Below are 54,498 nucleotides of genomic sequence, written 5' to 3'. Positions count from 1 at the left end.
CTTGCTTGCCAGCTCCACAGCAGACAGTTAAGCGGGGCCATCGGGTGGGCTTCCTGAGGCGGGCAGTTGGGCGCTCCTGCATCACCGCTTGAGTCACAATGGTAGAACGCCGGACCCACCCGCCTCCCCTCCAGTCGTGCTGCAGCCATGGCCCCGCCGGCCGCTGCGGCGAGAGCGGCTAAGAGGAGGGGCGCAAAGAGACCGTCGCTTAAGCAGGGCAGGGCTTGGTAAGCCCGGGATTTGCATTTCCTGAACACCTGCGGGGAGAGGAAGCAGGAGGGGGCGGGCAGGGGCCCGCGCCGCCGCTCGGTCTCGCCTGCCGTCATCCCTAGGGACGCGAAAAGGCTTCTCCGGCCTGTGTGGGGCAAGAGGGGCTTATCCCCGAAGGGAGACCGGTCTCTCCCCGCCAGCAGCGCCGGGGAGAGCCTAGCAGCTCGCCGCGTCCAGGCAGAGCCCGGCCGGCCGGGCCCTCGGCGCCGAGCTCCCTGCTAGGGTCCGGCTCGGGGCTTTTTGAGGGGGAAAGCCTCTTGCCCAGATGCAGGAGGACACCGAGGGCCTGGCCGGGGTGGGCGGGATGGGGCGGCCCGGCCCCGCGGGGAGGACGCGAGCAGGGCGGGCCGTTAACGCCCCTCCTCAGGCAACGGAAGGGTTGCAACGCGCATGCGCGCGCGCATTGCCCCTCCCCCGCCCCCCTGCAGCTCCTCAGCGGCGGTGGGCGGTCCCCAAGCCGACAGCGGCGGGAGCCAATGGGAAGGCGGCTCTGCGCGCGCGCGTGGGCGGGGCGGGCGTCGCGCGGGATGGGCGCACTTCCGCCGCGGGCGGCCGGGGCCTATGTACCAATGGCTGCTGGGGGCCCTCGGCGCCCTCCTCGCCGCCGCCCGCCGCCCCGCGCCGCCCTCGGCCCCGCCGCCGCGCAAGAGGCCGCCCCCCAGGTCAGCGAGCCGCCCCGCCGCCTCACGGCCGCCCGAGGGCCTCGCCCCATCACCAGCCCCCGTGGCCTCCCGGGGTGGGGCCTGCGGGACCCCCAGGGCCTGCTTGCCGGGAGCGGGAGCCCGCCCGGAGCCCGGCGCCTCAGCCGCCTCTCCTTGGCCTAAGGTGTTTGAGCCGAGGGCGGGAGTGGCGTCAGTCGCTCTGTTGCATCGTGAGCTCGGGTGCAGTGTGGTGTCTTGCCCTGGGGTTCCCCTCGCTCTGGCTGCCCGCCCCTGGGTTGGGCTCGGCCCCTCTGCCCGCCCAGAAACCCCCCCCTCCAGGGTGGTAGGGCTCGTGATGGGCTCCCAGGACATCCGTGCCCATCCACCGCCCTTTCCCGCTTTGGCACGGGAGTGGGTGAAGCAGAGCAGGCTGCGCCCCTTCTTCTGGCCCGGCTGTTGGCCTGTGTGGCTGTTCGTGGCATACGCCGCTGTCGGGTCACCCTGTGCCCACAGTCACGGTTGTTCGCGTGTGGTGCTGAGGTGATTGTGGGTTTCAGATGTTCCCGATAAGTCCGCTGGCAAACCCATCCCCTCGTTCGCTTTCCATCTGCACAGTGGGGGTTTGAAAAGAAGAAAAGGGGTGGAGACTTGGAGTACGTGTGTTGAAGGAGCAGAGAACAGTGTATATACATATAGGGGTATATTGGATGGAGGAAAATCATGGCATGGGGATATGGTATGTATGTGGAGTGGAAGAAAGGGGGATGCCTTCTCAGGCATTGACTGTTGCAAGTGCCCCAGAGCTCCCAGTGACAGATGGCTAAGCCATCTCCGTGCCTGTTGCTTCTGTCTCTCTGAAGAGAGGGAACGTATGGATTACATGCCATGTTTTGGGGAGCGTGGTTGCTCCCTCTGTGAGAAACTGTTGCTCCAGGAGGCTCTGCTTAGTGTCTCATGTTCCAGAGTGAATGGGAAAAGTGAACGTCTTCTGGAAAGAGCCAGTTGTTGCACAATTAGTTGTTCACAGCTGCTGTGCAGAGCACAATCCCAAACTGAAGAATGCGCCTTTGTAGACGCTGCAGGCTGTCGTGTCACGATCTGACCAGGAGACCCAGTTTTGCCAAGAGATCACTTGGAATGACAGGCGAAGCAATTAGGATGAAATTCAAGTGAAACACTGTTAGGTGGCTTCAGAAGCTGCCCTGCTGAAAATAAGTTTTCTAACAGTGCTCCCTGAGATATGCTGTAAAATGGCAAAGATGTTTTCAGCTCCCCTGTGTGAGTCTCTTCAAGGAAATCTAAACCACAGGGTGGTTGTTATTTCTGCCACTTGAGTTTTTCCCATGGTAGAAAGTTGAAAAATTAAGGGCATGGGTGGTGAAACTGCTGGGGAAAGTAGATAAGCGTTAGCTACTCTTGTACTGCACCACTGAAGCGCAGATTTTTTTGGGGGGTTAATCTGTGAAAACTTGAATTTTTTACAAATTTAAATTATAAATCTTGAGGAACTGTCCTCAACACTGGTGGGGGAGGAGTTTTTGAGAAGAGGGCCTGAGCTTATATGGGTGTATGCAGAGTTACTGAGTTTTTCTAATACTTTATTTTTTTTCCTGTAGTTGCTAAGGAGGCAAGTAAAATGCTGGGCATAAATAGGTGCTGTCTTCTCTAGAGTGTGGAGAAAGACATGAACGCATCTTTACATGGGGAGCGGTCTCAAATTGCTTTTATTTTCTGGCCCATTTTTTCAGCGTGTTTCAAATATTACTCAACACCCTGTGCACTTACCTGTTTCTCCCAGGCCCTTGGCAAACCCCAGTTGCAATGACACAGTTTAACCTTCTCACAGGGTTGTGCATTCAGTTTTCACTGAAGAGCAGCTCAGAATTAGTTAGCTCTTGCTAAAAATTAAGCAGGAGGATACAAATATTTTGTCTTCTTCAGTTCTACCTTCTGAAATATCAAATATGCTGAGTAAGAATGCATTTTTGTAGGAATATAGTTGCCTTTAACACTTACCCCCCAATATTTTCTGCTTGACTTTAATAGCATAGTAATAGCAAATATTCTTTATATTGTATGAAAGGTGCCGTTAAGGATATCGGTTACTTTTTGTGCTCCTGATACAGACAGAAGATAGTCCAGAAGCAATGATACCAGCAGGGTTTGGGAGCATAACAGTTAAAAAGAAATTATTGTGTTTAAGGAAGACCAAAGAATTCTTCAAAGAATCCTTGCTGTCTCATGGCATTTTTGGAGGCAAATGGAAAAAAAAAACCAAACTAGGAACAACCTTTGCGCTCTGTTCCCAAAGTAAAATTTTTTACTAAATTTTATCATTGTTATCAACTGATATAATACTTGGACTTATACTTTGTAAGAAAGGGTGCAGCTAAGAATTATTTCAAGAACTAGTTCACAAGCACTGATTTAGTAGTAAGTTATTTAAGTGTATGCATGAGTTGCTTTCCCACCTTTTATTTCCTGTCCTACTTAGACTTTTCTTTGCAACTCAGTGTAGTGACTTATGAACTTAGATGGCTTAGTAATCTCTGGTATGCTTCTTTCCTTGAGGAAAGAGGAAAACTTTACATATTAACTTAAGCGGGTTTTTTTAGTGATAGGAACAAATGTAAAACATTAGGAAGCATTAATGGAACGAAAAAAAGAGGCCTAATATGCTTTAGTGGGATAATTAGCTGTCTGTGAGCGGTCCGTTGACTGGGAGAGGTGGGGGGTGTTGATGAGAGATGCTCAGCCCTGGCAGTTGGGTGTGTGTGTCTGAGATGATCCCAGGGGCGCTTGGAGGGGGAGACCTTCGGGATATGAAAACTAACTTTGGAAGTTCAGGCCCTGTGAAGGGAAGTCAGCCTGTTAGAAGCTTACCTGTTCTCTTAGAAGCTTACCTGTTACCTTACCTGAAGCAAAACACCGTTCTGTGTGTTCTTTCCTCAGTGTTCGGCCAACGGTGGAAGATCCTGACCAGGCTCGAGCGAAAAAGCAAAGATCAGGTATTGCACATTACAGAAGTATTTAAGATGCCTGATTTTTCTCAGGTTTCATGTACCTTAGGAAACTCCGGCCTTTGTACTGCAGCATTATTGCTGAAACTGTGGCTTTTCAAGCCGTTCTTTCCTTGTGGCCATCTGTGTAGCCAGTGACCTGAGGGTGTATCATTGGGCCTAGCCCTATATATGATGTTATCTGTGTTGCCTGTGGCAGGGCACAATACTTTTACTGCCAGCAGAAGATATCACAGGTCTCTGGCAGTGGGCACATGCATGTCAGCAGAATGAGTATTTTAAATCAAAGCTGTGTGCTCCCTCCTATTTATATTCATGATGTACCTCTGTTAGTTCAAAATACTCATATGTCTCATGAGAAATCTGGGATATGAAGAAAGGTAACTTTAAACTGATGGCAGGCAGAGAAAAATGGTATTTCTGTGAGCTAATGAGTTTGGGCGGGGGGGGAAGCTGAACTGAAAACAGAAGAGTCAGTTTAGTCTGAATCTGAAAGTTTTGGCATGTGCATTTTGAAGAGGTAGAGGAAGGATGAGTAAAGAAGGCTGGAGATGCAGCAGAGGCCAGGCATAGGAGAGAACAGTGGGATAGAGAAGTTCTGTCTTCGGTGAGGCTTTCTCTGATACCTGCTCCACAAAGTGTTTAAGGGTAAAATTATGTATCTGCCTGCAGCCATGTCGGTGCCTCTGGATGCCAGCTGCATTGGTCATGATTTGAGATGGACATTTCCCCTTTTCCATCTTTACTGATAAAGAGGGAGAAATTATGCTTTTTAGGCTGTACGACATTTCCTAGCACAAGTTCTATGGGGAGATGTGGCGCTTCCTAGTTACTGCTTGGCAAAAGATGCTACCCTTTATTTAATGGTAGGGGCTGCTGAACTGTTAGTGTGCTTTTCAGACTTAAGACCATAAAACAATTGAAAAATATGTCAAATTGATGTCTTGCTCCCCTATCCCTCCTCCTTTTAGCAACGTGACCAACTCTTGGTAGGAACAATTCCCACGTCTTAGTAAGTAGGCCAAATCTGCTTCTAAGAACGTGGTACCATCTATGCCCTTGTCTGCTAAAATACCGTTCTCTTATCTTCAAACAAATGCTGTTGTCTAATATGATTTAATCTCTAACACAGCCCCTTATTAGACAGCCCTGGCTTGCTGATGTCTGGCAATACTATCTGAGGCCTTGCATGTCTCTGCTTCTTTAATACTGAAAAGAACAGGCTTGGGTAGCTTTGATTTCTAGACCGCAGTGAGCAGCTTCTCTCAACTAGACAAGAGTGACACGTAATAAACTGGAAGAGTACATGCATGCATGGAGGGGATGAGGAGGATAAATTGCACCCTGTGCTGCTTCTCTGGAAACAGGGAATGTTCCCAAAAGTAGGGTGTTTTTGCAGATCTGGCTGGCAGACTCACGGGTTAGTCTTTGAGCTCTGGCTCTGAAGGACTGTGCAGTGAGCCAACTAATACAAATGTCACTACCAACTGCTGTTAGCAGAAGGGTGTGTAACTTGAAATGAGTTACACTGCTTTAGGTGGGATTAAGGAGATGGGCTTTAATGCAAATAGAAATCCTAATCCCCTTTTAAATCATGTTCTCATATGGCCGGTCTTTGTTTTTTAGATTACGCCATATCTGAGTGTAAAGAGAAAGTTGAAGAAGTTTCTGCTGTGGTGAAGTTGCCAGCCAAGACAACAAGTGAACGCCAGAAGGCTTCAGTCAGCAATGCCGCTCCAATCACAGAGTCTGCAGAAGAGGTTAGCAAGAATTTTGAAAGTAGGTAGAATCTGTGGAAGATGAAAGAGGAAGTGGCTCTCCCTAATGCATCTTGAAGTTGGGCCTGCTCTGAGCCTGTACAGCAGTAGGTTCTTCTTTTCCATTTATAGCAGGCAGCTCTTGTGTGCTGGGTTTGCCTTACTCAAGTTTGCGGACTCTGCTCTAGCACTTGTGGCTGAGGAAGGAGCTAAATGTTTGTTGTCTTCCAGATACTTTACAATTGTTCAAGTTGATAGTTTTAGTGTGTTTGTTAACTGTTACTCTCTTTCTCAAGCTTGCAGTTAAGGAGTCAAAATACATTACAGTACAAGAAAAACTGCATTCTTCCTCTGGATAAACCTCTTTCTGCTAGGTTCGTTGTCCACCAGTCCAGGAGAGGATTCCTGTAGAACTTTGACTCTGTAAAAATGAGTCATGAACTGCGTGACTCCATAGTTTGGTTCAAAGGTGTAGTGTTATTTTTCTTATTGCCCCATAGGATAAGAGAAATAAGAAACTGTCATGCTCTAATTATTCGTTCCAGAGAGAGTCGTTAACTCTTACTTGTACAAAATATATTTTTCAGGGGCTAAACTGTCACACTTTGGAATGTTTAGGAGCTGACTGAAGAGAACTCAGCAATGAGCTTGTATTGTTTTAATCACTGCACGTATGAGAGCCTGTATTAAAAAAAAATTGAAGTGTACTTGTCAGAGATCCTGCAAAGATTTGCATTCTGCTACAATCTGAACCAGCAAATCATGGTCCCCAAGTCCTAATAGAGCTGACTAAATTTCAGGAAGTTTGTTTGCTTGGATTCACATTCAGGTTATACTCATGTTGGTACTTTTTTTGTTTTGATTTAAGACTCAGTCCACTGCTGACCGTTCATCTAAAAGACCAACAGGTTCTGCGGTAGAAATAGAAATGCTACAAATTGGTAAGGCTGACATCAAGTTATTAACTCGTTTCTTTCTCACCCTATCTTGTGTACTGTGCAACTCTACCCCTAGGCTTATGTACAGATTATTGCAGGCACAACATCTAGGTAGCATCTAGGAATACTTGAGCGTGAACTCTGTTTCTTCCCTGCACCCTTCCATTGCTTCTGGATTGGGGCCGGGCGTTTATCTTGTCATCTCAGTACAAGAGCTGCCTTGGATGCAGTCCTTCAGTTCTGATGTGTCCACTGTTAGCTTGCCAGAAGTAAATTGTTTTAAATGCTAATTTTAGGTAGTAGATCCTGATAACCCTTTTTTATTTCAGGTTTAGGCTAGCAATACCTTGTGTGCACAACTTTCTGTAGTTGCCAGTATGAAAATCTGAAAATATCCTAAAGTAACATAACACAAATAATGTTATGATGTAAGAGAGAAAATGAAAATAATTTATCTTTGGTGAAGCTGTTTACAGTAAACTCATAAAACTCTTTAGTTTCCTTTTATAGTTACTGATGGCTTATGCTTTTCTCTTGTAGATAAAATGCCTTGTGGAACCAATACTTGCTTGAAAAAGGAAACACTATCCCTTTCTCACAAGACAATTCCGTGTCTGAGGTAAAAATCCTTCTGTTTTCTTTGACTTCTCTGAAAGGTTTGCTGTCTTTCACTTTCATTCTTGGAACTTCCTCTGTGTTGCCTAACACTTGTATCTGTGTCCACATAATAATATTTTTCCAAGGTATTCTGGAACTCCTCCAGGGTGCTATACAAAGGGAGGTCTCCAACTGCTTTTTTTTTTTTTCCTCCAACCAACTTTAAACTTTTTCTTTAAATCCAGGTACTTCATAGATACGGGAGATTAGATAAAGATTAAAGGTCTGTGGTAGGAGGAAGTGTTGAACTTGAAGAGGCTGGGACCAGGAATGCTTGTGAAAAGGTCCTACATAGTTAATTTGACAGGAAAAAATAAGCTGTTGTTTTAAAAAAACAACAACAAAAAACCCGACAACCTTCTCAAAAAAACCTCCATGATGTTTGGCATAAAATAGTTCCTGATTTGATAAAAGGACTAGCCTTTACATTGCATTTGTTTTGAATTATTGTTTGGGGGATGCTAAGGCACTGTTTGTACACTTACCTCAGAGTCAGAAATAGCTGGAAGGAGGAGGGAATGGGTCATGACGTGATTTGATGCTACTCTTTGCCTTCCAGTGTCAAAATTGAATTGATAGTCTTGTGTATACCGCAGCTTGGAGGTGCTATGGGGACAAAGTTGCAAAGTCTGATTGGAGGCCAGTCAGTAGTGGTGTACCCCAGGGATCAGTATTGGGGCCAGCGCTATTTAACATCTTCATTAATGACCTGAACGATGGGACAGAGTGCACCCTCAGCAAGTTCACAGGTGATAGAAAACTGGGAGGAGTGACTGATGCACCCGATGGGTGTGCTGCCATCCAGAGGGACCTGGACAGGCTGGAGAATTGGACAGGCTGGAGAACTGGGCAGAGAGTTCATGAAGTTCAACAAGCAGAAATGCAAAGCCCTGCAAGTGGGGAGGAACAACTCCATGCAGCAGTACATGCTGGGGGCTGACCAGCTGGAAGGCAGCTCTGCAGAGAAGGAGGTCTTGATGGACAACAAGCTGACCATGAACCAGTGATACATCCTCGTGGCAAAGGCCAACAGCATCCTGGGCTGCCTTAGGAATAGTGTTGCCAGCTGGTCGAGGGAGGTCATCCTTCCTGTCTACTCAGGCCACCTCTGGAGTGCTGTGTCCAGTGCTGGGCTCCCCCGCACAAGGAAGATGTGGACTTACTGGAGCAAGTCCAATGAAGAGCCACAAGGATGATTAAGGGACTGGAGCATCTCTCCTGTGAGAAGAGGCTGAGAGAGCTGGAACTGTTCAGCCTGGAGAAGAGAAGGCTCAGAGGGATCCCATCAATGTATATAAACATCTGAAGGGAGGGAATGAAGAGGAGGGAGCCAGACTCTTCTCAGTGGTGCCCACTGACAGGACAAGAGACAATGGGCACAAATTGAAAACCAGAAAATTCCGTCTGAACATCAGGAAACGCTTTTTTACTCTGACGGTGGTCAGATACTGGCACAGGTTGCCTACAGAGGTTGTAAAGTCTCTGTCCTTGAAGATGTTTGAAAACCCAGCTGGACATGAACCTGGACAACCTGCTGTGGATGACCCTGCTTGAGCAGGGGTTTGGACCAGATGATGTCCAGAGATCTCTGCCAGAATGATTCTGTGAGGCAAGCAGCAGTTACTCTTCGGTGCCAGTGCACTGGCTTTTAGAAGAGCTGAGGGTTGGATGGTATGAATAACATACCTGCATGGTTCTTTAATCTTCTGTATTGACTCAGGACTTGGACTGCCATGGACATAACATGTGCCTCTGAGTGCGGTTGTGACGTGCAGATCAAACAACAGTGTATATTCAAGACAGTTGTTCTGATTTTCACTTTTACTTCTCTGTATTTTCCCATTAGCCAGTTGAAGACAGCAGGTCTTCATCTGAAAGTTGTAAGCATCTCGTGTCTGTCTCCATCATCATCATTGTACATGCTTTACAAAATAGTTGGTGGTGGAGCTTGAATCAGGAGGTGCATATTTGAATGTTCTCTTGATACTATTTCTTTTGTTGTTGATGTCTTTAGCACAAGCAGGAATGGCAAACACCGCATCAAACCTGCTCCAGACAGCATCTTAACACTGAGGCCACCGATTAAGGAGCGCACTGTGCCAGAATCCACGACTTCAGAAGTCGGCAAAATGGGGAGGCTTTTCTGTACTGCTGAAGAGGTACGCTGGGTGAGAAAGGTGTCTTTTGAAATGAAACAACTTAGCAGTTATAACAAAACTGTATGTAAACGCTGAAGTGGCAGTTTGTAACAGCACAGTGGGTGTAGTTAATGCAGGAATGCTTCTGGAAAATCAGCATATAGCATTTTATTTGCCTTTACATGCAACAAGTCTTAGAACAGAGCAGTGCTTTGTTGCCAAAAGATTGAATTTTAAACGATTTTCATGGAAATGGTGTACTGGGGGAGGATCCTCCAGCCAGTTTCACTTGTAAGTGGAGCTGTACTGCCTTGTCACTAAGTGTATATTTGTGGCAGAGTTGTTTCACTATTTTGTCATTAACCTAGCTCAACTGTAATCTTTACATAGCAACTTTAAAAGCATAATGTAGGCAAAAAAACACTCAGTTGCTGATAATCCTTCCTTACAGGACTATCTGAGAGGTCTTTCCCTGTCCTTTCCTTCCAATATCTGAAGCAACTATTGGAAAATTCCTGATAAACCTAGCTTACATGGGAGAATAACTTACACCGATGTACTGGAGAAGCAGGCCATGGCAAGCTGTGGAGTATGATTAAGATACCCTGGGGACTCATAGCACCCAATCATTATGTATATTGACAGGAATGTGTATTAGCCTGAATTATTATGCAAGAGGTGCAGACCACAGCTGAAGAGAAGAGGCCCCCATTTGAGGAAACAGTTGCAGAAGGAATTTTGAGGTTTATAGTGGGACACAAGTTCCTAGAGCAGGGCTAACACAAAATGAAGGTGTGGGAATTCCTGCTAAAGTAAACTTGAATATTGAATAATGTGCCAGTATTTTGGGAACAGCCTGTGCAGTCCACACTATACCCAGATTACAAACATTTGCTTCATATGCAGTGGTTCTAATCTGTTTGTTTTTTCCCTCCATTCTGCTAGGATGTTCAGCGAGGAGAAAAGGAGAAATACAAACAGCTCTTGGAACTGGTAAAGGAAAAATATCCTAGAAGCCGCCCTAATCCACAGCTGACAAGCTTCTGCAAGTAATTATAAGAAAAATAACCATTAACTTTTTGGTGGTAACTTTGTAGCTGTTGTACATGGCAGTGGAGGGGAATTAATCTTTCCTGCTGTCAGGGTTCTGGACAGCGTCCCAGGGCAGGTGTTGGGGCAAACTAATTTTTAAAAGACTGACAACCCCCTTATCTCCCTGCATAAGGACGAGAGGAAACGGCCTCAAGTTGCGCCAGGGGAGGTTTAGATTGGACGTGAGGAAAAATTTCTTTACTGAAAGAGCGGTTAAACATTGGAACAGGCTGCCCAGGAAGTGGTTGAGTCACCATCCCTGGAAGTATTTAAAAGACGTGTAGATGAGGCACTTAGGGACATGGTTTAGTGGTTATGGTGGTGTTGGGTTGACGGTTGGACTTGATGATCTTAGAGGTCTTTTCCAACCTTAATGATTCTATGATTCTAATGAAGCATGAATGTTCTTTGAATGTATATTCTAAAGGTGAAGATTCCTTTGTTGATATGGATATGTTTCTCTTTCTGATACTTCTTTGTTGTCTCTGTGTTAAGAAAGGTAGTATCTAGTTCTAGTGCTGGCAGTGTAACTTCTAGTATAAAAATCCACAGCACTGGTTACTCTGTAGCACTATTAAAAAGAATTCATCTTCCTCTTGTTTGCAATTGATGAGTTTTTCCTTGATCAGGAATCCTGTTTTATCTGAGAATGTGGAACTTAAGGTAAACACAGGGAATGCCAGAATTTTCTCTGTTCCTTTCTACCTCCCCCAGTCCTTCTTGCACAAATTATAGGAAGTTTTCTCTTTGCAGTACACTAAATTGACAAAATCCCACTCGTGTGTAGAATTCCAGTTTATAAAGCAACCTGCAAAGGGAAACTTGTGTGTAATTCTGATTCATATATTACCAGTGATGATTATATTTGATATAACTGTGTCAAGGGATTGCACAAAGTAAGTGACACAAGTAAAAAACACAAAAATAATGGAAGCCATTATCTTAGTGGAATAATTACACTTCAAAGCTGTTCAGAAGGGGCCTAATCCTTGTACAGTAGTGATGCCAAGATGGTGCTGAAGTTCCAGCATGCCTTTCTATACAGTAAGACAGTAGAAAATGCCATGCTTTCTTGCAGTTTCCTTTAAGTGTTGTGAAACATGGGTTGTTACCAAGACTTAGAAAAATCCCAGTCTCCGCCCAGTGGTTCACAGCTAGAAAACATGTAAACACACGACTTCAGAACAGCGTATCATATTTAAACATTCTGGTGCATGAAAATGATATGGAAAACAGTATCTCATATAATTTTAGGTGCACTGGCAATAGCATTTTAGGGTGGGTCAAGACTCTGCTTTCGGCATCTAATCTCCCAGTCATTGATTACTGTGGTTTGGCTCATATCTCAGAGCAGACCTGGAGCATATGAAACAGATTCCTTTCAGACGAAGCTAAACCAGAGAGCGTTCCTGTGGAATGTGTCTAATGCACTACAACTACTAATAAGCATGTAGTCCTTGAGGTCAGAGTAGAGCAGGTCTGAAGTAAAATGTCCCAGAAGTATGTATGTGGTAGACATTGCATTCTCAGTGTCAGCATAATCTTTAATAAATAGATTGGAAAGAATTTGTCAAGGATGGTTGTAATGAATGCTGTCTTGTCCCATAAAATAAAGTGGTCTCCTCAGATTAATGCAGATATTTGTAGGATGTGCAAAGAATACTTTTTCTTCTTAAAGAAAAAAACAAAAGAGCCACTGATTTGCTGGTGAAAAGGTAAAGGAATCAAATTTCATGATTGATTCATGTCTCTCTTGAAATTCTGGAGACAGAAAATTTGACTCCTGTATCTTCAGTATGCCCGAACTGAAAGTAGCCAAGCTTCTGAATGGAAACACCCTTTGCATTTTGTCATGAAACCAGTGCAGGAGATGGGATGTTTCTGTCAAGGGATTAAACAGCCTAATTTTACTTTACATATTTCTATTGCTTTAACTATGGCTTCCAACTCTAATGTAGACAGTTGTGTATGAATAAACTATATCCTTTCTAGTGAATTGGTATGCACTGATAACAAATGCCATATGTATAAAAATTGTGATTCTTTTCTGTTGTTTTTTGCTGCACCGAAGTATTCAAGCCTACTCCAAGGAACCAGTGATGACTGTGAGTCACCTGGAAGAACAAAAATATGGAGGAGATGTCTATCCATGTATGACACTAAGGACCAGTGAGTATCCCCATGATTCATATCTGTTCCACTTTGTAGGTAGACTTCAGATCAAAACAGGCCATTTCCTCAAGTCTTGAAGGTATAGATTAAACTAAAAAGATTTGTCAGTGCTAGTGTATCATTAATCTCTATTTATAAAGAAATCTAAATCAGCCAGCGTGTTTATGCTAGTATAGCTTATGTCAGCTCTTGGAATGAAATGAGCTGTCTCTGGAAAGAAAGGGGTAAAAAAAGAGGGGGGAACACTCCCCCCAAACCATAGCTGGCTATGGCTTTGTGAGGTTTTTGTTGAAGTGCAAAAGTTTGTTTAAAATTGTACTTGAGACACGTTACTGTACCGGTGATACTTGTAGCTGCGGATATAACTCTGCACCATACGGGAGAACTTCGTAGTATCTGGCTGTTTGTACTAGTGGAGGGTGATACATTACTGTGTACCCTTAGATGCCCGTTACTTAACTCAGTTGCAGTTATGTGTTACTCTTTAATTCCTTTTTAATGCTATACATGACTATTTCTATGATAGCAGAACTTTGAAACCAAGTAAACTAATTGCACAGTACCACTGTTTATATCAAGTTAGCTTCTTTTGTAGATCATCTTTAGTGAGTTGAAGATATGTAACTACTGAAGGTGACCTTAGTTGTCTTCTGTAGAGTGGGCTAGTTAAATTGCTGTTTTCTTTTGTACCAGGAGTATGTTATAATACCACGTGTTAGTGTGTATACATTTAATATTGTCCCAGTCTTTTTTTACTCTGCTCATTACTTAAATAATTTTTCATCATTACTTCTTTTTACATATCTGTGACTTTATTATGCAATCATATGGGTTTTGAAATTATTTCTGAGCAGGTGCTAGAATTTGGGGAAAGCTTGTTTTGTCATGGAAAATGACAAGCTATTCTTCTAAGCCTGGAGGAGCATCTGGTTTTGCAAAAATCACTCGTTTAGTCAAGCGTGCAATCTAGCATTTAAAACTTAATAAATGCCCTGCTTCAGCTCTCATACACTTGCACATGATATTCAAAGTTCAAACTGTTTGCCAGAGTTCAAACTTCCTAACCATGCAGCCGTCATTTAAAAGTTTTTTTTGTATTTATCACCCTGAAACCGAGAGCTACGTATGTCTGATGGTAATTGAAAGTTGACTTCTTGTTTTCATATTACTGCTTTTCTGTGCAGGTATCAAATGTGCAGATGCTTGCAGCCCACAGTGGTCTCAGAGAAGTGATACGATCAGGTAGTCTCTTCTAATCATAGTTCTTGTTTCTTTTGGCTCTGTGTGCATGTCTCTTTCAGCCTCCAATAGTATCCAGAAAAGACAAACTGTATTTATGGTCAGTGCTGTGGAAGAGGAGTAGCTAGCTTGTGGCTCTGGAATTGCTCACAAGCCAGTTGCATCTCAGACACAGCTCCCATACTAGAGCCGTGCTGTGTGACAACCAGGGTTGTGCTGTTGTGGTGTTTGCTGGGTCCTTCGCTGTGGGAAGAAAGCCAGTGAGGGTGAGAGTGGTGGCCGTACCAAGTTGTCCTTGGATTTGCAGAATCCATTTTTGCTTGTGAGTGTCTTTCTGCCAAACCATTAATGAGCTGACATTTCATTTCTTTCACTTTGAAACTAGGATCCTAAGCATAAGGATTAGAGAGCTTGTAAAGCCTGGTGAGACTGAGGCAGTTTTTGTGACTTACAGGACGCCTTGGGTTTGAATATGAGACCAAAAAGAAAGCATGCAGTTGGGTTGTCTGCCTGTTTGAGAGGCCAGTGGACTCGTTTGTATTGCCTGTCTGAGCTGGCAGGACTATGAGTTCAGATGGCTTTGTGTTGTTGAGGGAAATGGCTTTTTGGTTGCAGTAAGTGCAGCTACAGGGAGAGATTTTGTATGGCAGTCTGATGCACGCATCTTTCTGCAGTGACCTTCCCTTAAATGAGAGAAGAGAAAGCATAGATGGGAGCAGAGAGAGATTCAGTTGTGGCAGTCCTGTTTTTTAGCTAATTCTGTCCCTATTCTTCTCCTTTCTTTAGACACGAGCGCTATATTTAGCTGTGCAGCACTGTTTCTGTGCTTAAATTGTCACCGGTTCCCCTAAGCTTAAGGGGAGAGAAGGAAATAAAATAACTGATAGAGTATGATGGGTTCAAGTAAAAAGAACATTTTCTTGCCTTTTTCTGCAGATTTAGCTGCTAACTGAAGTAATTCGTCAAAGCTTGTGATATCTACTCTTACTGTGCTGGACTGAAAGCCTTTAAAGCATAATGAGTGTAGGATACCAATGAGAGTCTGTTGTAGGTCTCCCTCCTGAAAAAGGGGATCTTTGGTGACAATGCAGATTCTCATTTTTGAAGAAGGGACATATATATGGACAACTTTAATGTCTGTGTATTTGTTTGCTCTTCAGAGTCTGCGTGGTTTTAATGATAATCCTCTCCAAATGGGGATAGTCACTCTCTTGACTAGCCTATAGAAGGCAAGTATACATCCTGTAGCTGTCCCATTTTTAATTCAATGTGCTGGTCTTAGTTTCCTTAAGCTAACTATATTTGGATACAAGTATAGTTGCAGATGTTCATGTTATACCTTGCAGTATAACACCTAGCGTGCAGTATTTATCACCAGTAGATCACAAAGCACTTGATAGAGGAAGCGCTGGTTGCTTCCCTGTTTTCCAAATAATGAAACTGATAAAGAGAAACAAAAGGAGTCTTGCACATGTAGATGGAAGAAAGTTTGCAAAGCTCCCAGCTCTTCATTCTATCCCAGTCTTGCTGCTATGAAAGAATAGTGCTGGAAGCTGAGACAATGTTGTCACATGTTCATGTGTGCAACTGAGGCTCTAGTCAGAATCAGCCTTGAAAAAGCATTTCTTATCCAGAAGGTGAATTCTTGAGAATTACATGGGACAGTACGGTTATACAGCTCACTTCTCTCTCTCTCTTTCTCTCTCCCTCTCCTCGCAGGTACTACACACCAGCAGAAAACTCTCATGAACAGGGAAGACCAGTGAAACAAGCCATTGCAGGGGTAAGCTTGTGTTACTCATTATTTCACTTTTCAGGAAAATATAGCTATTTGTGATCAGAAATTTTTGCACTCTTCACTTAAATACATTACTTAATAATATATGTGTCCCGGTTGTTTTTCCCAGGGAAAGCGGGAGCATTATTTGATGAGTAGCGCTATCACAAAGGGTTTCCCGCTGCCATTAATTTTGTTTCTGGACTATTGTAAGCACACTACGCTATACTATTTTTATTCTTCACCTTTAATGTGTTGGGTATAGCTTCAAAGTCTTCAGTGCACAGACTTAGTTGACCCGCAAAGCTGGACTGCGGTATCTTTAGTCTTGTCTTGTTTTGTGAGGTAGGAAGTACATCTCTTTGACTTTTGTCTCTGGTCAGGATTGAGATCAAAAATAAAATTTTAATCATGGAAATCAGAAATATTAATCTCAATCGCAGCATGTGGAGGCTTTGCTGGGATATTTAATGCTAGTCCAAGCCAAACTAACTTTCTGCCTCTCCTGCCTCTGTTTAGTTTTGAGTGCAGCACTACATGGGTGCACAGTTGGAATGCAGTCATCAATAAAAAGTAACTTTGGAGTTTGCTGGTTGGATGTGTGTACAAAAGCCCTTCCAGTTTTATACATGAGCAAGATTTTCTACACTATCCCCTAGCAAACAAATCTGTGCTTGCTTGCTACCTTAATGTCCTTTTGTCTAACAGAGACAGTATGGAGCTGAAATCTCAGAAGAGGTATTATTCCAATTACATCTGGCACCTGTTCTGCCCAGAAAGTCATCTGCCCTTGGTGTGGAAGAAAAGAAATTCCCAAGCTCAGAAAAAACAGTAGAACGCTTTTCTCCGCTCACAGAGGTACCATAGCTGACAGTCTGTTAGACAAAACAGAAGGCTGTGAAACACCTGCAAGGAACTCCAGTTATTATAGGTGGTTCTTAAGGCTTTTTGAAATCTTAAGAACTTGCACTTACCGAGTGTCTGCAGCTGTGACTTCACGGTGCAAGGGTCAGCAGTAAAGCTGGTTTTAAGGATTTAATATGCTCCACACACTCCTTCAGTTGTGCTAACCTAAGGGTTTGTGGGGCTTCTGCTGCCAGGACAAAAATTAGTCCAGGTTTAACAACAGTCTCGCAGAGCAGTGCTAACCTGATTCATACGGTTATATTGGCTCTACCTCTTAGAACCTGAAAAATACGCTTTTGCTGATCCATGGTATTGCATTGCTTGTGGGGGACCTGAGCATCTTGTGTACGTCCTCAGGATCTCGCAGAGTCTTGTATGCACACTGGGCATGGTTGCACTGCATGTAACAGTGGTCACAGGAGTTAACTTAGTTATGCTATTCCACAGGGAGTGGGAGTTCAGGTTCCCCTACTTGTATGAATTTTGGCTGCTTCGGAGTTGCAGTCGTGCTGATCTAATTGAGCACCTCCTTTTTTGCCTATTGAGGATTGATTTGGAAAGGGCTAGCAAATCCAGAGTTTACAAAGTCTACAGAGTGGTGCTCAGTACAAGGGAAACCAGATGTTTTTCTTATTTTGCTACCCCAGATTCAACCAAGAAGGAGCTGCTACTGCATGCAGATCAGAGTATTTTATACTAACAGACCTAGGGGTTTATTTGCATTCCTTAAGCAGACTTAGGTGGAAACATCCATATTACAACCAGTTGTATGCACAACCTGGACTCCTGATTGCCTGACTCCAGTGTAGCTGCCTCAGTTTCCCCCTTTGCTGTTACTTCAGTTCCCTTTGAAGTCCCCCGCCTTCAAATTCTTTCAGGCTCCTGACTTAGCTGCCTTGGTTTGGAGAATGCCTACTGTGGTTGGCTTAAACCTCAGTATTGCAAGAGTTGCAGCATCACGTGGGAAAGGTGTTTGCTGTACTTCGGTTCATTTTTTGGCTGCTTTAGTTTGTTTGCTAGTCCACGTGTTTTATATCAGCTTCCTTTGTGTGAAGCAAACCTGGGCTGTAAAGTTCAAAGTTAGGATGATGAAACAAACAAACAAGTGATGTTGCTAACTTCACCTGAGCTTAATTTACAGGCCTTGTTTCAGTTGAAAGCTGCCCACAGGTTAGCATGCTCAATACTCTGTTTCACAAGTCCTTCCCCATTTAATTGTTCGTTTCAGGCCATGGAGAGAGAGGTCATTGCTGCATTTGGCAAAGGTGAGCCAGATGAAATCATGAGCAGTGCCTTCAAACTAAAGGTCACTCGTGAGGACATCCACACGCTAAGGAACCTTCGCTGGCTAAATGATGAGGTAAAACTAGCTGCAGCACAGTGATACTCTAACTCAGCATTTATTTAAAAATACCCCTTCACTGTGGACAGAAGTCTCTTCAAAGTTACTTGATGACCTCCACTGCAGAGCCTAGAAATATCTGTACAGTTCTTATTTTAGGTACTTAAGGGTCTAGTGTTTCTGGAAGTTCCTTTACTTCTTGTATTAATACAGCTTCCAGGAGTTAGTCTAGGTTATTGGAGTGGATGGCAGGCATTTTTTATCAAACTGCAGAAGTAACCAAGTGCAAAATTCTCAGAACAAAAGCTGACAGCTGAGGCTGGAGTTCTCTCAGCTGCGTACTTAAGGGTGGCCAGCAAAGACATGTTGCTGTATTTTTCATTTGGTAAGCTAGTGTCTTATTTTACATCTCAAGTTTACTCTTTATGGTACAGGTCATTAATTTCTACATGAGTCTTCTGGTGGAAAGAAATAAGAAGGAAGGGTATCCAGCAGTCCATGCTTTTAGTACTTTCTTTTATCCCAAACTAATTTCTGGGGGCTACAGAGCAGTAAGAAGATGGACCAGAGGTGTGGATCTCTTCAAGCAGGACCTCATCTTAGTGCCCATTCACTTGAGAGTGCACTGGGCACTAGTGGTGAGTCAAACTGGCTTTTTATTTAGAATTGGATGGGGAGAAAAAACCTAGCAAGACAAGGTTGTGCTTTGTCTAACAGTCACCTTTTAATAACAGGTCATAGATGTCAGAAAGAAGACCATCAAATACTTTGACTCAATGGGACAAAAAGGGGACAAGATTTGTGAAACTTTGTTGTAAGTAACTGCTCAGTCACTGCTTTTATGTTGTGAATTATGAGAAGGTTTTTGGATTTTGTCCCTGTAACACAACTGCAAGTTTTCGCATTTCTTGCAGATAACGAAACAGAAATCTTTGATTGGCTTGATTGGCTTGCTGCGAGTTATGTGACATTGACTACTTACATAGTCTCATATCGTCCCCTCCACCCAGGGTCCTGGATGCCTGGATTCTGCCACTTTCCCACTATATGCACAGACAAAGCATCACTGTCAAATACATGATAGCCCCATGGCACACATGCACTGACTTTGTTAGTAATCGGTAAAACTGGGCTGTTGACAAGAGGGAAGAATTTCAGGGAAGTGTTTCAAAATACCAACCTGACTGTAAAAGGATTACAGTCTTCCAAGAGCTTTTTAACTCCCCCTTCTTTAAGAACTTTGAGATTGCGACTCAGTAATGTTGGTGTCCTAGGGTATATGCACTCCTATTTGTGATCGTACACTTTTACTCTTTATTGCTTAGCTCTTTTATCCTTTTCTTGTATTGAGACCTTTTCCCTCCCCACTCGTAATGTTCGTCCTTTCTACTGTAGTGAGCTCTGTAACATGCTCCTTCTCAGTTTGTCTATACCTCTTCTATTCTGTTCAGTGTTTTAAACAAAACCACCGTATTTCCCTCCAGCTTACCCCAGCAGGCTACCCTTGTGTCCTTACTGTGTGTTATTTGTATTTCTGACATTTTCATTCAAGACAGATGTCTTGTAGCGAGCTTTTCCGGATATATCAGCTGACATGGCACACATGTCAGATGTAACAGGGACAGTTTTTTATGTTGTGCAAGCCAGCATCCTTAGATGCCTTTGCCACTGATGCAGAAGTAGTAAAAGCCCTTAGTCCAATAGCTTTGTAGACCAAGAGGAGGAGAGCAGCCCCACAGAGATAAGCCAAGTGTTGGTTTAGTCCAGTGCTCTCCTGAACAGTTAACAGCAGATACCTGGGAAAGGGTATAAGAACAGGTCTGCATCAAATAATTTTTTCCTCAAGAGTATTATTCTGGCCACTGGTGGCCTGGGAACTTCCTCAGCCAGAGGTATTAGCCCAAAAGCTTTTGTATTTGTTTTTCTGGACGTGCACCCAGTATGTGGGATTAAGGCACACGATGGAATTATGGCATTATGGTTCCTTGCTTGGTTTTTCTTCTTCCTCTGATAACATGTGATTGGGGGTTTTTTGACCTCTACTAAGCAATGAGCTTACACTCTTCTGGAAGCCTCTGTTGGAATTGTTGGTCTCATTCCTGACCATTAGCTCGCAGCCTCTCGCTGTGTTTGTAAACTTAAGTTTTGGATTTTTCCTCCAAATGCCTTAAATCAGCTGCTGTGAGGATCCTCTGACATTTTACTGTCCTGCCATTCATCTCCCTGTGATCCTTCAGCAGCTCTTTTTTTGTTGGCCTAAATTACGGAGATGGAGAGTGATTTTGTTTTGTTTTAAACAGCCAATACCTGCAAGAAGAAAGCCGGGAAAAAAGAAATCTGGAGCTGACTTTTTCAGAGTGGACTCTTCGCAGCATGGAGTCACATGTATGTGAGCACTACTTGGATTTGAAATGTGAATTATAACTCCTCATCACGAAGGTCTTAACACTTTCTGATAAGTCCAAGCCTTTAGAGAATGGCCATAAGCGTCTCATGTTCTTACAGTACCACAACAGGCTGCAAGTGGACCAGGAAACTGTGCTGGGACGAAATCTTTAAGCAGTGCCTCTCCTTGCTGGCTGAATACTTTCTTTTTTTTAATTAGTCTGCCACATTAAGGTGAATCTGGCTTTGCCCCCATTTTGCAAGTCAAATTTAAAAATTTGTTTAGCTGTTGTCAGAGAACGTAGGCTTCTTGTTTGGAGCAAAATCCTGGCATGTGACAAAGCAAAGGCTTGAGCTGATGTTTCTCAACAAGTTAATAGTAAAAAGCACTATATAAAGACTCGATTTAAGAAACACGATGCTGTGCAAACCTCAAGACACCTTGAAGGGAGGAAGGCTGCTATCCTTTATCAGCCTGCCAAGAATTTGGATTGTAACATCCAAGTAAAGGAAGCAGAGAGGAGGGATGAGGTGCAGTTAATTGGGTCTATTCCTTGTGTTCGGGAGTGGTAAATGGAGTATGCAAGGAAGTTCACGAGTGTCTGGTTAGCATATTGTTGGTATGGGTAATGTGTGCTACTTCCAAATTGCTTTTCTTTTAAGATAGAGGAAAATTCTCCACCTTCTTTGCATTCATTAGGAAATCCCTCAGCAACTGAATGGAAGCGACTGCGGGGTTTTTATGTGCAAATACGCAGATTATATCTCCAGAGACAAACCGATAACCTTTACGCAGGTGAGTGAAGGTTATAAACAGCTCCAGACTTTTTCGCACAGATACAAGAGCCAGGGAAGTTATGCAGCAGCTGTTAATTGTGTCTGGGGCAGGGGCTGAGGTTTCGTACCTCTCTCCATTTTTGGTGCATGATTGCTGGGGTTGGAACTTCAAAGTGGCCTCAGCAGAGCAGAGCTGTATTCTCCATCCTTACGTCTGGTGTCTGCTTCCTAGTTGAATCAGTGGGATTCCTCCTGGGCAAGATACTGCAGCCAGTGGGTTTGTGGTATCTGGCCTTTGTATCTTTTGGAGAAATGGGTTTCACCCTTTGACCAGTTAAGACACTGGTTATTTTCTAATGCAGTGGTCTTTTGTTAAAGTGCTTGTAAGCTGTTGCGTAGTCAAGTACATCTGGTTTTATTGGGTTGTCATGTCACCCTCTTAGGAGCTGGGTGGGTGAAACCCATGTTGTACCCAAATGGCAAGTGTTGACAGTTCTTAAAAGAATCTTCACATTAAAGAATTAACTGGGTGTTCATGCATATTTTCTGCCTCTTTCTGCCATGACTTTGTATTTAATGGATTTTTCTTTTCAGAATCACATGCCTTACTTCCGCAAGAAGATGGTGTGGGAAATAATCCATCAGCAGCTGCTCTGAGACATGCACTATTAGAGTAACACTGTGATCACCTTGGGGTGACTTAACTCTTATTTAAGTTACTTTTCTAATACCTTATTTGAAAAGGCAGCAGGCACACAAATTTTCCTCTTTAGGCTATGAAGTAGCAGTTAAGTTGTTTCCTGCCCCCCCCCTCCCCCCCATATTTTGGAGACGGTAACTCTCTTTGAAATTAGCTAATGCACCTTAAGTGCAAGCCAGAACGATTGCTGTGACCTCGCCAAGGGAACGGTTAAGATCAAATGGTGTGAACCTCCATCGTTGGGATGGATGCTCATACCTCACAGCACACGTGGCCACGTTATGGACAAATAGGACTCTCATCTGTGGTGGTGGTAACAGTTGTGTTAGCTGAACTTACCTTCCCAACAACAATGTGCTTAGCTACTGTTTCCTCAAGGAGAGTCGTCTTCTGTTTCTGGAATATCTACGATCTACTTGATTCCTAAAACTGGATTTGTGATGACCATAGAAAGAAAGCATTTACTGTCTTTTGATTTGTAACAAATCCATAGTGAAGCCCCTGTAGTTGGGGTTGGTTTGTTGTTTGTTTGGGGTTTTTTTTTTTTCTGTCTCCAAGGAGTTATCTAATGTGAAAAGAGAAGTATTTATTTCTTTTTATTAAAATAAATATGTAAGTTATATATAAGAGCCTTACTGGAATGAAACTCTACCTGGTAATGAAATAGAGTGATTTTTTTAATTGAAAAAAAGTTTGACGTCTCAATGTGGTTTTTAGCTCACTTACAATCTACGAGGAAGAAGACTCTAGCTAGGGTGAGTATCGGAGCACAAAAGCCTCTAAGTGATTGTCACAAAATCCTGAAGGGGCAATCAGGATGTCATTCAGCAGCAAGATGAGCAAGCACAATCCTGATAATACCAAAGTAGTAGATTTCTCTTTGGGGTAACTCACTAGACTTCTCAGTAAGACAAAGCAAGCCTGTGTGTGCAGCTTGGTGAACATGGGCTGTCCAGTACTGGAATCTGTTTAAGGCTAATACAGGTGTCTCCATGCAGTATTGCAGTGTACTGCTGTGGAAGTGGAATAAAATGTGCTAGCACCGATGTGCTGGGCTATGGACACGTGTCCTGCCAGGTTCAGTGGTGTTGCTGGAACCTGTTACTCTGCCTTATTGCCCCTCTGCCACAGGTACTGCCTCCACGCATCTGCCAAATGAAGAGCTTGTGTGAATTCTCACTCTGTTATGGTCAGACCAAGCTAGATTAGTTTAAACAAGGTGTTTCCCCCTTTCTTTCTTTTTTTTTTTTTTTTTCTTTAGCTTACACTCTAGAACTGGAGTGGGATTTCAGGTCTTTCATTTACCATCGCAGAGGAAAGATTGCCCCATAGCTGGTTTGGAAGCCACATGTTGGAATGCTTGTATAAATAACCATGTCCGGTTGTTTCTGTAATGGCATAATTACCATAATGTAAGGTGATTCCTGACTGGTGACAAGCTATCTCCTCTCCTCAGCTCTGGGGTGATTTTGGGGACATCCCCTCTGTCATTGTGGGTGCGGTCAGCCTTCACGGCGCTGCTCCTTGCCTGAAGATCTGCTCTTCTGGGAAAGCTGATAAGGTGGTTTATCTGTGTTGCGGGTCAGCAGCTGCATGAGTCTTTGCTTTCAAACCGATTAGCTTAATCCGTCACAAAATCAAAGGAGATTCTCCAAAGAGAGAACTATTACAAAGGCAATCTGTCATGTTTTGTCCTTAAATGAGATACTTAATCTTCCCTGGATCCCTGAGGCCATGGAAGATTTTAGCTGTTTATTAATGCTAGGACCCAGTAGCTGAATGCTTTAAGCATCCTTTCCCCTTTGCTTCGGTTCTTGCTGTTTGGGGGATGCAATTTTGAGGCTGACCCCACAGACTGCTGAATTTTTCTTTTGGGGTAAGAAACAGCAAAACAACCCCTGCAGAAGGGCTAGTGGTGTAAGGATGCTTTCCAGGTCCTCCTTGTACATGCCCCTTAAGCAGAGGGAGCTCAGATGTTAGATGGAAGGAGCAGGGTGATGCTGCTGTGAACAGCTTACCTGGACGTGCAGCCAGCTGCTGCCTTCCCCGTCCTCTACACAAACCGAAATGCACTTCTGTGGTGTAAACCCTGTTAGGGGATACCCGCACTGATCACCACTGGTCACTTACAAGTGCCTGTGTGGTTGTGGCTGCCGAAAGCCTCCATGTATGAGATGGTGGAGAAATTGTACATGTACCAGTCAATATCCCCTCTATCTGCAAGGTCATCTTGTGGGCTCCGGCCCTTCAGCTGTGGCTTGGTGCCTTTTGCCCCTATAATGTGCTCTGAGAACGCCCTATGGAGAGAAATAGGCTATTAACTTTTGTGCTTTGGATGAATGGTTGTGTGCAGTATCTGGGCCTCGCTTCTCATTAGTAAATGGCCTTTTGGAGGTGATGGCGTTTGCACTTTCCCGTGCTGACAGGAGGACACACGTACAGTGTAATGCTGCATCCCCCAGCTGCTGCCCTGGGTGGGGGGGATGCTTGTCATCCGGCTTATAGAATCATAGAATCATTGAGGTTGGAAAAGACCTCTTAAGATCATCGAGTCCAACCATCAACCCAACACCACCATGCCCACTAAACCATGTCCCTAAGTGCCTCATCTACACGTCTTTTAAATACCTCCAGGGACGGGGACTCCACTACTTCCCTGGGCAGCCTGTTCCAATGTTTCACCACTCTTTCAGTAAAGAAATTTTTCCTTGCATCCAATCTAAACCTCCCCTGCAAGTGCTTTGCGCACTTCTGATGCTGTCTGCCCTGTGACGTGGTCCTTACTCCCAGGAGGGACGTGGGGGGGCTCAGACAGTGAGTCTGGGTCAGACCGAGCCTTATAGTGCTGGTGAGCACAGGTCTACCCTAGGGCCATGCCGGTCCTGCCAGGAGCAGAGTCATTCCTTGCTGGCTGGGGCTGGGGGGTGGACAGCAAACAAGAGAAATCGCTCTTTTTGAGATTGCTTGTGCTGTAGGTGGGGAAGGGACTCTTTTCCTCCTTGTACTTTTCCAAAACATGGGCATGACAAGTGATGCGGTTTGGTGCTTTGAGGTGATACATGGGTGGCACCAGAGCCTGCCCTCCCCAGGGGCCACCTCTCCAGTGGCACTGTGTCCCCAGTGCCTGATGGGTGGGAGGGAAGGAGCACAGCTCTGGGGGCTGTGGGGGCGTTCCCTCATCATGGCATCCATCTGCACCCCACACGATGCCCAGGCGCAGACCCACCCCCTGCCACCGTTCATGCGAGGGACAATCCAACACCATTTTGGTCCTTTCTCTGTTTGGTGTTGCCTTTCCACCCATTCCAGAAGTGGCCTCCTCCCTGCTACCAGTGAGACCGAGCTTCTGGCTAGCTAGGAAGCAGCTGTGGGAGTGAGTAGGGGCACCTGAGCTTTCCAGCTACATGAGCATAATTAGTGCACCGTTAATAACCACAGCATTGTTTCGACTTTGCTAACTAACTGTGGAGAGGCGGCTGCATGATGGCAACACCTCCCCAAGTGACTGGGTAAAGCTATGCCTGGCAATGCCTGCAAACATTTCCCCCACCATCACCTCCCAAAAAACCCCTCCATCCACCCCTTCTCCCCTGGCAGCACAGCTCTGGCTGCCCAGTGCCGGAGGCAGGGAAATGGGGTGGCCATGGGGGAACATCCGCTCCCTCCCCCCCCACCCCCACCCCCCAAACTCAGCTTGGCCATGATGAACGCAAGGCACTCGAAAGAAAGCAACGGATAGCGAGCTCAGGCTCTTGTTAGCTGGATATATTTCTCTCTCTTTTTTTTTTTTTTTTTTTTTTTTGTCGTCGGGTGTTTTTTTTCACAGAACACTTTGCGGTAGAGGAAAACGTGGCGTCGCAGCCTGTGGGTCTGGCGCTGGCACCAGCACCTCACCCTGGCACACTCAGCCAGCGGCACAGGACCCGCCAGTGGCACGCTGCTCCTGTCCCTCCTCTTACCCGTTGGGTTTCACCACTTTCGTTTGTTATTTTTTTTACCTTTTTTTTATGGCTGTGGTTTTTTCTTTTTTTTTTTTTTTTTTTTTTTCTTTTTAAACATTTCTCAAGCTTTCTTCGAAGGAATGGCCACTGGCTCTCAGCTAGCAGAAGGAGACTACGGAAGAGCTCTGGGACACGTGGGATGGTTTCCTTCTCCTGCCTCGCAGCTGACTTGGTCGAGATCGTTTTCCAACTCGTTTTTTATTAAAAAAATAAAAAAATGCTCCAACTATCAATTTTACAAGGCATACAAAAATCTCTAAAAGGGAAACACAAGCGCAAGGTGCTGAGGTATGAAAACCTGAGGTAGTTTTTGTGTGTGTGTACGTGTGTATGCGTGTGTCATGCGGGGTGTGGGGTTTTTTTTTAATTTAAAAAAAAAATTTTTAGTTGTTTTTCCAGCCCTGGGCCGACAACCTCTTGTAAATCTGTTTTTTTCTGCCCATTTTTCCCTCCTCTCCCTGCAACAGGACTCTTTCCCCAAAGATCCCTGCCGAAAGCAGGCAGGGCTGGCACTGCCCGTTGTTTTCCAGGGATGTTAGCACCAAGCATGGCTGTGTCGGGCAGTGATGGAGAGAGAGGGGGGACAGATGGAGAGCTGGAAAGGGGGGACAGAATGGATGTAAACCCCAGTTTTGGACTCTGTGAAGCAAAGAGGAAAGGGTGTGTGAAAGAGATTCCTCTTTTAGGAGATGGTATCCCTTCTGTTGGCTCATACAGGCACTGCTCTTCTCAAAGCCCTTAAGAAATTGCTTTTTAACACTCCCCCCCCCCCCCCCCGCTGGCAATCCTACATCTCTGCTCTACTGTGCATTAGAGAACCAATGGACTAGCTCCTTTCCTTAAAACTCTAGAAAAGCCTGCTTTTGCTAAAAACAAACATCCCACTCCCCCCCAACCCCTCTGAAATTAAAAAAAGAATTAAAAAAAATTCTTACAAAACTTAAAAATTGGCATTAGTTTCGTTATCGATATATTAATTCTAAAATTGATGAGCGCCACGCTGTGCGCCGCAGCCCCCACACACCGGGTGAGCTCCCCCGGCCGTGCCTGGATGAAATGGGTGGCTTTTAGGAAATTAAAAAGAAAAAAAAAAAACAAAACCTCTCTCTCTGCCTATGTTAGTCCAACTAAAGGGATAGCGTCGGGAGGCGATGGAGTAAGGGGGAGGCTGTGGGATGGAGAGAGCCCTCCCCGTACCCCTCTGCTGTGCATCCTCACAGCACCCCAGCCCTGGGGGAGGGGGCTCGGGGGGGGTCTTTGGTTTGCTCCCCTGACCTGCTGGGAGGTCCGGCGGTGGTGGCGGCAGTGGGGTTACATTCATCGGGTGGTGCTGGCCAGCACGGCGGGAGCCTCACTTGCTGTGCTGCGAGGCCGCGGCTCCCTGAGCATGTTTCTGCTCCTGCTGCTTCACCTGCTGTACGATTTCCCTGATCTTGCGCTGTGCAGTCTTGGGGGGAAAAGCAAGAGCTGAGGGTCAGGGCGGGCACTGCAAGCAGCCCGAGTGGTTGTTCCCCCCGCAGCCACAACTGAGCATCTCACTGCTCGTTGCCCTCCGAGCTTTTAATTATGGGACAAGCACATGGTTCAGCACAGCCATAATTAAGAATGTGCTAAAGAAGGAGCCACTCTGCTCCCGCACAGCTGCAAGCGGAGCACCGCAGGGTTTTAACTTGTTCTTCCTCTATCACTCCTTGAGAGCTGCCATCCTGCTTGAGCAGTCAGGAGACAAGGTTGTGGTACGTGCACCCAGGTGGGATGCGGGTGCCTGCGGGAGCTCCCCGCCAGCACTGATGCCAGGGAGGAGCCGATTCACACCCTGGGCGCCACTATGAATAGTGTCTAAGACATATTTTTAGCTAAATCAAGCCAATCTTTAATTTTGGTGCTAGCACAGCTGGGGAGAGCTGCCGAAACACCTTTAGTGCGTCCTGAGTGCACAGGAACCATCCAAAACAGAGCAGCAGGATGCTCAGGCAACGCTGCACTCGGCAGCTTTCCTTGGTGGATGAAACTGTCTGGGAATATCAGAAAAGCCACAGCCAAACCTTACCTGACTGGCAAAGAAATGCCCAATGATTTTAACGATGACCTCCTCGTTCTCATCTGGGGTTTGGTCTCGTGGCACAATGACTTCTGCACTAGTTAAGTTTTGCAGTTCGTTCACCTGGAGCAAACGACAGAGCCCCAGGTGGGTTTTGTTGTGGAAGAGCCAAAATCCTCTGCTGCTGGTGTCACCCCGGCTCCGAGCCAGAACACGGCACCAGGCTGCCGAGGGTCACACCCTGTCACCCACCTTGGGACGGTCACCACCCAATGAGAGCCACCACCAGGACATGGGGCTGGGATCAAGACATTGCTGCGATCACTGAGCACCTGGGCTTTGCTCCCAGGGTGGGCAGGGGTGATGGGTGATGCCCAGCTCTGCAGCCCCAGGGCAGGGGACGGCATCCCTGCAACCCCCACCTACCGTCTTGCCACCTTTGCCTATCACACGGCCCGCGGCGAAGGAAGGCACCTTGATGTGGGCTTCAAGCTTCACTTCTTCTTTTGGGTTGAAGAAGTTTTCCTCTTTCAGCTTCCCAAATATTCGCCCCTGGGCCTGGGGAGGAGACGTAAGGGAAGTAAAACCGGCAGACAGCGGTCCTGGCAGTGCCTGCTGTGCCCTCCCTACCTGAGGGCGATGATGTGCTGATTTCCAGCAGCATCAAAACCACGGTAGTGAGCAAAGATCCCCCCCACTCCATGACCAGCGCACCTTGAACTGAGCCTCAGGTGGCCCCGTGATGATGACCATCCGCTCACTGGCGTCGGGGCCTTCTGCCGGGGCAATCTGCAGAGGGATGGGGGAGAAGGAGCGTGAGCGTGGCCCTGCTTTGGCAAGACTTTCCCTATGTGGGCCGTCCCCCCAAGCAAGGGCATCCCCTCCCAGGCAAGCAGGGGCAATAACCAGGGTGTTGCAGGACTGGGTTTCTAATTTGGGGAGCAAAACCACTCCCCGAGGACTCCTGTTTGCTGCCCTCGGCAGTAGGAAGGAGAAACCAAGGCACCAAGGCATGAAGCCTGGGACCAGCCCCACAGTACCCTGCTCACCTTGATGGAGGCGCCGGCAAACCGTGCCAGCTGCTTGATGTGTTGCCCCTTCTTCCCAATGATGGCCCCCACTGCCTGCGTCGGGATGAACAAGTTCACAACCTCCTGCTCTGGCAGCTGCGAGGGCATGGAAGAGTGAGACAGTCAGAGGACCAGCCAGACCAGGGGGTGGCTGCTCCCCTGCCAGCATCCCAAGGCAGCAGCTGCCCGCCTTGGCCACATGCCCGCCCTCCCAAGGTGCCCGAGCAAAGATCTCATGGACGGAGGTGCCAGGGCACTTACGGGGTGCTGATGGGGGAAGGCGCTGGCTGGGGGGGCTCCATACAGACCTGAGAGGTATGCCGAGGAGCTCTATGGTGGGAGAGAAAATGAGGGTCAGTGACATCCCCAACGTGCCAGCCCCTTCCTGGCCACCCTAGCCTGATGCAGAGCACTGTGCCGCCACCATGAGCCTGGCAGGGACACGAGGACAACCCTTCAGCCTCTGCAATCCCACCCCAGAGAGCACAGGTGCACCCGAGGGTATATCGGGGTGAGCTGCAGCCTGGATCCTGTGCCTGCAGCACAACACAATGGGGCTGGGAGGTGAACGGGGGCTCCCAGTTACCCCCAGTCCCTCCCCACTGCTATTTTTCTGGCTGTGTCCTGCCAGCGTTTGTAGCAGAAAACTGGCCCCTACAGCCTTTGGGAGCAGCCGCAACCCTGGAATGCCAAAACCGTGCTGTAACCACCACCAGTCCCCTGCGGAGAAGGTGGGGGTTTGGTGAGAACTGAGCAAAACGTCTGCTTTGACTCCGATTTCCATCACCATTTCCCTGCTCCAGTTCCAAGAGAAGAAAAACCAAAGGCTGAAGAAGATGTTCCAAGACCTGGGCTGGGGATGGGGAGAAAGCAGTGGGTCTCTCCAAGGCCAAAAGGGGTACATGCCAGCACCCCAATCCAACTCAACCCAACCCAACCCAACCCCTCTTCAACTCTTTTGTGTCTCAAATACATCAGACACTTCTCCTGGCAGTAGACACAACTCTCTCCTGCTCTGGATTCTGGCAAGTGCAACCAGATGCTACCTGCAAACCACCATTTCTCAGGTGGAGGAGGAGAAGACCCAGCTCCCCTGCCCATGGCAGACACTGCTCTTGCTCCCAGCCCTCTATTTAAACCCGCTGTGCTGAGGTTTTGTGCTCCTCCTCACACCGACTGCATGCTCCCCATGTCCATCCCCTGCTTCTGGCCACAGGCTGCTCCGTGTCTCCTACACCAGTGTGTCCTCTTCTGCCCAGCCAGTCCTCATAACCGGGGAGGGCACTGCATGTCCCCAGCTCCTCCTTTTCACCATGAGGCTCCTTCCCTATCGTCCATCCTTGCCAGGTCTCTAAAGCTCTGGTTTAAGCTACAGCCACTGGCCCCAAGTCCTGCTGAGGACATGGTCAGAAATGACCACTCTGAGGTATGAAACACAAAGTACTTGTGGGGAAGGAGCTGCCACAGAGCCAAGCTGGTTTCCTATTAGTTCTTTTTTTTGCCTGCTCCTTGTTTTACTATAAAAAATGATGGCAGAGGCAATTGCTCCTCTTGGACTCATCAGGGTGGCTTGAAAAAGGCCACGCAAAGCTTTGGGGTGAAGCAGCACCAACCACTGCCCTTCAGGAGACCTGCCTGACTCCTCTCCATCACACCAACAAATGCTCAAGCAGATGTTTTCCTGTTGTGGTTTAACGGCAAGGCTGCGCTTGCTCAGGCGGCCAACACAGACAGAGCATCCTCCCTTCTGCGGGCTGGCAGTGTGCAGACAGACAGACCGACCCTCTCGGTGCCCTCCGGGGCCATCACACACATCACACTCATCCGCCCCCTCCGCACCGCCAGCCCAGCACTCACCGTTCTCCTTCGACTGCTCTGCTGCTGGCGTTGCCAGGAAAAGAAAACAGCACAAGTAAATTAACCCGCACGCCGGTTGCCATGCATCCAAAGCATCTCAGCAGATGTATTTAGAGAGACTAACAGAGACAGACCACAGAGCCTGGCCATCCTAAGGGTGCTCTGCAGGTGCTAGTGGGCTGGGGATGGACCTTCCCCATCAGCACTTTGGCCAATGTGTCTTCCCAATGCTGGACTGTCCTTGCCTGCGTGCAACCTCAGTGGTTTTGAAACTCCTTCCCAGGCTTGCTTTGCCCCAGGTCTCAGCAGCCACAGCACCCCAAGAGAAAGGAAAACCCTTGCCTACAAAATCAGGTGAAGCTCAACTCCCAGCAAGCATGACCCTTTGGGTGCTAGGGCAGGGATCAAGGCTGATGGCTGTACAGGGCATGCTGCTCATTTGCACGCTGCGCCCCTTTCACGCCATGCTCCGCATGCCCTGCAGCGATGCCGGCAGGTTCACATGGCCACTGGGACCAGACGCCCAGGGCACAACTGAGTCCACACCATCACAGCCCAGTGGTGGGTTTGTGGTCAGAATGGAAGACCACCTACATGGTTTTTCCATGCTGGCATCGGCACAGGCTGCCCCCAGCCACCTTCAGAGAGCAGCACCCTTGGGACACAAGTCCTTAAACACGTGAGACACGTGAGACCAAGCTCAACACAACATGGGGATGCAGCTGATCTTCCCAGGGAGCTAAATCCAAGGAGTGACAAGCCATGTTCATTCACTGTCTTCTCCACTTCACTGCTGTGATGAGCATCTTCCCCAAACGGCCAAGAGTCAGAGCTCTTGTTCAAGGCTCCCCATGAGATGGCTCCTATAGCTACGGTGTCCTCCCAAACCCAAGAGCTACAGCAGGAGAGTCTACAGACCACTCTGCTCCCAAGAATGCATCTCCTGCACCCCAAAACCTCTTGCACTTACTGAGAACGGGTGGTATGGGGCAGCTGCTGCAGCCCCTCGGGTGCCTGGGGTGGATGGAAGCATTGACAGTCCTGTCGAGAAGATGCCCAAAGCACTGAGGTTCAGTCCAGGGATCAGGTTGGCCTGTTGCTGGGAAAGCAAAGACATGGAGAAACATGTAAAAGGTAGAGTGGGGTTTTGGGGGTTCTCATCATATAGTGTGGACATGACGGGTGAGGGCCAGCCCTTGCTGTAACAGATCAACAACCCCCCCAGTTTTCTTCTGGCCACCTCAGCAGTGGCTCTGAAGCAGGGGCATCTCAGGCAGGAGGGCTGGGAGCTTACATTGACAGCCACCACGTCGTTCTCGTAGGCCTCTCGCAACTTCTTCATGATCTCCACTTCAGCATTGGAGCATGCCTCCATGCTGCCCTTCACCGTGATGGTCCGCTCAGGGTTATAAATGGTTAAATCCTGCAAACTAGCCCACAGACAAAAGCCGAGACATGGTTACATCTTTTTCCAAGTCAAAAAAAAAAAAAAAAAAAAAAAAGAAGGAAAACTCAAATCAAAGATGAGGGTTCCCCCCCCAAGACAGTGTGGGACCACATGCCCTCTTCCTGCCCAGTGCCACCATCCACCTGGGATGGAGAACACACAACCAGGATGGGGAACGTGCATGGACGATGCAACTGCTCTGTTTTCTGGCTCCAGCGCTGCCCGTACCATGTTGGATGGAGGGGGATGGCTCGGTGTTCACCAGGACTTACGGGGAGATGGTGATCTTTGTGCCAGTGTCCTGCTCGATCTTCTTGAGGTTGCGGCCCTCCTTGCCAATCAACCTCCCCACCAGACTGTTGTGTGCTAGGATTTTCAAGGGAATCTCTTCTGCTCTAAAATGGATTAAAAAATAAAATCTAAAGTTCCATCTGGCCAGGAAACCGATATCCAGTAAGAGCCAGTAGCAATGTGGTGGAAGGAGGAGAACCACCACTGTATCTACTCAGCTTCTGGGGAACGGGAGCTCAGGGACTTCCCAAGCCCAATGGGACATCTGTATTTCATGGGGTTTTGTTCTCCAAGTTTTCCTACACGCTCTTTGGACGCACCTGGTCTCTACGGCGCTGTCAACCACACCATGGCGAAGTTACTAAATTGTAAGTTATTAACTGACCCATGACTCTATCCTGAAACTCCAAATGTCAGCAGTTCCCTCGGGGGTGGGGGGGTGACAGAAGATGGCTTCTTCTCCACTGATGGCTGAGTTTACCTCTCTTCCACCAAACCTGCCCATTTTGCTGAGCCAGGGGCACTGAATATCGTACTTACGATTTAGTTTCATCAGCCTCCTTCTGCATGATATCAAGGATCATGCGACATGCTTCGGAGCACCCCTCTGGTGTGGCATGGATGGTGATGGGCTTTTCAGCGGCACCGGCGTTCTCCTTCCGATGGATGTCAACCCTACGGCGAAACAACCAGCAGAGAGGAGCCCCCTGAGATGCGTCTGGTGTCACACAAAGGCTTTCAAGAGCTCAGGAGCTGAGCTTGCTATTCACAGAAAAGGTCATTTCAATGCCTGCTCAAGCTTTGGGGTGAACCTTGGTCTCGCTGACGTACATCTACCATCACCTGGTTTCATGCAAGTCCAGGTAGTGTTTCGCTTCGGTTGGTTTAGATCAGATTTGAGCTACATTTGCCTTTATGACCTGAGGTCTGCCTGGGAGCTGAGGGTTGTCAATCAATGTCAAACGATGCATCAACAGAGGGCAGAACAAATCCTCAACTGGAAAAAGCCCTGAGCAACCCCGTCTATCATCTTTGACACCAGTCCCACTTGGAGCACGAGACCAGATTTGATGTCTGCAGAGGTCCCTTCCAACCTCAACCTCTCTCTGTACAACATCTGAGGCTGTCCAGTGACCAGCGGCTGCCATGACTGTTGCGTGTCCTTCGGGACAGAGAGACAACTTACCCGTAGGCAGTGTTTGTCACGACACGGAGGCACACGTCAACAACAGCGCTTGTACTCACGCCCTTCCACGGGAGACCAGAAAGCTCTCCCTTGCGCACTGGCAGGGACCATGCTCTAGCTCCTCTGGTCCTCCCCTCAGCTCATGGCGGGGAGGAGGCACGTGCCTCCAGCTCGCTCCTCACCGCTCAACCGTACCTGGCAAAGGCCCTGAGAGAGAGGGAGAAAGCAAAGCAGGGTAGGAGACTCCCGCACGTCAACCACGCATCTTGAAGAACAGGGGTAAGCAACCTTTCCATCTTCTCCACGTGAGTCCGCACACTCTTCCCACCGGAGGATAATGCCGTGCAGTCATCCTGCCATCAGCCACCACCTCGGCGTCCCTGTCACTGCTGCAGCCAGGGCTGGGCTGGTCCAGATCTTCTGAGAAGGTGCAGCAGTGGCCGCTCAGCGACTCAGTGAATGCCACCAGCGCTCAGCTCCAACACAGTGCCCTCTGGCCACATCTCTGCTTTCGTAAGAGGTCCCCATCCTGACCGGGATCATTGATGGGTGCTGCTGTGCATGCAAGGCCAAGGGTTGTGGTGCAGTCACCCCTAACCAGCGCCACATTTGGATGCTGCAGGTCACGGTGGGTTTGCACAGGTCAACTCTTCCAGGAGCTCATGAACCAGCACGTAGGAACAAGGACGCTTCATCTGCAGGTAGAGGGGGAGCAGCTGGGTGAACCTTCCCTGAGATAAGGGAAGAGCCTACCCGACCAGCTTCAAAAGGGACTCCAGGGTGGTTTCATCTGAGCATCGAAGAGGGAATGAAGACAGAGTTTGATCCCCTTTGCAGGCTACATCTCTCCAGATCTCCTACAGCTTCAGCCAGAGCTGCTCAGGTAGGAGACTGGTCCTGCTTGGACTGTGCAAAGAGGTGCTGGAGAGACTGGCACCACCAAGCTCTCCCTGCCCTTTGGTTATGTCTACAGCACACAGTGACCCAGTTGCGTGCTGTGTGACACCCTCTAAGGTGCTCCCAGCTGTGGAGCTCCATCAGGTTGACTTGGAGGATCTGTTCCTTCAGAGGCTGCGCCCAGCAGGCATGGGGACACCCACTGCCACCCCCTCTGCCAGGGAGAAGGCAAACGCATCACGATGTGCCACAAGAGGCGATGACAGGCCCATGCTCCAGAGCGGTGCTGCAATCTCACACCAGGTTGATGCTCCCAGCTAGGGGGAACCAATGAGGAATCCATGGCTGCCCCAACAAACCCCACAGACAGAAGTCAGGCAGTTTCTTGAACCCATAAGCAGTTGAGGCTGGTGGAGATGGGGCATGCAGCTGAGCCTTTGTACCAAAGAAGGGCCAAGAGCCACAGATGGGCTGAACGGACGCACTGACACGACAAGTACTCTGGACAAGCCCAGGAGAGGGACACAGGCCAAGTTTCTGGCTGACCTCCAACCTATCCCAAACCTGGATGTGCAGGCACAAGCTCAATTTGCAGAGAGAAGATGGGGTGCCAGGAAGGGGCCACTGTGTTCAGGCATGTCCTATCCCAAAGAGCTGGAGGGTGAAGGAGGGCTCTGGACTTCCCAGCATGTCCCAGTGCTGCTGCTGCACAGCTCCAGTCCAACGGGAGGATGGAGAAGGGGACCCTCAACCCCCTCACCCCATCAGCAGCCTCCTGGGACCCCGGGGTGCTGCAGGCAGGGGAGACCAGGGCAGCTGACAACAGGGATGGTAGGACAGGGACATGGCAGGTTTGCCCATGGTGCAGCAGGAAAAACCTCCAAGACACCTTACAGGGGGGCTGGGAATGCTTCAGAGAGCCGTGGCCATGAGGGACAGCCCTCTCAAGGTGGATGGTATGGCGTGTACACAGCATTATCCTGGCCCCATGGCTGCTTGGTAGCAATGGTCCTCTCCTCATCAAGTTACAAGGGCTGTAATCACTGTGGAAGGTCGTCTGCTGGGGTGGGCTCTTGGTCTGGCCTCCTCCTCAGCCAAGGAAGAAGATGGCTCAACCTGGGGACAGTTTTGTCCCCTGGAGCTCAGGAGCATCTCTGGGCATCACTGTGTGTGGAGACAGTGGCGAAGTCCTATGCGACCAGAGGAATCCAGGACCCAATGTCGCTCTGGGTAGGAGTGGGGACCGGGCAACAGGATGTCACCAGCACCCTCGTCCGATCATCACACCGGTGGGTGAGGGTGGCCTGAGCCGGGACAGAGCTGCGGGCTGACACCCCAAACTGAAGGCAACAGTCTCCTGCGACTGCCCAGGCCGGGTGCATGAGGTCCCCCTTGCCCAAGGCTGGAGCAGAGGTGGTGCCCCGCCATGGCACATGGCCTCCTCGGGCAGGTCAGGAGAGGTGAGAGCATGGAGCACGGCCTTCCTCCATGGCACCAGGTCTTCGGGGCAGGCATGGGGAGCCAACCCACAAGGAGGGGCAGCTCAGTGGCAGAAACTGCCCCAGGCAGCAGCATTTGGCCTCGTGGTTGGGAGAAACCAGCAGCTGGTGCCTCCCACCTTCCTCGCCAAGCTCAGGGCTTGCAAAGGGCAACCTTCCAGTCTTGGGTGGCAAGGACACAGCTACACCTCCTGCTCATCACACCAGGGGACTCACCTGGAGAAGAAGGGCTTGCAGCCAACCAGGACCAGCTCACAGCTACTAGGTGGCCACACTCTAGGGCTAGCCGGGCTCGAAGAGCTCCTCTCCCTATGCATCTGCCCCCTTTCTGTACCTCTTCCCACAAACCCAATGCTGGGGTTCAGCTCGCTCAGCTGCAGAGCAGCGCGTCTTCCTACCTCCTGCTCAAGTGGACGTGCTATTACCAAATAATTTGCCTCTAAAAGCTTCTCTGAGAACTAGGACGCCCTGGAGGATGTTCTGGTACAGGAGTCCTATGTCCTGTGCGACCACCAGGTTCAGGATGATGAGCATGGGAGAAGGCAGCTTTGGGTTAAACACAAACAAATCTCGGCAGGAACAAACCATGCAGGAAAACCATGCAGAAAATCAGAGGTGAAATCAATGTGAACATTGACAAGAGAAACATGGAAAAGTTTGGCAAGACAGTCCCCTCCCTTTTTTTTTTTTCCTTCAAAAATAAAAATGTTAGATTGCAAAAAAAGGCTTCAAACAGTTACGAAAAGCACATCCTTCTCAAGGCAGCGCTCCCACGGTGCCCCCTTTCCCCCTACAACAGCTCTAGCCCATACGGGGCACTGCGGGATGAGCAAATCCCGAGGGCAAAGACCACGTGGGCACCGGCCGCTGTACCCTTCAGCATTTTATCCCCAAACTTGCCATTTCTCCCTAAAGCCTCATCCCCAGCCATTCTCATGATTAGGTTTTAGAAACCCATTCCTGGCCGTTTTTGGTGTGCATCCCCGTCTTGCCGCACCCAGACCCCCCTGGCCAGCAGGAACCATTTAGGACATGGGCTCTGCCACCATCCCCTGAAGGCTGCACCCCAAGAAAACAGCGCTGGCCGGCACTCAAAAGCCCTGAGTGCATGGAGGACCCACACCGGGGACCTAAAGTGCCCTACGGAAGGAAACAAAACCATTCGAGGTACTTACTTGGACTGGGTTTGCTTAGTAAGGTTCTTTATGGTCAAGCCCTCCTTTCCTATGATCGCACCAACAAACTGCGTGGGCACCAGCATCCGCAGTGGGAAATCGAGCTGTTTGGGCTGCGAGGAGCCCCCCGGGGAGGAGCCCCGCTCCCTGGAAGAGTGGCCCCCGCGGCGGGATCGCTGGGGGGGCGGAGGGGAGCTCACCTCTTCATCCGGGATGTAGGAAATCTTGAAGGAATAGTTCTCAAACTGGTGGCCGCTCAGCTTCTCAATTGCTCTGCAAGGTAGTGAAAGGCAGGGGGCGGTGAGGCGCTCTCTGGGGAGAGAACCTCCACCAGTTGCCCTTGTAGACAGTGGTCGATGGGTACCCCTCCAGCACCCCCAGCACTTGCACTTGTAGACCCCAACCCTGCATCTTCCTCCCTCCCCAGTCTGGAGAAGGTGGCCGTGGGAAGCCAGAGTCCCCCACTTTCCCTTTGCAGAGCAAGCCCCATAGTGTGATGGGACGATGTCCCCTCCCATGTGGGTGATGCCAGGGCTGGCACACAGCTTGTCCCCCCAGCAGAGGTGGGATGCCAGCCTGGGGATCTGCCACTTCACCCAAGGAAAGTGCTGGCCAGAAACTATCACACAGTGTGGAAATGCTCTCACGGGCTTTTTGGACATGGAAAAGGTGACAGAGGGGCTCCAAGCAAGAGCTGCCGCTCCAAGGAGAAGGCTGCGGCACGTGGTGCCCCTCTATTGGGAACCCCAACTCCCTTTCCAGCTCTGGTGAGGCTGGGGGTGCAGCACCTGGACTCTTCGTTCCCCCCAAGCCCCTCCTCAGCAATGCGATGCTCAGCCACAGTGAGTCTGTGATGACTTCTGCAAGCAGTCATGGCTTCAGCCGTACTTCTTCCCTCTTCCTACCGCATCTTGCTTTGGCTATTTATAGGCAGGTGTATGAATGCACCACTGCAAGCAGCTCCTTGCCAGGCCCGAAATTCACATCCAACGAGGACTTCTGCAGTTTCACTGTCCCTCTCTGAAATCACTGCAGTTCCCCACAGTCCAATTTCTCTGCCAAGGTCTTCCTTTCACCCATTTCTGGTGCTCTAAACCAAACACATATACCCACAAACCCACATATACCACCGACCTTTTCTCCCATCACTTGCTTCTGTGTCTAGCTGCTGAGCACCACCCAAGACAGGCATCAGCCTGGCTGGATGTGACGGATCACAGCATCTTCTCTAACCCTGAAGCCTCTTACTCCAAAGCATCAAGCACTGCTGTGTTGGTGAGACTCTTCATCTTCCTTTCTTGCCACACATCCCAAGACACAGCAGCTCATGCTGCTTTTATCTGCAGCCCACGGCACCTTCCTCCGGCCAGCCGAGGCTGGAGCACGCCCAGCATGGCTACCCCAACAGGCACAAGGAGGACTCTCCTCTGGCCTCCTGGACCAGCAGATCATTCTCCTCATCTCTGTCCTCGCAAGTCCAACCTCGCGATGGGTCAACACAGACGGGAAGTCGCTGGAACGCCTATCAGCAGAGGGACTCAAAGTAGGACATGGCCCATATCCCATGGCCTTGGGACATCTCTCTCTGACACCATCCTGTACAGCTATAGCTTTCTGTCCTTTGCTGTTCCCACCACGCAGCATTCTCCCAAAAACAGAACAAGCCTCATATTCCACTTTGCACTGGAAAATCCTGCTTTCGATGCACATCAACTCAGCATCAACAAAAACCTCTGCTACGAGTTTCTCCATCACAATCACATTCCTGCACTGCAGTGCCCTACGTTCAGATGTTAAATAGCAGGACACAGATCTGCTCCGAACTTGGTAACACTTGCACTTGGGAACCAGTCTGACTATCCATGGCTCTTTCCTGCATCGGGTCTGCATGGACATGGCTCTTGGTCATATCAAAACTACCCTGGCTGCTAAGTATGAGATGCGCTTACTGCTTACTCATAGCTAACAATGCTGGTCTCTAGCACAGGGCTGAAGTCTCTACAAACCTGTTACAAAGCATTTTGCTTGAAATAGTCCTTGCATTTCTGAAATAACCCCTAATTTGTAATTTTTTTCCTCTGCTGGCTACGATAAATCTTTAAGCATGTCTTCACACAGCCCTACAGCACTGATGCACAGCCTCAATGGGTTCTTCCATCCTTTTAAAGTTTTTCTTGATTCCTTTACGACTCCTCTGCACAACATGCAGGTGATTTACCCTCTGCCACTCTCTCTCCCCTGCAGAAATGGGCCATGGACCCCTTGGCTCCCTCTCACCTCCTCTAACCAATTATTCATCCACCTGAAGGCCCTCTCTCTTGTCCATGGCAGAAGAACTTTCCAAAAGCCTTTTAAAATTCAATCAGCCGGTTTCTCTGGGCTCCAGGAAGCAGGAGGTGACAGTCTCTGAATATTTTGGTCTCCAACTTGAATCTTCCCCAAATGGCGGGGGGTACTTATATCTCCCATCATCGCAGTGTTTCTTCACCATCTCTCCCACCTCCTTCACCATATTCTACTCTTCAGCAGCTTGGGCTGGGTGGTCGGACTGGTGATTAATCTGGTCCATTCCCAGTTTAGGTCTGGACTTCCAACCTGGGAAGACGACTCCTTGACAAACTGCTTATCTGACCTGACCCTCAGCTTTCTAGAGCGCTTTGCTCCCTGAAGACAAGGCCACTGCGACCCTGCAGAGGACCTTGTAGGAAGGACAGTGTCCAAAGGGAATTGCAAGATGGCACATCTGGGAGCCCCTTGGAGACAAGAGGAGAAGGCACAGAGGAAGAGGGGACAACCACATGGCTGATGGCCCCAACCTGGTCCAGCGGTGCCTGGGCATGTATGATGGGGCACCACGAGAAACCCCATCTCCCATGCGAGGGGAGAAGGCAAGAGACCACCCAGCAGTGGAGCGAAGAGGGGCACGTGGAGCTGACTGCTGGCAGAAGACACGGGAGGTGACAGAGCTCAAGATAAAACCATCTGCCTGCTGTATCTCAAGATATACAGACAGCCCTTAAGGCACTTGAAGTTTACACTGTAAGAGCTTAGAAACAACCCAAGGAGGCTTAGGAAGAAGACAAGAAGCAGCCTGGAAAAGTGGTGGGGGAAAATACCTGGGATTCCTCAGGAAAAGTTCAGGTGGTGTGAAAATATGGACAAAACAAAGTAAAACCCACTTACACTTTTGCTTCTTCTTTAGTTGCATACGTTACGTTGACAACGGCTGTTTCTGTATCTGTGTTGACTGGGAGAAAAGCAAGAGAAGGAGTGTTAGAGCAGGGGAGGAGAGAGACGTCGCCGCTGCTCCTGGCCCCACCAGTATGCCCCAAAGAGGGGACACAGGTGAGGACAGTGGGAGGGTAATGCCTGTCCCGTGGGGGACGGCCCCAGCCACTGCGCCAGCGTGTGCACTTGTGCACCTCTGTATTTTCCCACAGCACAAGGATGGGGGTGGGCTGGCAAAGGACCAGAAGGTGCCAAGGCCTGATCCTGCCACCCTCACCAAGGAGGATGCATGGCTGGACATCACCAATCCACCAGCGGACCCCAGACAACACTCATCTCGTTTTTACTTGCAGGGACAATTGGGTTTTCATCTGCCAGCAACCAGGAGAAGCCCTGGGGATGGCGGACTGATGGCCATCACCATCCTGCCACCGGACGGGCGGCCCCCCCCTCTGCCAGCAGGGCTTGTGTCCACAGGGAAAAACATTTTAGCCCAGTCCCAAAGACTGGGAAAACTAGGTTTCACCCCACTGGGTTTTCTCTGGTGTGGGCAGAGCTGGGGAGCAGCACTGGGACTTTTGCAGATGAGGACCATGCTGGACCATCTTACCTTGCTCTACGTTCTCCACCGTCCCATACTGAGCTAACAGGCCATCCAGCACCTGGGGGAGAGAGCAGCAAACAGGGCAGATGAGGCAGGCAGGAGAGGCTGCTGGACAGGCAGGGAGCAGGCAGGGGAAGAGCCTGCTTCACCCACAGACACCCTCCAAAGAGCCAGCATCACCCAACTGCTTAAATGCCTTCACCCACCTGCATCCCATTATCCCAATGATGCCCCACTGCTCAAAGCTGCCCCATGGCTCCAGGACCCACAAGCAGGCAGTAGATAGAGCCCAGTTCATGTTCCACCTCCCTCCTGGGGTTACTGGGAAGGTAAAGGTGGCCCATGTGCAGACCACACGCTCCAGCAGAGCAGCTCATGCTGCTCGGCATGACTGATGGAGAAGGAGATGAATTTTAGAATGCTTTTAGGATTGTCCGCTTCTTACCTCCCACTGGAGGTGGGGGGGGATGTTTCGGATCTGGATCTTCCTGCTCCTGTAAAGACAAAGCCAGGTTAGGGTCTGCAGGCACACTGCAGCAGGAGGGCAAAGGCTTTATGGAAATTGGTCGGCAGCTGTTGAGAGCTTGCTGAAGCATCCTGCTTCCCCACGCCGAGCTGAAGCAGCTCAGCCCTGGGGAAAGCCATTCCTCCCAGCCTTGCCCCGGTCACCTCCCACTGGGGCCGAAGCTGTCTCGGGAACACTCCCTCCTCGTGCTGGCTGCCGGGTTTCCAAGGAAACCTCCTGAAATGAGCCTCTGCAGAGTCACGGCCACACAGGCATGGCCGGGACACACGCACGCACACCCCTGACAGCACTGCCCCAGGCTGGCCAGCTGCAGGGGGACAGGGGGACAGGACCCTGAGACCCACCACAGCCAGCCCTGCTATCCGTTGAGGGGGGCTCTCCAAAGGTGCATCCTACTGATGTCCACCACCTCCCCAGCAATGTGGGGCTGCCTTCTGTGGGGAAACCTAAATACATATCCTCAGGAGCCTGCCCTTAGAGATGGTCAACACACCCAGCCTCACGTTGTTGCACTCCCAACCTCGCCGTGGTACAGCCTTGGGGCATGGATACACAGGAAGCATTGCAAAGGCTTCCCAAGAAGGAAGACCACCAAACACCTCCCCAGCCTAGCTGCAAGAAGACGTGCACGGGCAGTGGGGAGTTTTGAGACACCCGAGTCCATGGAGGATCCAGCCAAGCCATGAACTCATCCACTGTTCACCCAGACCAGCATTCATAATCCTGCTTGTAGTCAATCAGCTCCGACCAAAGCAGTGTCCTGTGTTCTCACCTGGTCCAGCTCTAATGCTCTGATCAGAGCAGAGCAGGACCACCTCTCCCAACATCGGGGATGAGTTTTCCGACCAAGCCACCCCACACACAGAGCCAGGTTTTGGGAGCCGGTCAGCAGCTGGAAGCTGGTTTTGCGAAGCTTTGCCCTTCCTTGGGACGAGCTCAAGGAGGACACTTGGAAGAACTGGTACCACCAGCGTGAATGCTACGTGGGGACATGCAAGCAGCCACCAGCAGCCCCAGCAGACAGCCAGGAACACTCAGGGGCTTTGGGCCAAATCCTGCAGGAGGAGGCAGGAGGAGTTCTGCTCACCTGCAAATCATCAACACCCAACACCCTGATTCCACCAGCAGTCTTCAACAGCTGGAAAACGAGACTTTCAAACTTTGGCCCAAGCGTCGAGGCTGGTCCCCGCACTCACTGCTCATTGCACATGTGCACCCCGAACCTCTGCACCCCACAAACAATTTTGGCAGATAAAGAGCTTCTAAGGTAGTTTGGGGCCAGACACTGGGGGCAGGGAGGAAATGTGGGGCACAGCAAGAACCAAAGGAAAGGCTGGCCCGTGCAGACCCAAAGCAGCCAGGGCTGGGGAGAGCTGTGCACCGCAGCGCTGGAGGTTGGTGTGCTCCAGACACGATCCTTCTGCCTCTACCACAGCAGCACACTCCGCTTGCTCCTGATTTAATAGCACAGGACAACCAGAACCTTGTGATGGACAACCTTGTGAATGCCTTGTGAAACATGAATTCGGGGCAGAGCATGAGCAACATGACTGTAAGGATGCTGGAGAATACGTGCAGCAACCTGGGGCATCCACCCCACACACAGCAGATAAAACGCAGGCTCCAAGAGAGAAAGGTATGGCAGGGAAAGGATGTTTCTTGAGATGTGGGCTGCAAGGGCAAGACAAAATCCACAGCTCATCCCATGAGAATGGCCACAGTCAAGCAAAGGAGCTGAAACCACCAAGGAGCACCATCTCATGGTGCTGCTCAAACAGGCATGGTCAGTGGTGCAGTCAGCAAAGGACAACAAACCCTACGCTCACCTCCAACTGAGGAGGTGTACTCAATAAAACCCTGTGGGGGGTTGACAGCTGGCATCCCCAGGCCAGCCCCTGCCAGATCCTCCTCCAGGGGTCCTGTGTATGGCCGTCCTTGCTGACCGATCACCTCCACACCGGCCAAGAGCCCTGCCCCGTTCGCAACCTGCCCCCTGTGCCGTGTGTCTCTCTACAGGGATGGCTCTGCCCATCAAAAGAAACCAGTCACTGCAAAAAAGAGTGGAAGCCAGAGCTAGAGAAAATGGTGCTCTCCTGCAGGCTTACCAAATCCCTCTCCTCCAGCAGCCATGGACTCCTTCTGTCCCCAGCCGCCACGAGGGATTTCAGTGTTGGGAATGCAGCTGTAAGATCCTTGTGAGGCAAGGAGCAAGATTGAGCCCATCACATCCTATCCCATCTCATCCAACCCTATCCTGTCCTATCCCATCTCACTCCATCCTATCCCATCCCATCCAACCCCATCCCATCCCACCTATCCCAGCCAACCCCATTCTACCCCACCCCATCCCATCCTCAAGCCATTCCCACCCCACCCCATGCTAGGAAGGAGGCAGTGAGGAGGACCTGGCCCAAGGAGGACCACAGCAATGACAATCCTGCACTACTCACCAACAGCCCAAACCCTTCTCTTGCCTGTCCTTGTCACCCACCCGTGGCTGACCCCACACCTCCACTCCTGGTACAAACACTCTGCAGGGCCCACTCCAGAAAACAGGACATGTTTCATTTTTAAAACCCATGAACATCTCCCAGAGGGGCTATTTTAAGGCATCCACATCCAGTCCCAGGAGGTGCTGCATGCTCAGCTCCCAAGGGGACCTATCCTGCCTGCTCTGAGCAATGCATCCTGCTCCCGAGCTGAGCGGTGGCACACAGTGAGGCCAATTTGCCCAAGCAAACCCCAGCCCAAGTGCCAGTGAGTCTCAAACCATCGGCACCTGAAAGCTTTCCAGGGAAAAGCCCTTTTCAGCTCCAAAAGCCCAACTGAAGCCCAGGACTGGCTTCTCCCCGCTGGCAGAAAGACCTGGCCATGCTGCCCAGTTACTTCTACCACCTTCCAGCCCCAAAACAGAACTGGTGGCACCTTCACCTGCCTTATCCCAAGGCACCACCGCTCAGCTGCAAGCCAAAGCATCGCTACAACCATCCTCCTCCCTCAGCCTGGGAACCATCTGTACCCACAGGATGCCACAGGCTGGACCACGGAGAAGCTACTCTCCTTTTTGGGTTCATGTGGCTCAACTCACCCTGTCACCAAAGCCCAGCAGCCCGGGGGATGTGGGGCATTTTGAAGCAGCTCATCCAAGCAAAACCAGCACACTGGCCAGACGTGGTCCCCTTGCGACGGTGTCAGCAGCAACCCTAGAAAAGCCTCTGCCTTGAATTGAATTGCACCAGGGCCATCGTGTCCCTACACCTCTGCCAAGGGAGATGCCAGGGCAGCCCTGGTCCCCTGAGGTGCTGCCTCACCCCTCCGTGCAACTCACCCGCCTCTTGAAACACCCAAAGAGAAGGACCACAGCAAGGTGCCACATAATCCCACTTCTCAACAGGACACTAGAGCATATTCCCACTTCCAACGTCCATCTGAGCTGATGCAGAGCCTCTAAAGATACCCAAATGGTGCTCAAGGCTTCACCCCCCACCACCTGGCAGATCTCCCAGCAGCTCATTACCACCACTCAGCATTTAAAATAAGGTTATTATTCCTACTGGGTGTATTTTTTATAACTCTCGTAATTCCCCACCTGGTTGATGCAGTGCTGGACCACATGCAGTCATCACTGACAGACTGATGGATATATATCTGGGGCCATGATGGATGGATGTGTTATTCCCAGGGCCAGGGCATGGACCACACGTGGTCCTCGCAGGACAGGGCAGAAAACCTCAAGGCCACCCTCCTCCAACACCACTCCCGGGAGAACTTTGGGGCAGAAAACTCCTTTATTTTCATTTTCCTTGCTCCTTCCAAAACCTGGGAGACAGGGGATTGATTTCGGCGCATGCACACAACCCCCGGCACAGGACCTCATGATGAAGGCAGCAGCCACGTTTCACCCAACGTGTTTTGCAGCAGGCTGGTAGGAATTAAAAAAATAATAATAAATCATAATAACCAGTAACTATGGGCACGGAGTTTGTGGAAAAATACTTAATTACGTGGTGCCACCAGCCCTGCCATAGCAAGCTGCCCTCAGATAACCATGAGAGCTGTATCCTTCTGCATCACGCTCCCACCAGCCATGTCAGTGCCCAGCCCAGGACAAAATGCCCGGTGGCAACCAAGCATCAGCCTCAAGTGCTAAAGAAACCAGATTTATATAGGTTCACTGGCTTTTTTGCCCTTCTAAATTAAACCAAAAACGGTCCTGCTCACTAGCAGCTATTCTGGCTCAAGGAGGAAACATCTCCTCCATCCCAGAGTTGGGTTTCAGGTACTGTGCGCCAGCCAGCATCACACGCAGGATGAAGGAGCCGGCTTGCCAATCAAGCGAGGCTGTAAGCTGGGTTCATGAAATAATCCACAACAGAGCTGTGCTATATTTCATGCATCAGTTAGACCGAAATCACAAGGTCGACATCGCAGCCGTGCAGGGAAAGGAGACAGAAAACCCACGGCCACCTGCGCCCCACCAGCATCACCAGCTGATGTCCATGAACAAGAGCTTCACGTGCCGTGTGCTGGATATCTGTACTTGCTGAAATTACGCAATAAAACAGAAGATACCTTAGAAGTTGTGGTTTATTCCCAAGAATCAGGTGGATTGGGTTTTTTTTGGCACATCTCTCCCCTTTCCAGCAGCCCAGGTAAGCAGCAGCACTCGCACAGTTTCGTGGCTACCCCTCCCAGAGGTCCCAGGGAAATAACAGATAACAGCCACCCCCAAAATCCAGGGACACAGAGGAAGAAGAATAAAGATGAGACAAAGCTGTGAAATGAAAACAAGCCACCAGATCCCCTGCCCAACCTCCATGAGCCCTCCCTGCGCCTGCCCATCCTTCCCCTGCCCATCGGGCTGTAGCTCCATGGACCACCCACCACCCCCTGGTCTCCTGCTCCAGAGGGGCTTCACCTCCCCCTCCCCTCCCATAAGCGTTTGGGAACCAGAAACTCGTTTTCACTCAGCTGGCTTAAATATAAGCCTTACAACAGGATGCAAGGGATGGCTTCACTGCTCTTCGCCCTAAAAAATGAAGATTATTTTCTATCCAAGCTTTGTATTATCTTACTGTAATAAAGCCATAAAGGGATTTTATCACCTTCCACCTCAGATCAGTACCGAGGGCAGAGAAAACAGTGTCTGGCAGCTCCTGCTTTCAATAAAAATCAGTTTTCAAGAGAACTGGGGAAAAAAAACCAGAGGGGAAACATGCTGGAAACCTACTGTCTCCCCAGTGGCCCTGCCTGCTTTATGAAATATTTGTTCCAGGCAAGAAAACATCCACAAAAAATGACGCTCGTCATCAGGTGAGGTCCAAACTCAGTCCCACCTGAATTTTTCAGACCCAGCGACTTGGAGCCTGAGACGGGCACGCTCCCCTAACCAGGCAGGGAAGAAAGCAGCTGTTGGCTTTGCCTCTTTTGATTATTATATATATTTTTTTTGGTCTATTGGGGTCATCGTCAACAAGTTTTGCTCTCGCCCAACCCAGTCCAGATCTTAACGAGCAATGGCTCTGTCAGCGCCAGGCTGGATAAGCATTAAAGAGCTGCCCCAGTTTCAACCAGTTGCCAAGAGCATCGGGATGCGTCTGCTCCAGTTCCCCTCCCAGCCTGGGGGCTTTGCCTTGACACTCTTAAGGAATTAAGATCCGTTCATGTTAAAGCCCTGTCCTCTTCCGCAGGACAAACAACCTGCCGAGGGACAGAGCGGGGGGGGACAGCGAGGACAGCACGTGATTGATACATCCCCCTGAGCTGGGGATGTATTAACAATAGGGATGAATGGGAAATAACGTCCCATCTGTCACAGCTTTTCAAGATTAAGGGGGGGGGACGGGGGGGGGGCAAAGACGGGGGGGGGGGGAAAGAGGGGGGAAAAAAGGGGGGGGGAAGGGGGGAGGGGAAGACAGGGGGAGGGGAGGGGAGAGCCACCCCCCTGCATCTCCATTCAGGATCAGGATGAAGGGGAAAACCAAGCCCGGTACAAGAGCAGGGCTGCCAGCCCGGCATGCTGCGAGCCCTGGTGTGCCAAGCGGGCAGGGGGACGTGCAGAGCTGCTGCAGGGGCAGTCAGCCACGCCACGCTCCTGTCCTCTGCGACCCAAAAGCCACCCAAGCATCCCCCCCACCGTGGCACCCGCCTCTCCCTGGGGAGGGCTGATGGATGGCGAGTGGCGGTAGGCAGGGCATCAATGCAAAGCCCAACAGGGCAGAAGGGCAAGTTCAAACCACTGGAGGAACTATAAAATGACAAAAATAATAGGTAATTAATGATAAATATTCATGTATTGTTTTGCTTTCAGCTTTAGCCTCTCCCCAATGCCTTCAAACCCAGGTAGGCTTCACGGTGGTACCAAAAAGCATCCTGGTGTGCTATGGCATGGGCGGTGTGGCCTCAGTCACCCTCTTGCATCCTCCATGCCCGTGCCCCATCCCGCATCGCTGATACCACCCCGGTCCCATCCCCGCATCCCGGCAGGTGGCAAAGAGCCAAGCAAAAAGACAGCTAAAGAAAAATAAAACTCCTCAAATGCCACCAGCTCCCTGTTTACCCACACCTGAAAAGAGATAAAATAAAGCAAGCAACGGCATCGCACCTAGCTATAACAAGCGCCAGTCTGTCTAGGAAAGGATCAGCTTGACGGGGTTTCTCCTGGCCAGCTCCATAGGGAACAGCATCTGAGACCTACGGGAAACCTGCCGTGCACCCAGCGGGCAGCAGGAGGGGGTTTCCCCATGCCTGATGCCACCAGCATCACCCTGGCAATGTCATATATATGTGTATATATATAAATATATATATTAAAAAGTATCTTTTTAAATATATAAAAATACATATATTTAAAAGTATCTTATATATATATAATAAAAGTAAATATATAAAGTATTTTTTATATATATAGTATCTTATATATATTTAAATACTTTAAATACTAAATGATACATTATTAATTTATATAAATATAAAAGATACCAAAAGATATTAAAAATATATATATATATATTTAAAACTTGGACCAGGACTGAGAGCAGCCCCACTTCTAGCACTCCGAATTCAATTTCAAATCCAGTGTAACCCATCATACCATATACAAGAGTATCTCCAGCAAGTTTAATTCTCTTGGCGAAGCAAAGCAAACCCTCCCCACGCTGCAGCTGGAGAAAATCTCTTCTTGCTCTTTAGGTTTCTCTTTTTTTTTTTTTTAATTAGAGATATTTTTTAAATTGGAGGTATTAGGACTGGAGATCCATGAGTATTTTTTCTGCTCCTCGTGTATTTATAGACGCGTGCGTGAATAGGTGCTGGTGGCTTTTCCTGGCAAAGCAACTGGTTTGCACAAGGATTTCCTCTCCCCTAATTAAGCATCTCATCGATGACAACCAATAAGGGAAGATGGGCTGCCTATAAGGAGACAAAAGGGCTTGTACATTTATTCTGAGCCTTAACATCACCAGGATTTTGGGTTTAAGAATAAGAGGGTGGGGGAAAATAAATAAATAAATAAAGCCAAAATACGCGGCAAAGACAATTGAATTGGTGCTCAAGAGAGGAAACTTATTTAAAGATAATTCCTTTTGAAATAGGAGAGAATCCTGCAGATCCCATAAAATCACCCCCAGCAAAGCTGTTTGGGCAGGCATTTTCATCGCTACCCCTCCAGCAACTGCTGTCTGGGGCAAAACCACCCAAGTTTTGCCATTTACTAAAATAGCAAAAATTATTATTATTTTTAATATTACAGAGATTTCCAGCCCAAGCTCTCTCCGACAGCCTCCCCCTCTGCGCTGTTCAGATGCTTTTATTTCTCATAGCTGAAAATTATGGCAGAAGCAGAAATTAAAAGGCACCTTCACAATCAGGAACCTGAAAATTTCACTGGTTTGGAGACATTAAATGGGGCTTTGCTACATCTCCGCTACTTATTAAACCCACCATTTTTATCCAATCCTCGTATAAAAGTCAGCATTGGGGTGGTTGGGTTTTACTTTCCGTATTTCACAACAAACCCTAATTTTTTTAAATTTTTTTCTTTCCCATTAACAGGATTTTCAAAGATTTCAGGGATGTACCACCTATCTTTAAGGGACAAGATGATGATGCTTTCCTCACTGCCACGCTCTGGACACAAAATGCTCTTGAAGCAGGATTGCATCACCTTGCTTTAAGCAAATAAAAGTATTCTCTGCTCCGGCTGAATTTAAAAATCAATTTAAAAATTAATTTAAATTTTTTAAATGTTGATAAAAAATAGGGTGATTTTTTTTCTTTAATTTTCCAAGGCACAATACAGCATATACAAGGGAAAAAATACAATTGAGACACTGTTGGATCCTTCCTATAGGGGCCCAAACCATTTGCATGGCAGCAGAATGGCTGATTTTTAACTCGTGAGAGGCAGATCGGCAAAGCGGGCAGGATTCACGCTCCTTCTCACCGCCTTCACATTTAATTCATGCCTTCGGAGAAACAGAAACAACCCCCTGCCAGCAGCTCCCGGAGGCACCTCAAGGAAATCCCTTCCCTATGTACTGATGTTGGAGGTGTTTTCCAGCCCATTTCTTATCAAACCATATTTATACACGTATAAATACATTGGTAAAATAGATCTATATTAGATTTGGTTATAAAAATAAAGCACTCCAGGTGAATGTGGGCACGGAGGGGAAGCGCCGGGCATCGGCATCTCCGGGTTCCCATCCCTGCGACGCAGAAATGCTGGGGGACGAGAGCCAAGAGGGGCTCGGGTTCCCCAAACCTAATTAAAGCAGATACTCGTTTAAATAACCGGGGGATTTTACCCGACTGAGCCCCCCTGAAATCCCAGCGCCTCTCTGGGACTCAACTGCAACTACAAAAATTGGATTTTCTACAAATTTAAAGGGGGGGGGGGACGAGACTAAAACATGACCACGTGAGGCTCTGTTCCCTGCCAAAAATCACGTTATAAAAATAAAATCTATAATCTACTGAGGCAAAGGCATGGCCCTGCTAACTGGATATATTAATATAAAGCAATATATATTTTTTTAGTTGTGAAAAAAGATATCAGCTTAAATTAGATCTCAATAACCTGAGGAAGCTGGGGAGCCGAGCTGGAACAGAAAACTTGGAGCCAGCTAAAAACAGACTGATGCAAAATAAATCAGCATTTATTTCCGGGCTGTTTAAATGTCTTTTTTCTTTTAAAACTCGGAAAGAAAAGTAGCAGCACCCCAGCCCGATGGAGAATTTAGGTAAAGACGAATTCCTTGTTTACATCCCCTTCGTACATGATAAAGGTCAAGTCCCGGGCCCATACTATCTTCCCAAACTCCCAATTTCTGGCTCCATCACTCTTAAAAAGTCATCAGCAGACCAGCCTAAGGCTGCTGCAGAGATTTAGTTTAGAAATATTATAGCTGGGATTTTTTTTTGCTTGTTTTTGAAGATTTTTTAAGGTAAGAGAGCGTGTGATCCCTGCCGAAGAAGAAATCCCGCTCCAGCACACGTGATGCTGGGCACGAGCCATTCCCCCACCGAGCCTCAATTACACAACAGCATTTCCCCCCTCCCCCCCCCCCCCCCGTAATTTCAAAATTAATACTTGAGCGTCAATCACGGGCCAAACCTCCATGCCAAGGAGCAGCAAATTATCCTGCAGGACCATCCGATGTTTTTTTCCCAGCGCACAGACCTTTTATCCCGACACATGTTGGGGGGAAAAAAATCTTGCGACGAGGCAGCTACGCAACGCGGTCCCGGGTTTTATTTTCTCTATTAAACGAGCATGTCCCCATCCGTCCAGCCTCGGTGCTCCCCTACACCTGATTAAAATAAGAGGGCGCGCTTCGACCCAATATATAACTGCATTGAGTTTTTGGATCCTCTGGCAGTATAAAGGGGGAAAGAGGTGTTTGGAGAGAGCAAATTGCTGAACTACTTATTAAAAACAATATCCTCCGACAGTGCAGGCAGCCCCACTGCTGGGCACGACCTCCCTCGGTGTAAATCCCAGCCCACCCCGCCGGCCCCCAAGGAGAAAGTGGGGGAAAAAAGGGCTTTTCTCCCCCCCCCCCAAAAAAAGCAGCTGTTTTCCACTCGCACCGGTGGCAGCGGGGAGCGCCCGCCCGCCCAGCGCCGCCCGCCGCGGCCCCCGGCTGCCCCGCACCGGGGCGGGGGGGACCTGCTGCCGCCCCCGGCCCCGCGACCGGGACCCCCGTGGGAGTCGATGCCGGCCCGTGGGAGCGCTGCCGTGGGCCGGGAGCTCCCTTCCCCCGCCTCCGTTTTCCGGAGCGAAAGTAAAACCCGGCGGGGCTCCCGCCTCCCCGCTCCCGGAGCCCCCCCCCCCGGTGGGATGAGGGGGGTGGGGTGATGGCGAGGGGTTACCTGAGCTTTTTGGGCACGGAATAATCCACTTCCATCACTTTGCCGTGCAGCTCCACTTTCCCTGCGGAGACAGCGGGGCGCTCAGCATCACCCCGGGGCAGCCCACCCCTCTACCCCCCCCCTTCATCCCACTGCCCCCCCCGGCCCGCCTGCCCCCGCCGCCGCCCCGGCCTGCCTGTACCCGCCCTGCCGGTGCTCTGCCTGCGCCTCCCCGGCCGCCGCCACTGCCGGCCCCCAGCCGCCCCTTCGGCCGCCCTTTGCTCCGCGCCCCCGGTGAGTTGGGGCAGGGCACCTCGTAAAATGGTCCCCGAGGGGGAGCGGGTGCTGGGGGGGCGGCGGGTCGGGGGGCTCCACGCCCGGTCGCCTCTTAATAAAATCGGAGAAAAAAATCAGCGAAAAATACCCGAGGTTGGAAAGAGCCGGGGCGGCCGCGGGAAGGAGCGGGAGGGGGGGAGGGGAGGGGAACACGACCGGCGGGGATGCCCGGGGAAGGGGGTCAGCGGAATGGGGGAGCCCCGGCGGAGGGGCGGGGGAGAGGCCGGGGGGGGGAGGGGGCGGCGGGCGGGGAGCCGGGGGGATGCCGGCGGGCGGGGCGGGGGGGGGGGGCGGGCTGCGGCGCCTCGCTTACCCGAGAGGGTCTCGATAGCCCGGATGGCCCAATTTTGGTCTGGGTAATCCACGAAGGCGTAGCCCGACTTGAGCAGGACCTGGCCGGCCAGGGGCAGCTTCCTCTCCCCGAAAAGCTGCTTGAGGTCGTCGGCCGTGGCGGCGGGGCTGAGGTTCCCAATGTACAGCTTGTTCATCCTCCGTCGCTTCATGGGGAGCCCCCCCCGGCTCCTCCCCGCCCTCGGCGGCCGGTAGAGACGCGGGGACGGAACGGTACGGCTCTGCGCCACCCGCCCTGCCCCAACCCCAGCCCCGCAGGAGCCTGCAACAGCGGCGGGCAGCGGGCGGAGCCGCGCCGAGCCGAGCCCAGCCCGCCGCCGCCCCCGCCCGCCGCCGGGACGGGGCGCCCGGGCCCGGGGCCGCCCCGTCGGGTCGCGGGGCTCGGGAGCAGGTGGAGCCGCAAGACCCCCGCGGTGGGGCCAGGCCGGGATGTCCCCGCCTCGGGGGGTGGGTTGGTGGGGGCAACTGGCGGCCGGAGCCAGCTTCTCTCCCCGGGGTGTTTGCCTAGCCCGGGCAGAAGCGGCTTCCAGCGGGGGCCCGCAGACCCCCGGAGCGGGGTCCCGGCTATTTCAGGTCATTTATTCGTGGTGGCTCAGGAGGTCTGGCCCTGCCCGTGGCTGCTCTGCCTGCAGCGCACTCCCTGCCTGCACACCCCAACACCTCTGCTCTTAAACCCATCACACCCCATCTCTGACAGTTTGCCCGGCTCCAGTGTCCCGCTGGCAGATCCTGCTCTGTCCTTGCTTGAAACCCCTTGAGGAGTTCCTTCAGGGAGAGGGAAACCGTCTTGATCGGGAACCAAGATAAAAAAATCAGTGAATAAATAAAAGCTTGTATTAAATGTGCTTTCTTGGAAGGCACAGCTGCACAAAACCACCCCAACCGAGGTCCGACTAGCCATCGCTACATGTGAGCCCATCATCCAAAAGGCTTCAAGAAATGGCGAGCCGGTGCTGACATGACATCCCGGCACCAAGTTTTGCGTGTTCTCAGCCCAGTGGTAGATGGCTGCTGTAGCTTTTGGGGCACGTGGCTTGCAGGGGCTCTGCTAAAGGATGTCCTCAAGTCACCAAGAGTTAGTGTCACAACCTGCCTCATCTGCTGAGCACTGGATGCTGCAGGTTAAATGATTTTTTCTCTCTCTTCTTGAGAATACAAAGCCAAATCTTCATGGAAGTGCATCCGGGCCGTGACCAGAGACTAAAATAAGGTGCAGAAGTAATACTGGCTGATGGGAGGGGACAAGTGTCCTTGGACCAGAGCATTGTGCCCTAGGGCCAGTCATCCTTTATTGGGGCGGGGGGGGGTGGTATGAAGGGTGGTAATGGAATTCCCCAGATTTTAAGCTGCATGGCAGGACAATTAAAAGCGACGCTCCCTTCTGCCGTGCTCCATCCGCTGCCACTCTTCCCCTGTCATGCGGAGGTGCTGGATGGAGTAGGAATAGCAGTGACGGGTGCTTGATGCCACGCGTGTAGCAAAAATAGATGTGGTTGGACTGCGATGATGCAAAGCGAGAAGAATCCTTTCTCCTCCAATTTCTTCGTCTTTGCTTTCAGCACAGCTCCTGCCGGGCTGCCATTTAGCAGCGGGGCTGGGGGCTCTTCCATCCCCAGCACCTTTTTTGGGTGCTTTTAGGCTGAAATGTGTTGATAATGTCCTTTTAAAAAAGGCTTACCCTCATTCAGGTCATTAATTCATCCTCAGTGATGAGCTATCAACAGTAACAGGGCAGGGAGCTGCCGTTTCATCCCATGAGGTTATTGCCACTGGGAAGCGGCAGGAGAAACCCGACGTTTCTGGAGTAATTAGTGCCCACAGGTTG

The 54,498-nt window shown here is 49.5% G+C and overlaps 2 protein-coding genes across 5 annotated transcripts; one reads left to right on the top strand and one right to left on the bottom strand.

Moving 5' to 3' along the window:
* Nucleotides 1–746: 746 nt before the first annotated feature.
* Nucleotides 747–22,494, top strand: SENP2 (SUMO specific peptidase 2). Its single transcript, XM_076341791.1, is given in 19 exon segments — nucleotides 747–773; nucleotides 776–800; nucleotides 803–932; nucleotides 3,864–3,919; nucleotides 5,558–5,691; nucleotides 6,557–6,629; nucleotides 7,167–7,245; nucleotides 9,298–9,442; nucleotides 10,367–10,470; nucleotides 12,585–12,682; nucleotides 13,870–13,927; nucleotides 15,644–15,707; nucleotides 16,410–16,559; nucleotides 17,836–17,967; nucleotides 18,384–18,587; nucleotides 18,684–18,763; nucleotides 20,250–20,334; nucleotides 21,035–21,130; nucleotides 21,706–22,494. Coding segments are annotated over 19 exon segments (1,803 nt in total). The 3' UTR covers nucleotides 21,769–22,494.
* Nucleotides 22,495–26,644: 4,150 nt separating this feature from the next.
* IGF2BP2 (insulin like growth factor 2 mRNA binding protein 2) lies at nucleotides 26,645–52,891 on the bottom strand. 4 transcript variants are annotated; one of them, XM_076341799.1, is made up of 18 exons: nucleotides 52,636–52,891; nucleotides 52,008–52,068; nucleotides 41,553–41,601; nucleotides 41,114–41,165; nucleotides 40,459–40,522; nucleotides 37,476–37,548; nucleotides 37,276–37,343; nucleotides 33,059–33,193; nucleotides 32,500–32,622; nucleotides 32,075–32,210; nucleotides 31,751–31,879; nucleotides 30,781–30,804; nucleotides 29,185–29,253; nucleotides 28,903–29,019; nucleotides 28,568–28,642; nucleotides 28,280–28,411; nucleotides 27,863–27,976; nucleotides 26,645–27,259 (listed from the first exon to the last, which is right to left on the bottom strand). In XM_076341799.1, exons 1-18 carry the CDS (start codon nucleotides 52,823–52,825, stop codon nucleotides 27,164–27,166), a joined length of 1,707 nt encoding a protein of 568 aa, XP_076197914.1. In that variant the 5' UTR covers nucleotides 52,826–52,891; the 3' UTR covers nucleotides 26,645–27,163. The 4 variants fall into 4 exon arrangements, with proteins under 4 accessions (XP_076197914.1, XP_076197911.1, XP_076197912.1 ...); XM_076341796.1 differs by having other exon boundaries at nucleotides 37,276–37,548; XM_076341797.1 differs by having other exon boundaries at nucleotides 30,781–30,801; nucleotides 37,276–37,548.
* Nucleotides 52,892–54,498: the final 1,607 nt, after the last annotated feature.

Source organism: Aptenodytes patagonicus, chromosome 6, assembly GCF_965638725.1.
Source record: "Aptenodytes patagonicus chromosome 6, bAptPat1.pri.cur, whole genome shotgun sequence".
In the NCBI taxonomy this organism is placed as follows: domain Eukaryota; kingdom Metazoa; phylum Chordata; class Aves; order Sphenisciformes; family Spheniscidae; genus Aptenodytes; species Aptenodytes patagonicus.
This window is presented reverse-complemented; position numbering and strand designations above follow the sequence as displayed.

What these genes read in the sequence shown, in the direction of transcription:
- IGF2BP2 (XM_076341796.1), bottom strand. Translation starts at nt 52,825, where the DNA reads ATGAAGCGACGGAGGATGAACAAGCTGTACATTGGGAACCTCAGCCCC. An exon ending in CCCCATACCACCCGTTCTCA is followed by an intron (nt 30,805 to 31,750) that starts GTAAGTGCAAGA and finishes TGGCAACGCCAG; the next exon opens with CAGCAGAGCAGTCGAAGGAG. An exon ending in AGAGCAGTCGAAGGAGAACG is followed by an intron (nt 29,254 to 30,780) that starts GTGAGTGCTGGG and finishes CTCCCACCATAG; the next exon opens with AGCTCCTCGGCATACCTCTC.